The sequence below is a fragment of the Erinaceus europaeus genome, chromosome 15, assembly GCF_950295315.1.
Source record: "Erinaceus europaeus chromosome 15, mEriEur2.1, whole genome shotgun sequence".
NCBI lineage: Eukaryota > Metazoa > Chordata > Mammalia > Eulipotyphla > Erinaceidae > Erinaceus > Erinaceus europaeus.
Genome location: NC_080176.1, coordinates 28,422,948 through 28,492,355, shown reverse-complemented (window position 1 = coordinate 28,492,355; position 69,408 = coordinate 28,422,948). Strand labels below are relative to the sequence as shown.

The 69,408-nt window shown below is 52.0% G+C and overlaps 3 protein-coding genes across 5 annotated transcripts; 1 reads left to right on the top strand and 2 right to left on the bottom strand.

Moving 5' to 3' along the window:
* Positions 1-26,520: 26,520 nt before the first annotated feature.
* TMEM270 (transmembrane protein 270) lies at positions 26,521-32,886 on the bottom strand. Its single transcript, XM_007518011.2, has 3 exons — positions 32,824-32,886; positions 27,240-27,509; positions 26,521-26,806 (listed from the first exon to the last, which is right to left on the bottom strand). Exons 1-3 carry the CDS (start codon positions 32,884-32,886, stop codon positions 26,543-26,545), a joined length of 597 nt encoding a protein of 198 aa, XP_007518073.1. The 3' UTR covers positions 26,521-26,542.
* A 12,709-nt stretch (positions 32,887-45,595) lies between these two features.
* Positions 45,596-49,547, top strand: METTL27 (methyltransferase like 27). Of its 3 annotated transcripts, none has more exons than XM_060173495.1 (6): positions 45,596-45,614; positions 47,061-47,187; positions 47,596-47,724; positions 47,898-48,033; positions 48,268-48,360; positions 49,233-49,547. In XM_060173495.1, the coding sequence occupies exons 2-6, from the start codon at positions 47,065-47,067 to the stop codon at positions 49,493-49,495; spliced, it is 744 nt and encodes a 247-aa protein (XP_060029478.1). In that variant the 5' UTR covers positions 45,596-45,614; positions 47,061-47,064; the 3' UTR covers positions 49,496-49,547. The 3 variants fall into 3 exon arrangements, with proteins under 3 accessions (XP_060029478.1, XP_007518071.1, XP_060029477.1); XM_007518009.3 differs by lacking the exon at positions 45,596-45,614 and adding an exon at positions 46,749-46,878; XM_060173494.1 differs by lacking the exon at positions 45,596-45,614 and adding an exon at positions 46,903-46,984.
* A 525-nt stretch (positions 49,548-50,072) lies between these two features.
* CLDN4 (claudin 4) lies at positions 50,073-51,487 on the bottom strand. Its single transcript, XM_007517961.3, has one exon. It carries the CDS (start codon positions 51,359-51,361, stop codon positions 50,729-50,731), a length of 633 nt encoding a protein of 210 aa, XP_007518023.1. The 5' UTR covers positions 51,362-51,487; the 3' UTR covers positions 50,073-50,728.
* Positions 51,488-69,408: the final 17,921 nt, after the last annotated feature.

Below are 69,408 nucleotides of genomic sequence, written 5' to 3'. Positions count from 1 at the left end.
AATACAGGCAGAGGCACATCCAGTCGAGCACACACATTATTCAGTGCAAGGATCTGGGTTCAAGTCCCCCCACCCCCACCTGCAAGGGGGAAGCTTCAGAAGCAGTGGAGCAGGGCTGTTTCTCTCCCTCTCTGTCTCCCCTTTCCCTCTCTTTATCTCTCTGTTCTGTCAAAGAAATAAATAAAATAAAGCCTTAGAAGCAGTATGGTGGGGGTCAGGTGGTAGTGAAGCAGATTAAGCCCGGGTGGCACAAAGCACAAGGACCAGCGTAAGGATCCCAGTTAGAGCCCCCAGCTCCCCACCTGCAGGGGAGTTGCTTCACAAGTGGTGAAGCAGGTCTGCAGGTGTCTACCATTCTCTTCCCCTCTGTCTTCCCCTCCTCTCTCCATTTCTCTCTCTATCCTATCCAACAACAACAACATAATAATAACAACAATAATAACTACAACAATAAAAAAGCAAGGGCAACAAAAGGGAATAAATAAACAAATTTTAAAAAAGAAACTCTTAAAAAAATAGAAGAAGAAGAAGCAGTATGGGGCCAAGTGGTTGTGCACATGGTTAAGCACTCACATTACCACCCACAAGGACCCGGGTTCAAGCCCCCAGTCCCTACCTTTGGGGGGAAGCTTCATGAGCGGTGAAGCAGTGCTGCAGGTGTGTCCCTTTCTCTTTCCCTCTCTATATCAGAAAGGAAAGGGGGGAAAAAGGGTCGGGGGAGTGTCCCCTGGAGGGCACCTGCCTTGCCATGAGAGATTGAGCCCCTAGCACCACCTGAAAGGCACCAAAACACCAGAGGAGGCTCAGGTTTTGTGTCTCTCCCTCTCTGTCTGGCTGTCCTTCTCACTGTCCATCTGAAAGAAGTCAGCCCTAGGGGGAGATAGCATAATGGTTATGCAAACAGACTCTCATGCCTGAGGCTCCAAAGTCTCAGGTTCAATCCCCTGCACCCCCATAAACCAGAGCTAAGCAATACTCTGGTAAAAAGTAAATAAATAAACAAAAAATTTTTAAAAAGAAGTCAGCCTGGAGCATTGCCCAGCCTCCCTTTCTTCAGGGTTGAGCAGTGGTCACCCCACATCTGGAGCAAAGGAAAGGGCTCAAGCCCTGAGTCACACACCTCAGACCTAGATGCTGAACCTGCCCTGGTGCCAGGAACCCTGACACGGGGATGAGACAATCCCAGTGGAGTCCCCTGCCCCCACCTCATCATCCAGTTTGCAGAGAGCTGCTGACCTGTCCATCTCCTTGGCCACAGTCTCCCCCAGGTGACACAGTGCCTGAAAAATTAGTGTTCCCGGCACCTCAGAGGACTTGGGGGTATCTGGGGCTCAGGGTTGGGGGACCAAAGTTCAGACACAAGCACCCCCATTATACTGACCACAACCTAGAGATCAGGGCCCCAGATGGGGAACTCCAGACACCCAGAGGTGGGTGGGCCTGCCCAAGGCAGCAGGAGGCCCCATTTCTGTACCCCAGGACTTGGGGATGGAATGGGTGAGGGGGCTCAGCTCTGTCAGCAGGCTCGTGGCCTGGTCACTCCTCAATTTTCTCATCTGGTGGTAACGGCCGGGGAACACCGGCTGTGACAGCTGGGGTTCTGGTGAGCAGTTCTTCAGTGTTAAGAGGAGTAATCATGGCTCTCTTAGAAGTCTCTCATGTCTGTGGCTCGGAAGAGTCAGGTCAATCCCCATTGCCACCATAATGAATCCGGGGAGGGAGGGGATGCAGGTCTGGCTGGATGGAGGGGGGCTGCCACCTACTCCCCTAACCCCCCCCTTTCAGGCTCCCATCCAGGGACCCAGCCCCACTCCCCTGGACTCAGTCCTTAACGGTCCACTCTGCTGAGTTAAACTCCTGTGTGGGGGTGGGGTAGGGGTTGGTCTCCCCAGAAAATACCTGGGGGCAGGAGGCCAGACCACTGGGACCAGGAGAGAACGAAAACATCCCTGGGAGGACCTGGGAGTGGGCATCAAGGAAAGGGGCAGTGGGGGGGCTCAGAGAGGAGGTTCACCCTGCCAGCCTGGGCTCAGCCACCCACCTTTCCCTTCCACCCAGGGCCTTAGCAAAGAAGAACAGGACACAAGGACCACCACCATCCCCCCTCCAGGACATTCCCACAAAGTCTGGACAGAGGAACACTGGCTCTGGTCCCCAGAAACATGGGGACCCTTTGTGGAGCAGAACTGGGAAGGAAGGAGCCACAAGTAGAGAGCTAGACCACTATACAGAAAGTCCCCTGAGGCGGAGGAAGAAAATCAGAAGATTGCCTGGAGGAGGAGGCATGACCCTGGAGCTGTGCTTGAAAGGAAGCAGGGTGGAGAGTCCTGGCCATGAGGACCAAGGTGAATGCAAGGACAGGAGTGTGGCACAGAGAAGGGCAGGGCAGGGAGAAGTAACAGGAAGCAGAGGTGGGCAGACAGTGAAAGGGTGACCCTCACTGTGACCTTCCCCTAAAAAGCAGAAGGAAGAGGTGGAGCCCTGGAAGCTGCTCACCCTGTTCACCTCCTGAGGATGAAGAACTTTCTGGTCTTCCTCTCCACCTCAACACCCCTCCAAAAAAAATGTCATCTGGGTGTCAGGCGGTAGCACAGCAAGTTAAATGCACATGGTGCAAAGCTCAAAGACCAGCAGAAGGACCCCAGTTCGAGCCCCCAGCTCCCCACCTGCAGGGGAGTAGCTTCACAGGCGGTGAAGCAGGTCTGCAGGTGTCTGTCTTTCACTCCCCCTCTCTGTCTTACCCTCCTCTCTCCATTTCTCTCTGTCCTATCCAACAATGACGATATCAATAACAACAACAATAATAACTACAACAACAATAAAAAACAATGGCAACAAAAGGGAAAATAAATAAATATATTTTTTAAAAAATTAAGTAATCTACAGAGGATTGCTGGGAGGCAGTTCACGGGGTCACCGCAGCTCTGTCTGAGGCCAGGGTGTGGCAGACTCCCAGGCCCCAAGCCTCATAGGCCCAGAGGGCCCTCAGTCATGGGTGTCACCGCCCCCACTCAGGCCCCCAGGAATGCCAGTAACTATGGACATGCTGTTTGGAGACAAACACTTCTCTAATGGATCCCGGGGACATGGAGAAACAGCTTAAGGAGGTAGAGGCTGGGGGGGCACACTCAGTGGCTCTGGTCCCCAGGATGGGGAGGAGCCTGAGATGAGGGGGCGTCTCAAATGAAGCAGGGTGACAGAGAAGAGGATGGGGCCAAGGAGAGCCCTGAATTAGGGTCTTGGGGCCTGACTCCTGCACCTTCCCTGAGACCAGCTCTGTACCTCAGTTTCCCCATCTGTAAAATGGGCCCCCATGGCTTCTCTGATCCCAGTTTTCCAACTCTCTGATGTTAAGGGGAAGAGAAAAATGGAGGGGGTGGTCCCCAAAGGATCCAGAAACCACCATCCCCACCTGTGCCCCAGCTGCTGGTATAAACTGGGAGACTACTGGCTGGAGACTGGGGTCCTGGGGGGCATGGTGGATGTGGGGAACAGCCTGGAAGGCAGGGTGGAGAGGAATTTGGAAATGTTTAGAACCCTGACAGCTGGAGCCCCGTGAGTCAGCCAGCCAGATGGAAGAGATTAACCGCTGGCAGACTAAGTGGGGCTGGGGAGGAGCTGGTCTTGCTAGGCCTGGGGGCTGCCTGTACGTCTTTGGGGCCACCAAAACCCAGAGTGTGAGCTGCCCTCGACACCTGGCCCCAGTCCTGTTTGACTGCTCCCTGCCCTCAGAAGTTTCTAGAACCTCTTCTTGTGATGCAGCCACAGAGGACTCCCCCCTTTTTTTTTCAAGAGAGTGGGAAACAGGGAGAAAGAACCAAAGAGAGAGAGAGAGAGACACCACAGCACTGCTACACCACTCGTGAAGCTTCCCCTGTGCATGGGGGCTTCCGTGTGGCAGCCCAGGACTCAATGTGTGGACTTTGTACATCAAAGCAATACAAACTATCACGAGAGGTGGATGGCCCTAGCAAATGGGCACCCCATGTTCCTGGGCAAGAAACTTCATATTGTGGAGACAATAACACTAAATCTAACATAACCCCTGTCAATGCCCCAATGTTTTCTGCAGAAATGGAAAACAAATATTAAATTCACATGGGATTGCAAGAGGTCCTGGATAGCCAAAACAATCTTAAAAACAAAAACAAGGGTCAGGGTTGGGGAAAAGAGCATAATGATTATGCAAAATTGTTACCATGTCTGAGGCTCCAAGGTCCTGGGTTCAATTCCCACCACCACCATAAGCCAGAGCTGATCAGTGTGCTGATGGAGAAAGAAAATACTGGAGTAGCAGTAGTAGTAGTAGCAGTAGTGGTGTGCATGCAAGAACCTGGTTTCATTCCCATATGAGAAGAGAAAGAGAGGGGGAGGGGGAGGGGAAGAGGGAGAGGGAGAGGGAGAGAGAGAAAGAGAAAGAGAGAAAAAAGAAAGAGAGATGGGGAGGGAAGGAAGGAGGAAGAGAATGGGGGAAAGGAGGAGGAGAAAGAGGAGAAAGAAGAAGAGAAGGAAGAAGTGGAGAAAAGGAAGAAGAAAGAAGCGAGGAAGATTGGGAAAGACAATTCCTGATTTTGAACTCACTGCAAAGCCACGATAATCAAAACAGTGTGGTACTGGCATGGCATATATAACTCAAGGGACTAAGACTGAAAACTAACCTTGTGTATTTCTGGTCACAGGAAAATTCTGCTCTTCTTTCCAATCCTTGGAGATCCACACACCCATGAGTGACATCCAACCCCCAGCTCAGGCTAACTACAAAAATAACTCAAGGGGGCAGGGCAGTGATGCACCGGGTTGAGCTCACACATCACCATGTGCAAGGACCCTGGTTGAAGCCCCCAGGTCCCACCTGCAGGGAGCAAGATTCTCAAGTGGTAAAGCAGGACTGCAGATGTCTCTCTTCCTTTCTCTCTTCCTCTCTCTCTCTCTCTCTCTTTCTCTCTCTCTCTCTCTCTAAAAATGAAAAGAAAAGAGAACTCACAGAATGGAAGGAAATATTTACAGGTGACGTAGAGAGTATGTTGCCTATAAGGATGCTCTAGGAGACCCTTCCCCATGATGGGGGGACGGGGACACCCTTCCCCATGGCACAGGGCTCCTGGCTGGAGGTAGCCATGTGGGTGGGTCTCTGTCTGCCAGGGTAGGAAATGCATTCAGGGTCCAGGGACAAGGGGAGGGTGGGAAGATACGGGGACCCGTGGCCCCCAGAGCAGCCCTGGCTCCCTGGGAACTGGGGCATGAATTCTCTAAATTCTCTTCGTCTTAATTTTAGAAGGAACCCTTGTATCCTCCAAGCCCAAGGAGGCCGGGGGCTGGCGCCAGGGCAGGCGGGCTGCTCTCAGTGAGGGGACAGTTCAGGCAGGACCTTGGGGAGGTCACGAGGGGCATGAGCGGGCCAGGAGACCCCGGTTCCCACTGACATCAAGACAAGGTGTCAGGGGGCTGAATCATGGGGGCGGGCCAGCCCCCCCCAAGGCAGGGGGGGACAGGGACATAGCAGAAGCATGAGACATGCAGCCGGCAGGCGGCCCCAAACTGGCTTGGCCATGGGGACCATTTTTATAGAATTAGAGAGAATGGGCCCGCCAAGGTTTGGGGGGGCAGGGGGTGCGGACAGCAATGTCATCCGCCTGGATTCTGAAAGTCTGTCCAGCCCAGCCACCCTATCCCTTTTTTTTTTCTTTTTCTCTGATTCACAAAATTAATTCCAACGGCTAGAGAGAAAAAGGGGGGGACATTGTGGGCCAGGCCAGGAGGTGATAAACACAGGCACATTGCTTAGCTGTGAGCCAGGCTGACCTGAGGGTGGGGGTGGGGGGTTGAGGGGCTCAGGAGGGTCGGGGGGTGGCTGCCACAGACTAATTTAGCATTAGTGATGAGGAAAGTGCAGAGTTGACCCCAGCCCAGGGCCTGGCTGACCCACATGGGCAAGGGATCCCCTCTAGCCTGAGGACAGAGACCCCCCCCAACGACTCAGGTTGATAAGGTCTGGGGTTCTCCCCACCTGCAGGGGACTCACTTCAGAAGCAGTGAAGCAGGTCTGCAGGTGTCCTCCTCTCTGTCTTCCCCTCCTCTCTCCATTTCTCTCTGTCCTATCCAACAACAGCAACAATGAAAATGAGAAGGAAAAGAAATGGCCACCAGCAGCAGTGGATTCGTAGTGCAGGAACCAAGTCCCCAGTGATAACCCTGGAGGCTAAATAAATAAATAAATAAATAAAATGATATGTATCAAGTTCCCCCCAAAAAACAAGCTGCACACCCTCCCCTCATGCTAGTCGTGTTAGATGAGGCTAAGTTGTCGAGGTGTAGGCAAACCGTGGAAAGTTTCTGACCACAGACGCAGGCCCCCCAGGCCCCCCACCCCCATGCCAGTCCCTTGAGTCAGATGGGGTCAAGTCGGGGTGCAGGGTGAAGCCACTTTCTCCCTGAAGCAGGTCCCTCATTTCCCTCACCCCTTCCTCCAATGAATGCTTTGTTTTTCCTTTCTTTTGTTGAGAGAGATTGTGAGGGGGAAGGGAGACAGAGAGAGAGAGAGAAAAGAGACACACTTGCAGACCTGCTCCATGGTTCATGAAGTCTCCCCCTGCAGGTGGGGAGCAGGGGCTTGAACCTAGGTCCTTGCTCATGGTCACATGTGTGCTCTCAACCAACCGGGTGTGTCTACAGCCTCCTATAAAGAAATATTGAGACCGGGCAGTAGCTCAGTGGGTTAAGCGCACATGGTGCCAAGCACAAGGACCGGTGCAAGGATCCTGGTTCAAGCCCCTGGCTTCCCATCTGCAGGGGGGTTGCTGGTGTCTATCTTTCTTCTCCCCTCTCTGTCTTCCCCTCCTCTCTCGATTTCTCTCTGCCCTAGGTAACAACAATGACAACAACAACAATAAACAACAAGGGCAACAAAAGGGAAAAAATAGCCTCCAGGAGCAGTGGATTTGTAGTGCAAGCACTGACCCCAGTAATAACTCTGGAGGCAAAAGAAAGAAAGAGAGAAATAAAGAAAGAAAGAAAGAAAGAAAGAAAGAAAGAAAGAAAGGAAGAAAGAAAGAAAGGGAGAAAGAAAGGAATCTTGAAAGATATTTGGCAGCCAGGTGGTGGAGTACCCAGTGGAGTGCATATGTTACGGCAACAAGGACCCAGATTCAAGCCCCCCACACACACACCTGCAGGAAGGAAGCTTCCTGAGCAGTGGAGCAGGTCTGCAAGTCTCTCTTTTCTCTTTCTCTCTCCCCCTTCCTTCTCAATTTCTCTCCACTATCAGGAATAAACAAATAAATAAAAATAATTACAAAGAAAAGATTTCTTTATTAACTAAGAGAAATAGAGAGAACCAGAGTGTTTGTCAACTGGGGAATAAGTAAATAAAAAAATTTTTTTTAAAAAAGGTCTGGAGTTGGACGGTGGCACACCCAATTAAGCACAAATAGTACACAAAGCAAAGGGACCAATGCAGGGATCCCGGTTCAAGCTCCCGGCTCCCTATCTGCAGAGGGGTCACTTTGCAGTGAAGCAGGTCTGCAGATGTCTATCTTTTTCTCCCCCTCTCTATCTTCCCCTCTTCCCCTCTCAATTTATCCCTGTCCTACCCAATAAAAAAGGGGGTAGGGGGAAGGGCAGACAGGAATAGTGGATTCCTAGTGCAGGCACTGAGCCCCAGCAATAAACCGTAGGATCAAATAAATAAATAAATAAATAAATGTTTAGAGAGAGAGAGAGAGAGAGAGAGAGAGAGAGAGGGAGAGAGAAAGGGGAGAACATCCCTCTGGCCAGGAATTGAACTCAGGACTTTCACACCTGCAAGTCTAGTGCTCTACCCTCCTCATCCTGCCTGGGTCTGCAGTGGTCAAGTCCAGAGATGGTGGGAATCCGAGACAAGCCCATGCACGTGAGTCCTTGTTCTGTCTGACAGCCCCCAGTCTCCCCAGGACCCAGGCAGGCCTGGAGTACACAAGGAAAGGTGAAGAGTGGGCAGCTGGCGTGCCCCTGCCCCCAGCACCGGGTCCTGAGAACCTCGATGCTTACAGCCCTCAGGGGTCACGGGCAAACGGGTCTGTGAGAAGGAGAGGCAGCTGGGAGGCCCCCCGGCGGCCAGTGCCGGAACAGACAGACAGACAGACAGACAGATGGACGGCCTGGCAGCAGCTGGGGCTGGGCTCTTGCCGAGGCAAGTCCCAGGCTGGAATGAGGCAGAGACCTGTCCAGCAATGAAATCAAGGAGATGGCACCCGCCTCTCTCTCTCCCGGGAGAGGCAGCCGCGTTCCGGGACATTCCTGGCCCTGCAAACAGAACATGGGGTGGGCGCCCCGCCAGGCTGGGCCGTTGCCAGCCACCACCCTACCCCCACCCCCCACCCCCACATCCCCGCCTGTGGGACCGGCGGCGAAGCAGCGGGCGGGAAGGCTGCCCACACAAGTCGCCTGGGGACGCGGTGAGTGGACACCTGCCACGTCACCCCCCCCTTGGGCGCCACATGTGGTCATGGGACCATAGGCCACCACACACGCACCACCTGCTTGCCGGGCCCCCAGTCACCAGGGCAAAGTCACAGGCGGTGGTCACCTATCCCCTGGGAAGCTTAGGGTGAATGTGTTTGAAGCCACCTAGTTAGACTGTCCCCATGTCCCCCTCAGGCCTTCCAGGGACACTATCTCCTGGGATGGCAGCAGGCTCACTGGCTTCAGGCTCTAAGTGGGGGAACCTGGGCAAAGATGAGAAGAGGGGCCGGGCAGTGGCACCTCCAGTTAAACACACATGTTACTATGCTCAAGGACTCAGATTTAAGTCTCTGGTCCCCACCTGCAGAGAGGGGGAAGCTTTGTGAGCAATGAAGCAGGGCTGTAAGTGTCTCTATGTCTCTTTCCCTCTCTATCTCTCCTCCTCTCAATTGCTGTCTGTCTCTATCAAAATAAAAGAAAGAGAAAAGGAAAAATTGGTCTCTGGAAGCAGTGGATTAACCCTGCAGGCACAGAGCTCCAGAGGTAACCCTGGAGGCAGAGGGAGGAGGAGGAAGACAGAGAGGAGAGGAGGAAAAAGAAGGAGGAGGAGAGCAGCCAAGGTCAGAGGGCACCAGAGGTAAAGGCAATGCCCACGGCTGATACCAAGACAGGTTAACAGCCATGTCCAATGCCCAGAGGTCAAGGGAATGGGGGGGGAGTGGTCTGGAGGGCTTCCTGGAAGAGGTGTTCTCCATCCCATCCAGTCCTCTCTGAAGTCTGCGCCAGTGACCCTGAGGAAAAACAGCAGTATAGACACACAAAAGGAAAATTGCAAAGATGGATCAGAGGCCACAGTGGGACTGAAAGGGGCAGCGGGGGGTGGGGGGATGGTTCTACCTGCCCATGTAACCTCAGCATCATGAGGCCTGAGTGGTCTCATCAGTAAGATGGGGACAAAGGACTCTGCCTCTTGCTGACTCAGATGCTCCAAGGGGTAGGCCAGGGCCACCCAGAGTCCTGGAGTTGGAGTAGGGGTCCAGGGAGGAGAAGGGGACAGGTTACTCCCCTCCCCAACAGGGCTGTGGGGCCAAGGAAATGATGGGCCATGCTGGTAGGCAGTGAATGACCAGCCCATGAAGATTCTGGAAGAACACTGGAGGAGAGAGAGGAGAGGGAGGAGGGGGAGGTGGGGGGAGCAGAGTCGGGGTCTAAGAGGCAGTGGTGAGAAGATGTGGTTCAGAAAGGGGCCCAGGGAGCCCCCAGAGCCCACTTTCACACTGCGCCTGGGCTGGGAAGGGACCAGGAAGCAGAGCCCAGGGACGCCTACCCCTATGTAACCACAGGGCCCCACGGCAAAGTTTCTGGGAGAGGCTGGGGCCTGGGGGGCTCCCCCTGACGTCAATCCGCCCTCTCTTCCGTGTCTGCGGCTTTGACAGGGAGGCCGGGCTGGGGGAGTTGAGGAGGACGGAGACCAGCCGGAGCTCCAAGCAGGCAGACAGAGGACCCAATGGTGGGGGAGGCACCTGGAATTCAAGGTCAGCTGCACAACCCTCCCTCAGTGCAGACCAGAGCCCTCACAGTCAAGGCTAGGCCGGCTGAGAGGCTGCACCCAGGATGCAGGTGCTGGGACAATGGAAGTGGATCCCTCAGCCACCAAAGGGACACAGACCCTATCCTGCTTCCTTGGGCAGCCCCTCCAGCCAGGCCAGCACCCCAGACTGCCCTCCCAAACTCAACTGCTGCCTAGCCCAATTCTTCAACATGGAGCAGCTTCTCAGAGAGGGAAACTGAGGCCTGGAGAGAGCCAGAGAGGCCTGACAGGGAGGTTCCAGGACACACTTCAGGGGGCAAAAGCTACCTAAAGCCCACTCCCCATTGGCAACCCCAGCCCAGAGTTCATGGAGCCTTAGCAGTCAGGGAACCAGAGAGAAGCCGGGGTACCTGTTAACATACGCTCACCCCCCCCCCAACACACAGAGTCTCCAAACCAGGACATGCCCAGAACCTCCTCAGACACCTGGACTTGGAGCCCAGAATGTCTCAGCACCCCCACCCCAAGCTGTGGGCCCAATGCCAGACAGAACCCCATCTCCACCCCACCCTCAGACTGAGCTGTGTGTGTATGGTGGGGGGGGGGCTTGGGCTCAGCTTGGAGGATGCTTTGATTTGAATCCTGGCCCCAGACTGAAGTGTGACCTTGAGCCTGGTCCTACAGGGAAGCTTGAACTTGACCCCAAGGCTGACCCCTGGTCGGATATAGACCGTCCACCCTGGGGGGAGAGAGGGGCTGGGCAGGGCTGGCAGGAGGGGCGCACACACACATGCAAACACAGTCTTCTTTCAGGGACGCGGCCTGACCCAGATTTGGAGGGGCAGGGAGAGTCCTGTCCTAGCACACTCTCTGTGGGGGCAGGAGTCAGACACACAGTAGACTCCCACCTCCCAGCTCTGAGTCTCCTCCAACAGCAGGATGAAAGCAGCCTGACACCTTGGGGCCAGCAGAGCACTGGAGACCCCTTGGCTGGGTGGGGTGGGGGGCTCCTGTGTCCCCTCCATACCCAGGTCTATAACTGAGGGACCAGCCTCCCACACACACACACTTGGTGTCCCCAGGGCAGGTACGACCTCATCCCCTGGCTGAACTTGAAGCGACAGCCGAGTCCCGTGTCCGCCTGGCCTGGCCTCTCTGTGAGAGTGTGCACTTGCCAGAGAGATCAGAACTAAGGAATGTTCTGGGTGGCAGCCAGCAGGCAAGGCAGCCATGGGGGTGCAGGCAGCCAGGCTGTGGGTCATTGTTCTTCCCAGGGCCACGGGTCAGGTGTATTGGGCAGCCACCCAGCCCCCAGTCCCAACTCCCCCAGGCCTGTCTGTCTGCATCCTGACTTGTAGGCCCCATCCAGAGAGAAGCAGAGCTGGTTCCCCAGGCAGGTCTGTGGGCCTCAGTCTCCCTGCTGCCCACGAAGTTCAGGCCCTGTCACAAGATGCCATATCCACATGCCCTTGTGGGAGGAAGCTTCTGGTATGAGGAAGAATCCGTGTGAGGGTGTGAAGAGCCAATGGCAGCTCTGCCTCACCCTCCCCAAGTGAAGCCCCACAGCCAATAGCAGCAGTGGGTGTGGGCACACCAGGTACAGTGTACACATTACCACGCAGGACCTGGATTCAAGCCCCCTACAGTGGGGGTAGCTTCACAAGTGATGGAGCTCTGCTGCAGGAATCTCTAGCTCCCTCTCTCACTCCCCATCCCACTCTCAATTTAGTTCTGTCCCTCAATCAGATAAAAAATGGTTATGCAGACAGATTCTCCTGTCTGAAGCTTGTAAATCTCAGATTCAGTTCCCAAGATCACCATAAGCCGAAGTTGAGTAGTGCTCTAGAAAAGAGAGAGATGATGGGGAGGGGTGGAGTAGATTGCATGTGGTTATGCAAAGAGATTCTCATATCTGAGGCACTGAAGTCCCAGGTTCAACCCCTCGCACCACCATAAACCAGAGATGAGCAGTGCTCTGGTAAAAGAGAGAGAGAGAAAGAGAGAGAAAGAGAGAGAGAGAGAGAGAGATAAGGCCAGGTGGTGAAGCACCTGATGAAATGCACATAGTATTAAATGCAAGGACCTGAGCAAGGACCGGTTCAAAGCCCCAGCTCCCCGCCTGCAGGAAGAAAGCTTCACAAGCAGGCGGTTTGCAGGTGTCTCTCTTTCTCTCTCCCTCTCTACCCCCTTCCCCTCTCAATTTCTCTCTATCTTATCCAATAAAATGGAAAAAATGGTCACCAGGAGTGGTGAAGTCATAGTGCTAACACCAAGCCTCAGCAAAAAGCAGGCGGCAATTAAAAAGAGAGAGAGAGGGGAGGGGAGATAGCATAACAGTTATACAAACTGACTCTCATGCCTGAGGCTCCCATGTCCCAGGTTCAGTCCCCTACACCACCATAAGCCAGAGCTGAGCAGTGCTCTGGCAGAGAGACAGAGAGAGAGAGAGAGAGAGAAGCAAAGCAGTGTGAGGTGCCCCTGAGTCCAGCTCATGGGGCAGAAACCAGCCCATGGTGAGCACAGGCAGCAGACTGGTATGTGTGTGTGGAGGGTGAGTTTGAAGCCTGGTCTCATCCCCAGGCCTGAGCAGGGTGTTTCCTTCAAGCCACTTGATGTCCATGCCCTTGTTTGGGGCTGCAGACTAGAACAGGGGTAAAGTCCCCCCCACCCCCGACACACACACACACCAAGACAGTACAGGCTGTCACACAGTCCCACTTGCCAGGAACAGACAGAACCAGCAATCAGCATGATGTCACAACTTGGTACCCAGGGTCAGGCAGGAGGGCAGAGCTGAGGATGCTCAGTGCAGGCCAGGGATTTGGAAGCCTGGGGGACACTTAGGCTGAGAAAGAGCCAGACTGGGCCTTAGGGTCCAGGGCAGAGCCATGGCTATTGGTGGCTCCCAGGGGCCAAGCTGTGGGGAGGGGGCAGGGAACCACAGGTGGGGGCAACATCCTCTGGGGACTGACTCCAAAGTCTGGGCTTGGAGACCCAGCTCTTGTGAAGCTAGCATGGCTCCTTCCAGAACCTGGGACCAGGTCAGAGAGCAACTAACTTGTTCAGCTGCTCGTGACGTTTCCACGCTGCTGCAGCTGGCCCCATCATCACCCAGCAATGATCCGAGCTGTCCAGAAGAAATTAGAGATATGGACAAGTGCTGTCTGAACCTCCTTGTTTGTCCACCTGCTGGCCCATGTCCTCTTAAAGACAAGGAGAAGAGGGTGGTGGCACACCTGGTTGAACACACGTTACAGTGCTCAAGGACCCAGGTTCGAGCCCACAGTCCCCACCTGCAAGGGGAAAGCTTCACAAGTGGTGAAGCAGGTCTGCAGGTGTCTCTCTTTCTCTCTCCCTCTCTGTCTCCCCTACCTTCTTGATTTCTGGCTGTCTCTATCCAATAAATAAAGATAATAATAATAAAAAAAAAGACAAGGAGCAGAGAACAAGCAACCAGGTGTCAGGGAGCCACTTGTGGTCAACTTTGCCCCATGTTGACATAAACACAGGTTCAAGGGCCCCAGGGGGTCCTTTCCCCACTTGCAGGGGGAGCTTCATGAGCAGTGGACCAGTGCTGCAGGTGTCTCTCTCCCAACTTACCCCTCCCCTTTCAATTTCTCTGTGTCCTATCAAAAAAGAAAGAAAGAAAGAAAGAAAGAAAGAAAGAAAGAAAGAAAGAAAGAAAGAAAGAGGAAGGAAGGAAGGAAGGAAAGAAGGAAAGAAAGAAAGAAAGGGATTGAGTGGTGGTATACCTGGTTGAGTGCACATGTTACATTGCACCCAGCTCCCCACCTGCAGGGGGAAAGCTTGACAAGTGCTCCAAGTGTCTCGGTATCTCTCCTTTTCTCTATCCCCTTTCCTCTCAATTTCTGGTTGTCTCTATCCAAAAATAAATGAAGATTTTTTAATTTTTTTTTTAAAAGGAAAGAAGGAATAAACGATAGATAGCATAATGATTATGCAAACAGACTCATGTCTGAGGCTCCAAAGTGCCAGGTTCAAGGCTCTGCACCACCATCAGCCAGAGCTATGCAGTGCTCTGGTAAAAAAAATATTTATAAAAATAAAATTAACAAAGAAAGAAAGGTAGGAAGGTAGGAAGGGAGGGAGGGAGGGAGGGAGAGAGGGAGGGAGGAAAATGACACTGGGAGTCATGGATTCCTCTTACAGGCCCCAACAATAACCCTGATAGCAATGAAAATAACAATAATAGGGGGCTGGGGACACAGCATAATGGTTCTGCAAATGACTTTCCTGCCCAAAACTCTGAGGTCCCAGGTTCAATCCCTGGGGACACTGGGAGCCAAAACTGAGTAGAGCTCTGAGAAAAAAAATGTTTGTTTTTCTGTTTTGGTTTGGTTTTTGGTTTTTTCCCTTTTGTTGTGGTTGTTTTCTTATTGTTGTTGTGGCTATTATTATTGTTGTTATTGATGTTGTTGTTGTTGGATAGGACAGATAGAAATGGAGAGAAGAGGGGAAGACGGGGAGAGAAAGATAGACACCTGCAGACCTGCTTCACCGCTTGTGAAGTGACCACCCTGCATGTGGGGGGCTGGGGGCTCAAACCAGGTTCTCTGCGCTGGTCCTTGCACTTTGCACCATGTGCTACCACCCAGCCCCCGAAAAAATGTTAATAAAAAAAATCAATGATAATATTTTTTGACACAGGAGAACTTCTCTGCAGATTTGAGGAGGCAGGAGCAGAATCCGGGGGTACAGAAGCCTCAGAGGAGTGGGGGAACCGAGAGGGGAGCTGCTGTCCTCTGCTTAAGGAAGGAGGGAGTTAGGGATGATGGGAGCACCCTGTCAGTGAGGCCGTTATGGCATCTCCCAACATCCTCTATGCCAGGGCCAGTCTCATCCTTGAGCTGAACTTGAACCAGAGACTAACGCTCATGTCTGCCTGGCACCCCAGGGCTGCACCCAGGGACCCCCACACCCAACCCTGAGCCCCATCTGTGTGCCTCAGGCTCCTGGGGGTGAAGGGGAGAAGAGCCTTGCCCCGCCCATGCCTCTTGGTCGCCTCTCGGTGCTGGACAATACAGGGAAACGCCTGCACCCAAACATGCGGCCTTGCCAGGAAGGAAGGAGAGGCCTGCCCCACCCTCACTGGCGGCTGGGCACCGAAGAGTAAGTCGGGGGGGGGGGGGGCCCTGCCATGCGTGGGGGCTCCTGCCTGCCTACATCTGTGCCTGGTGGGGTGCAATGCAAGCTTGGCCCAGGTTGCCAATATTTGTCCCTAGAATGACAGAGATTCTGGGCTCCTCAGGCTGGGAGGTGAGAACCTCCATCCATCCAACGGGGGTGTTCCCTGCCATGGATTTTCTGTGCCAAGCTCGCTGTCCAGCACTGGAGATTGGAGGGCATGGGGGGACTCACCCTGCCCTGGAGAGATCCACAGATTATGGGGAGAAAGACAGAGAGACAGTATGGGCAGAGAGGGTGAAGGAGTGAACTAGGAGTCAGGGAGGCCACAGCCAAAGGCACCAGCTGCCTCTGAGGCCACCAGGCTCGAGAAGTCACTGCATTACTAGTGATTCTTTGTGGGAGCATAGGTCCCCAGATCTGATAAAGGAGGAGAGTTCCAGTGACGCCTCCTCCTGGAAGCCCTCCTCAGCCACTCTGCTCCTGCCCCAACTTGACCCCAGGGGCCAGTCAGTGAGGAAGAAAGAAAGGAAGGAAGGAGGAAGGAAGGAAGGAAGGAAGGAAGGAAGGAAGGAAGGAAGGAAAGAAGGGTTGGTACTGAGAGTACATGTTACAATGCACAAGGACCCAGGTTCAAGCCCCTGGGCCTCATCTGCAGGAAAAAAAGCTTCCCAAGCAGTGAAGCAGTGCTGCAGATGTCTCTCTTTCTCTCCTTCACTCTCTCCTTTCTCTCTCAACTTTTCTCTGTCTCTAGGCAATAAGTGAATAAATAAATAAATTTTGGAAGGAAAAGTATGAAGGAAAGAAAGGAGAAAGGGAAGGGAAATGAGCAGAAGTGACTTCTCCAAGAAGGCTGGTTCTGAGACAAAGTACTTCGCATATGACCTTGGCATGGGGTGACCCCAGGGCATTGCCTTAAAGGCCTTGGGCGTGCTGACTCCAGGCTCCTTCAGGGGATGGAGGAGAGAAGGCACTGCCCAGGGGCATTACTTAGGACTCTTGAAGAAACCAAGATGGGGGAGGGAGCGCTGGACAGACAGACGGGGTGGGGGGGGTACGAACGGCAGGGGCAGCTGAGGTCGAGGCAGTGAGCCCCAGGCCTGTCATAGCCCCCTCACGCCCACCTCACCCCCGAGCCAAAGACTGTTTTTATCTTTTCTTTTATGGTGGGGGGGGTGGCGGGGGTGCGGCTCAGAGCCCTGAATGATGAGTTAAGTGACAATGAATTTGAACCACATGGAGCCCCAGCTCGAGGGGGAAAGTGTTTTGGTGAAATGCAGCTGGGATTTCGTCAGCCCCCCCACCCCCCAGCACCCCACCCCCAGACAGTACAAAAATAGTCGGGGCCAGGCGGCTCTGACCCACAGGCCTGGCCCAGTTTCGAGGGACCTGGCCCAGAGAGGCTCGGAGTGGCCTCCTTCCCTGTATCTGCATTGCGTAACCTCTCTGCTGTTGTTTTGTCTCCACTTTGGTGACTGGGCTCCTGGGAGCACCCCGCTGGCCATCCTAGGGGCAGGAGGTCAGGGAAGGACCCCCACTTCACTGTGGGCCTGGGAGTGAGGGCCCTGGTGGCAAGGGTTGTGCTCCATGCAAGTGACAACAGACAGATCCCCTTAATCTTCAAGTCCAGGGCCTGGGAGACAGATAACTGGGTAGAGTGAACACTTGGCCACATATGAGGTCCCAAGTTCAAGTCCCTGGGCCACCCTATGCAATCATCTTGCAAAGGGGAAACTTCACGAGCAGTGGGGTAGGTTTGGGGCATCTCTTGTTCTCTCTCTGTCTCTCATCCTTTATCTAAGAGGGGGGGATAAAATTCTGCCCTGAGAGCAGTGGGTCATGTCAGTACAAAGCCCTAGAAATATCTGGTGGTGGCAAAGAGGGGAAAAAAATCAAACTCAGCCCCATTCTTAAGGGAAAACCAGGCCAGAGACAGGAAGGAAGTGACCTACGACACCAGAAGCTGCTGACAGTACACCCAGGACATACCCCCTTACCCAGGCAAGGACCTTTGCTTCCCATGCAGGGAAAGGGTCTGTGCATAGAGAGAATGGCCAGTTTGGGGGCTGGGTAGTGGCGCACCTGCTTGAATGCACATGTTACAACATACAAGGACCCGGGTTCAAGACCCTGGTCCCCACCTGTAGAAGGGAAGCTTCACAAGTAGAAAAGCAGTGCTGTAGGTGTCTGTCTCTCTCCCTATCTCCCCGTCCCTTCTAAATTTCTCTGCCTCTATCAAGGAAAAGAAAAATAAATCTAGCAGCTATCAAGAACAGTGAACCCACCTTCTCTGACCCATCTTGGACAGAGCTAGAAGGAATTATGTTAAGTGAGCTAAGTCAGAAAGATAAAGATGAGTATGGGATGATCCCACTCATCAACAGAAGTTGAGAAGAAGAACAGAAAGGGAAACTAGAAGCAGGATCTGACTAAACTGAGAGTAGGGCACCAAAGTAAAAACCCTGTGGTGAGGAGGAGGGTGGACATTCGGCTTCCCCGGGTGGTGGGTGGGGTGGGGGTTGGTGGGTGGGATGGGACACAGTCTTTTGGTGATGGGAATGGTGTTTATGCACACTCCTACTAAAGTGTGGTCATATAAATCACTATTTAATTAATATGAGAGGGGGAGAAGTTGATTGTATGTCTCGAACTTTTTAAAACACAGACTGAGTCTTTTTAATACATAGGCTGAGTCTTTGATATGTGGACTCTTTCAAAAGACTAGAACAGGTAGAACAGAAACAACCAGTGGTACAGCTATATACAAGATGCTGAGTATTATACAGCAAACCCTAACAAAGGGACCTTTCAAAGTTAACCCAATTACCAAATAATGTGATGATAACAATAACTATCCATTGTCTTCTTAACCCTAAGACAGCAGGAACCTCACATTCCACTATAGAGCCTATATTTCCCCCAGTCCTGGAACCTTAGGGTGGGGCCCACTTTCCTGCATGCTGCTCTCAATTCATATCAAATAATATTGCATCCGCTGATCGCAACCTAATCAACTCAATGAGTGCCACCTCAGCATGTTTCAGCTCAGACTGTGTCCAGAGACTTCAGGTGTGGAATGACAACCCTTCAGCTTCATTACTCGGGTGATACCTTTCCTTTCATAGTATACTCTAATTCCATTCCAGGTGGTTCACTTCCTAACAAAGTCCAAAAACCTAGATATAGACCAGGTTCCATGAGATAGAGCATATGTTCACTGGTATCCATAAACTAGGGCAAAATATATACCTGAAAGCAGAAGTACACGAGAATCTGCAGTGAGTACCCCCCAATACTTCATCTGCACTATTCCAGCCTTTAGGTCCATGATTGTTCAACAATTTGTTTGGCTTTGTATATTAACTCTCTTTTCAGCCACCAGGTTCCAGATGCCAGCATGATGCCGACCAGGCTTCCCTGGACTGAAGACCCCACCAATGTGTCCTGGAGCTCTGCTTCCCCAGAGACCCACCCTACTAGGGATAGAGAGAGGCAGACTGGGAGTATGGATCAACCAGTCAACGCCCATATTCAGCGGGAAAGCAATTACAGAAGCCAGACCTTCCACCTTCTGCAACCCACAATGACCCTGGGTCCATACTCCCAGAGGGATAGAGAATGGGAAAGCTCAGGAGAGGGGATGGGATATGGAGATTGGGTGGTGGGAATTGTGTGGAGCTGTACCCCTCCTATCCTATGGTTTTGTCAATGTCTCCTTTCTTAAATAAAATTTTTCATCCCCTGAGAATGAATTTAGCCCCTTCTGGCACTCACTACTCTCTCTTTCTCTCTTTTTTTTTTTCAACTTAAATATTTAAAATTTTATTTCAATGAGAGACCTATAGAGAAAGACACAGGGAAACACCAGAGCCCTGCCCAGCTCTGGCTGATGGTGGTGCTGGGGACTGAACCTGGGATCTTGGAGCTTCAGGCAGGAGAGTCTTTTTGCATCATTACTCTGCTATCTCTGTAGATTTGAGGGTTGGCCAGGAATGGAGTAGGATTTGAAACCATGTTTGAGCTCTATTATAATCATCATCATCATTATTTTTATTATTACTTGTAATATATTTTATTTTAATGAGAGAAATACACAGAGAAAGATACAGCGAGCCCAGTGGGGAAGGCAGAGGGGTTCAGAAGAATCTGTGTGTGGAGTGATATGTGTAGATATGTGTACATGCCTCTTTTCTTTTTTCTTTTTGTCATGGGGACAGTTGACTTCAAGGTGTTTTTCTACAAGAAACAGCCTCCTCTTCCCCATTAAGGACTGCCAATAACCTTAAGCCTATCAGAGACACTTCCAATCTGGAAAGAACCTCACCAAGACAGCCAGTAGTATGGCCTGATGGTCAGAACTCAGTCTGAGCCCCAGCAGGAGAAGGTGGCGGGGGGTGTCAAGATTCAGAAATGTGAGCGTACCTGGTTGAGCACATGTATTACAATGTGCAAGGACCTGGGTTCGAGCCCCCAGTCCCCACCTGCAGGGGGAAAGTTTTGCAAGTGGTGAAGCAGTGCTGCAGGTGTCTCTCTGTCCCTCCCCCTCTCCATCACCCTCTTGATTTCTGGCTGTCTCTATCCAATAAATAAAGATAGTAATAATTAAAAAATTTTTTAAAAAAAGATTCAGAAGTGCTAGCTGACGCCCCTCCCCACCCAGTCTCCCTTTTCTCTTGTTTTCTTGGGTGAGTGGAGCAGCAGTAAGAAAACTGCTCCACTCTGGTTGGTGGTGGTGCTGGGAATTGAACCTGGGACCTCAGAGTCTCAGGCAGGAGAGAGTTTCTGCATCACCACTGTGCTGTCTCCCTCACCTCCCCCATCATTCTTATTGCTTTTACCTCCTTCCCCCAGTGCGAGGGGTGACAAACTATTGCTTCCCAGGCTGGGACCTGGAATAGTCATGAGACCCACAGGAGAGATAGCCCAGAGTGAGTTCACTGACTGGGGGATACCTGGGGGTGGGGGTGAGAGGTAGCTGAACCCACTCCCTGGATAGGGTGAGGATACCTAAGACCACAAGACACCGTCCTGCCTCAGTATCCCCACACAAAATGAAGTCAGAGCTCCAGCAGCATACATGGGAAGTGTGACCTGGGTACACTCAGTCCCTGCTGGCCTGTCCCCAGGGTCTCTGCTCCTCTCACAACACTTTTTTTAAAATTTTTATTTATATTATCTTAATTTTATTTATTGAATAGAGACACCCAGAAATAGAGAGGGAAAGGATGATAGAGAGGGAGAGACAGAGAGACACCTGTAACACTGCTTTACCACTCAAAAACCATTCCCCCTGCAGGTGGGGTCCAGGGACTTGAACCTGGGTCCTTGCACTTTGTAACATGCATGCTCAACCAGGTGCACCACCACCTGGCCCCTTTTAAATCTTTATTTGATAGACAGCCAGAAATTGAACTGAGAGATTGATTAATTTGAGAGAGAGAGAGAGAGAGAAACCAGAGCACCACCCTAGCATCCCAGGGTTAAACTTTGGACCTCAAGCTTTACTTATTCATTGATTTGCTGGTTGGTTGGTTGGTTGGTTGGTTGGTTGGTTGGTTGGTTGTTTTTATCAGAGCCCTGCTCAGCTCTAGTTGATGGTGGTGTTGAGGACTGAACCTGGGACCTTTGGAGCCTCAGGCAGGAAAGCTGTTTTGCATAGCTGTTATGCTATCTCCCCAGCCCAAAGATTTATTAGAGAGAATGGAAGGAGGGAGAGAGAGAGGGAGAGGGAGAGGGTGAGGGAGAGGGAGAGGGAGAGGGAGAGGGAGAGGGAGAGGGGGAGGGAGAGGGGTGGGGGAGGGGAGGGGAGGGGGAGGGAGGGGAGGGGGAGGGAGAGGAACACCAAAGCACTAGCACATAAGATCATACAATGCTGGGGATCAAGCTTGGGACCTTAACTTTTTTTTCCCTTTTTTTAAATATTACCAGAGCATTGCTCGGTGCAGAGGATTGAACCTGAAACTTTGAAGCCTCAGGCATGAGAATCTTTTATTCTGGTTGTTGTTGTAACGCTAACCCTGCTTGGTTCTGGCTGACAGGTCATGCTGGGGATTGAACCCCGGGCTCTGGGAGCCTCAGGCAGGCCAATCTTTCTGCCTCTCTCTGAGCTCTCTCCCCGGCAGAGAGGAGTTAACCATCTCCCAGATCCTGAGGAACCCAGTAAACATGGCAGCCTTGTTATTTTTTTATTGGTGCCCCAGCCTCGTCTGTTTGTTGACTCAGATTTTCCGCAGGAAGGCTGTGCAGGGCCTCCAGGCTAGGGGCTTTCAGTTCAGGCCAGCGATGAGCTGATAGGGATGGCAGGCTGGGGACTCAGAGCCCAGCCTTGGGGTGCATCTGGCCACATGGAACAGGTGGCCCAGGACGTTTCTGCCCTGTCCTCCCTTCACTTGGGCTTTTGTTCCTCACCATAGGAGGCAGGATCTCACACTTCATCAGGCTGGAATTGTGGGCTAGGAGGTGGTCTTAGTGGACTTCCATGTGAATAGTTCTGCTCAATTTCTGCTGGTAGACAGCCCCACAGGCTTGGGATACCCCCCCCCCCGACAGGTAGCTCACTACCACAAGCGTGGTGGCATTCATCCTGGGGAGGGCAGAATAGAGGAGAGGGGCTTGTGGGGGAGGGGGGCTTGGACAGACTGCTGTGAACCTCCCCTGGCTCCCCCCCCCCAATGAGCTGCTCTGCAGTCCAGCTCCCCCCCAGATGGTCTGCACCCCCAGGCTCTAGTCTCTGAGTCTTTCTGGGGTGACCTTCCACCCCCATCTGCCAGTATTAGTGGGTGTAGACAGAGAAGTGGGGAGCAGAGGAGGTGCCCAGGCAAAGCCAGGAGCATCGTGGGAGGCAAGCCCGGCGACAGGGACCCAGCAGGGTCCTCTCATGACAGATGGCACATCCTGCTGCTTGAGGGCGGTGGGATGAGCAGGCCAGTGAAACTTGGGGGGGAACGACCCCAAGTCCCTTTCAAGTGGCGCCAAGAGACTGCCTGGTGAGTTAGTGTAGAGTGGTAGCTGTCACCACTCCCAGGGACATGTGTCTAGTGATGTCACAACCTGGCTGGTCCCCAGGAGGCCCCAGAAACTCCTGACCTACAAAGAGAAGGGGAGCCCTCCCCACCCCCATGCCCACAGGACCCCCATAGCCCAGGGCAGGGAAGCCTAACTCCAATCCCCCTAACCCGGGGGACAAGATGCTCCCCATCCCGTACCCAGCCCATTGTGCTGCCAGCATTCCACTGTGGAGATGGGGCGGGGCGGCCGCCAGATGGGCCTCGTCGACCTGGGAGCCACTCAGCCCAGATGCTCAGAAGACAGCACTGGCCGTCTTGGGCTCCAGATGTGGCCTGGGCGGGGCAGCCTCCAGATGTGCAGATGTCTGAGCAGGAGAGGCCGTGGGGTGCAGCTGTGCCGCCGCCAGCCAGGCTCTGGGTCCTGGTGTTTGAAGGGGCTGAGATCCACTTGCACCCTCTCCAGTACCCCAAGCCCATGGGGCACCCCCCCCCCAACACACACACACACACACACACAGTGATCAGGAGGGATTCAAGGTTTTTGAAGACTGGAGTTCAGAAACCAGAGTCCAGGGCCCAGCAATAGTGAACTGGCAGAACGCACGTGTTACCATGTGTAAGGACCCAGGTTCAAGCCCCCAGTCCCCACCTGTGGGGGGGGGGGTCGTGAGTGGTGGAGCAGTGCTGCTAATCTCCCTCTCTCTCTCTCTCTCAAATAAAAGGAGCCACAGATTCCCAAGGATTGGGTCCCACTATATGGACAGAGCCTAGGGACTTTCTCAGGGTCACAGTCAGAGCAGAATATCCAAGGTCCCCCAAACCAGTAAGCCGGGGGTGGGGGGGACGATGCTTTGGGGACACACTCCCTCTCCTGCCCCCCCCCCCCCGCTCTGAGGCTCTCAGCCCCACACAGTGAGGAAACTGCCCCCCCCACCGCCCCACCCCAGCTGAGCGGAGACAGGAGGTTGCCTTTGACCTTGAAAACAAGATCCTCCATGATGGTGGGGGCAGGGAACCCCCCCCTAGACACAGAAGAATCTGGAAGGATGTTCTCTCATCCTGGGGCCACATCCCTGTACCCCCCACTCCAGACAGTGCCCTTGTAACCCCAGGCTGAGGAGGTAAGGCTCTTCCCACCAGACCCAGAGTAGATGGGGGGACATGGTGGCCTGAGGTCAACAAGCTAAACCACAGGGCAGCTGGTGGAGGGCCTGAAGGAGGGTGTTGGGTTGGCCACAGGCCCCAGGAAAGGGGTGGACAGGTCCCCCAGCCCCCTACAGCCCCGCCAAGCCTGTCGGCTGAGTCTGGTTGGGAGGGTGGGGCGCCGGCTGAAGAGAGAGGCCCTAATAGGTTATGTCAGGCAAGTGCTCTGGGGAGGGGGCCGCCCCTCGAATCTGGCAGCCCCACCTGGCACCCAAACCCAAGAGCTGGGGGCCTGGGAGGGGGAAAGAGGGAGAGAGAGAAACGGTTGTAGAGAGCCAGGGAGGGGAACTGCTCCTTGTAGAAATATTTGACCACAGTGTCCAGGGAGGCAGAGTGGGGGGACCCCTCGCCCCATGGGGGGACACATACAGAGGCACCCCCTCTCTTCAGGGGCTGGGGCTGGGGGTCCTGTGGGGACCCTGGGGACCACTTACAGTCTCTGGAGAACCCTTACTTCCTCCTCTGCACAGACCCCACACCCCAGAGGTGCAGCACCCCATTCCCAAGTGGAGGAGGGGCTTGGGGTGTGTCTGGCAGACACTATCTTACAGTCCTGGTAGCCTCGCTCCCACTCCTGCCTGTTTGAATGGGTTCAGAAGTTGAGGGGAACAGAGAACAGACAAGGAGTGAGCATGCAGGCAGGGGGCCCCTCCGAGAGGGTGGGGCATGGGGGGCTGGCCAGGGTGCTGTGTGTCTTGGCGGCCAGGGGGCCAGGGCTGGCCAGGTATGTAACAATTGCAGCCATTTCCTGCCGGTTAATGGGAGCAGAGCTGATATAAATACAGGCTCTGTATAAGTAAATACAGGCCGCATAGCAGACAGATTGCGTGGAAGCCTGGCCCGCCGGCCGGCCACTCCCCCCACCCGCCAGCCCACTCTCCCTCTTGGCCCTGGGATGGGGTCCCCCCAAACCAAGCCTGGGAGTAGCCCCTGCACAGTCCTGGGTGCTGTGGGGAAAATGGAGGCACATGGGGTCAGGTGCTGAGATGTGTTGGGTCCAGGATTCAGGGTTGAAGCTTTCCAGACCTGGAGGCCAGGGCTGGGGCTCTGCCAGGCGGGTCCTGGGCCTCTGTCTCCCCAACCCCAGATCAGCTCAAGACCTGAGGTCTAGGGGACAGACCCCAGAGGGAGCCCACTATAGACAGGAGTATAGGACACTGGGGTCTCTTGGGTGCTGTCAGGACAGACAGACAGACACACACACACACACACACACACACAACCATTGCATGCTGAGGCCCAGAAAGAGGAAAGCTACAGCCTGGTCTCCTCAAATACCAGACTCAATCTGGGAGGTCTCTCTTTTCACAGGTACCCCAAACCCCTGCCTGGTGGCCCACCTGGGACACAGAGCCACTAGGGGTCCAACTTGGAGAAGGCAGGTGGCCAGCCAAGCTCCTGCCCTCAGAACTGTGCTCAGCCCAAAGGCCCTCTCCTCCAGGAAGCCTTCCCAGACACCTCCAACCCTAGGCCTGGGTCACATCCTCTCTGCCTCCCTGCTTGGGTGGGAAAGGGGTGTCTTGTCTCACTCGTGGGTCTTGTAAGGGGATACTTAGCCCAACAGACAGCCACACCAGAGCTCCGAGTGTGTAAAGAAGGGGCCAGGCATGTCAAGGGTGTTGTCTCAGCCCTGCCAGCCATTGGAGATTGGGAGTCCTGTCATCTGAAGAGACAAGTGGAGCAGGGGACACCCTCAGAGCAGTGGGGTCATTACCTCCCACCTTCATCTCCTGCCTCCAGGGCCTAGGCCAGGCCTTCTCCCTTGGCAGGCTAGCCAGTGAGCCCCAGGCCCAAGCTGTAGCATGAGAGGATGCCCAGCACCACCTGTGCTGCTCTGTCCCCTCCCAGGATGTCCACTAAGCCCTGGCCCAACTTCTTGTGCTCCTGGGGACCCAGTACTGTCCCTAAGGTAGCCCCAGACGGACAGAGGTAGGGGAGGGAGACATGGACAGGGAGCAGCTTCCACTGGGAGCACAGCCTGGTCCCCCCTCATACAGGACCCCCTTCATTGGGGGGGGGATGCAGGCCTCAGATCTGAAAACTGCTGGGTAACCCCAGGCCCACTCCCCTCCCTCATCCCTGAGATGCTCTCTCTCTTTCCCCATATACATACGTATTTTTTTTCTCTCTCTCTCCATGGGCCATGTGTGTTCTGGAACCATCTGCTCAGCCAGGTGGAGCCCTATGGACACCCCCTCCCTCCACACCACACACACACACACACACACACACACACCAACCAGACTGGGAGGATAAGCCGAAAAGCTTACCAGCTCAGGGCCAGGCGGGAGGCAAAACAAGTATCCACCTTTCACCTGGTGGGAGGCAGAGCAGAGAAGGCTGAGTGGGTGGCTGGGAGGGGTTATGCTGTGTTAAGGAGTGACTAAGCTGGGGCTGGGTGGTGGCACACATGGTTAAGTGCACACACTACAATGTGCAAGGACCCAGGTTCAAGCCCCTGGTCCCCACCTGCAGGGGGAAAGCTTCACAAGTGGTGAAGCAGGGCTGCAGGTGTCTCTCTGCCTCTTTCCCTCACCTATTTTCCCCCTCCCCTCTCGATTTATGGCTGTCTCTAGCAAATAAAGATTAAAAAAAAAAAAAAGGAGTGACTAAACCTTAGGCACTAGCCTGGCTGAGAAACCACCACTACTCCAATCTGGTTTCTAAATCCTCAAAATGTGAGGGCCTGGCACCCCCCAGAGGCCAGAGCCTCCAACTGCCCACCACTTCTCAAATCTCAGCAGTCCCTTGGGAGCACAAACCCAGAAACTAGGGGTTCCCAGGCCACAGCTGGCTGGTGGCTGAGTCCTGACCCACTCAGTGACCCGGGTGGTATGCCACTCCCAAAGGCAGTGAGCCCAGCCAGCCTGCTGCCCCAGGAAAAAGGACCCAGTCAGAGCAGGAGATATCAGGTGCCCGGAGAAGGTGACTTCCTGCTACCCCCAGAGTGTATACTGTTGTCTGTGTATACAAGTGCACATGGACACAGGCAGAGCACGTGGGAGCACATCTGTGTGTGCATGCAGTGCACACGTGTGTTGTGTATGTGTATGTGTGGTGCGCGCGTTTGCACCTACACGTCTGTGTCGTCCTGCGCACACACAAATGCAGGCACACACACCCCCTCCACAAGTGCACACGTGCACCTCCAGCCCAGGGAGCAAGACCAACAGAGAGCGAGGCTTCAGTCAGGCCTGCAGAGGCAGCTGGGACACCTTTATTCTCCGGGGCTTCCCAGCTCCGCCAAGACAGGTCCAGCCTCGGGGACGGGGGGCTGGGGGTCTAGGGACTGGGACAAGGACCCCGGGGCGTCCTGGGCCTGGGCCAGCCGGGCGGTGTGCTCGAAGGCGGCCTGCAGCAGGTGGGAGGTCAGGCAGGTGGTCCAGGTGACGAGGTAGAGCAGATGGTCGCAGGCCAAGGCAGCACAGCTGCGGACCGGCCGCCACAGGAGCGTCAGGAGCTCACTACACTCCCGCAGGGCCTGGGGGGAGGGAGGGGGAGGGAAGGTGTCCCAAATCCCCGCCCCGAGGCCCCGCCCTGCGCCCCCGAAGCTACGCGCCACTCCTCCAAGGCCTCGCCCCTATCCTCCGCCCCGCATCCCTGAGGCTCCTCCCCATCCCCCTCCTAGAGTCTTTGAATCCCCGCCCCTAGCGACGAGGCTCCGCCCAGAGTCCCCGAGGCCCCTCCCCAAGCCCCGCCCAAAATCTCCGAGGCCCGGTCCAGCTCCCAAGATCCACCCCGGTCCCCACCAGGACCGGCCCAGAAGCTGCGAGGCTCCGCCCCTGAAGCCCTGAAGCCCCACCCCTCCCAGGCCACACCCAGTACCCGAGGCCCCGCCCACACAGGCCCCGCCCCTCTCTTCTAAGACCCGCCCAGAGGTCCGGACTCCCAAGAGACCCCCGCCCGCGCCCCACCTGGCCTGGCAGCGCGCCCAGAGCCCGGCCGGCCACCAGCAGCAGCCGGCAGCCCAGCAGCCCTAGCAGCACCACGAGCAGCAGCAGGCCCCGCAGTAGCCCGACCCAGCCCCGCCCTGCCCGGCCCGGAGATGCTGGGGGTGCGAGGGGTACGAGGGGATCCTGGGCGCCAGGTCCCCGGGCCTTCAGGACCAGCCCCGCCAGCCAGCAGTTCAGCAGCGACAGCTTCAGCAGCGCCAGCTCGTACAGGCGGGCCCGGTCCCACGCCAGCTGCAGGGGGACAGGGGGACTAAACCCGCGGCCACCCACCTGCGTGGGAACCCGCGCCCTGCCCGGGTGTCTGCTGGGCCCGCCGCCTCCTCCCAAGGCCTTGGTTCCCCCCACACGGTAGTGAGGTGTCTCTGGGCTTAGGCCCGGTTCTGGGGAGAGGAGGGCAGGAAGGGGTGCCCGCGCTGTATCTGTCCCTCGGTTTTCTATTATCTATTTATCTTTGACACCAGAGCCCTGCTCACCTCTGGCTGATAGTGGTGCTGGGGATTGAACCTGTAACCTCAGAGCCTCTGGCAGGAAAGTCTTTTGCAGAACCACTATGCTGTCTCCCCAGCTCCACTTTTCTTTTATGGCGAACTTGTTCAAATGAGGAGGTGAGGGGGCGGTGGCGCACCCAGTTGAAACGCACACAGTACATGGCAAAAGGCCATGGGTTTGAGGCTCCCGCTCCCCACCTGCAGGGGTGTCGCTTCACAGGGATGAAGCAGATCTGCAGGTGTCTCTCTTTCTTCTCTTGCTCTCTATCTCCCCTTCCCTCTCAATTTCTCTCCCTGCCCTATCCAATAAAATGAAGAACAGGGGAACCCCTTCACAAGCGGTGAAGCAGATCTGCAGGTGTCTTTCTCTCCTCCTCTGTTTTCCCCTCCTCTCTCGATTTCTCTCTGTCCTATCCAACAACGACATCAATAACAACAACAATAATAACTACGACAATTTAAAAAAGGCAACAATAGGGAATAGTTTAAAAGCCTTTTAAAAATGAAGAAGAAAGGGAGTCGGGCTATAGCGCAGCAGGTTAAGCGCAGGTGGTGCAAAGCTCAAGGACAGGTGTAAGGATACCGGTTCGAGCCCCAGCTCCCCACCTGCATGGGAGTCGATTAACAGGCGGTGAAGCAGGTCTGCAGGTGTCTATCTTTCTCTCCTCTCTGTCTTCCCCTCCTCTCTCCATTTCTCTCTGTCCTATCCAACAATGACAACAACAATAATAACTACAACAATAAAACAAGGGCAACAGAAGAGAATAAATTAAAAAAATCAAAAATCAAAAAAAAAATTTTTTTTTAATGACAATAACTACAACAAAAAAGCAACAAAAGGGACTAAATATTTAAAAAATAAAAAAACAAGCCCCCACACCTATGGACATCTAATCTTTGACAAAGGGGCTCAGACTATTAAATGGGGAAAGCAGAGTCTCTTCAACAAATGGTGTTGAAATAAATGGGTTGAAACATGCAGAAGAATGAAACTGAACCACTGTATTTCACCAAATACAAAAGTAAATTCCAAGTGGATCAAGGACTTGGATGTTAGACCACAAACTATCAGATACTTAGAGGAAAATATTGGCAGAACTCTTTTCCGCATACATTTTAAAGACATCTTCAATGAAACGAATCCAATTACAAAGAAGAATAAGGCAAGTATAAACCTATGGGACTACATCAAATTAAAAAGCTTCTTCACAGCAAAAAAAAAAAAAACCACTACCCAAACCAAGAGACCCCTCACAGAATGGGAGAAGATCTTTACATGCCATACATCAGATAAGAGTTTAATAACCAACATATATAAAGAGCTTGCCAGACTCAACAACAAGACAACAAATAACCTCATCCAAAAATGGGGGGAGGACTTGGACAGAATATTCACCACAGAAGAGATCCAAGAGGCCGAGAAACACATGAAAAAATGCTCCAAGTCTCTGATTGTCAGAGAAATGCAAATCAAGACAACAATGAGATATCACTTCACTCCTGTGAGAATGTCATACATCAGAAAAGGTAACAGCAGCAAATGTTGGAGAGGGTGTGGGGTCAAAGGAACCCTCCTGCACTGCTGGTGGGAATGTCAATTGGTCCAACCTCTGTGGAGAACAGTCTGGAGAATTCTCAGAAGGCTAGAAATGGAGCTACCCTATGACCCTGCAATTCCTCTCCTAGGGATATATCCTAAGGAACCCAACACATCCATCCAAAAAGATCTATGTACACATATGTTCTTGGCAGCACAATTTGTAATAGCCAAAACCTGGAAGCAACCCAGGTGTCCAACAACAGATGAGTGGCTGAGCAAGTTGTGGTCTATATACACAATGGAATACTACTCAGCTGTAAAAAATGGTGACTTCACCGTTTTCAGCCAATCTTGGATGGACCTTGAAAAAATCATGTTGAGTGAAATAAGTCAGAAACAGAAGGATGAATATGGGATGATCTCACTCTCAGGCAGAAGTTGAAAAACAAGATCAGAAAAGAAAACACAAGTCGAACCTGAAATGGAATTGGCGTATCGCACCAAAGTAAAAGACTCTGGGGTGGGTGGGTGGGGAGAATACAGGTCCATGAAGGATTCAGAGGAACTAGTGGGGGTTGTATTGTTAAATGGGAATCTGGGGAATGTTATGCATGTACAAACTATTGTACTTACTGTTGAATGTAAAGCATTAATTCCCCAATATAAAAAAATCGGGGGAAAAAAAAAAGCCTCCAGGAGCTGTGGATTCATAGTGCCAGCACTGAGCCCCACAGATAACCTTGGAGGCAGAGAGAAAGAGAGAGAGGACAGCACCCAGGTTTCTTCCAGAGCAGTGGGACCCCTTTCTGGGGTCGCTATCTCACCGGCCCTCCTCTGGACTTAAGCAAGGACCTAGTCCCCACCTGCCAGGGGAAGCTTCACAAGTGGTGGAGGGCTGTGGGTATCTCTCCCTCCCTCTCTGTCTGTCTCCCTCTCTCTATCTCTTTGTCTGTCTCCCTCTATCTCTTTGTCTGTCTCCCTCTGTCTATCTCTCTTTCTCTGTCTCCCTCTCTCTATCTCTCTCTGTTTGTCTCCCTCTCTCTCTCTTTCTCTGTCTTTCTCCCTCTGTCTCTCTTTCTCTATCTCTCTTTCTCTGTCTGTCTCCCTCTTTCAAAGAAGGAGAAGAGAAAAAGAGAAAGAAAAAAAAAAGGTCACCGGGAGTAGTGGAGTCATTGGGCAGGCACCAAACACTCACGATAAAAACCTGGTGGCAAAGAAAAGAATGAAATGAACAAGAAAAAGAAAGAAGAGGAAAGGAAAGACATAGTAATTCAGAATGAAGGAGGTTGATTCACCATCATTATTTAGAGAGGGGCTCTTTCCTTCACACCCTGATCCTTCAGGATTTAAACCCAGGCCACTAATTAGTGTCAGCCCATGAGGGGTTGGTACCCTGCTCAGGGCCATGGGGAGTCTTAAGAGATAGTGTGGGGGTGGCCGTGAGCCCCCCACCAGCTGGAAAGGCATTGGGGGGGGGGTCTGGGGACAGTGAGGCGAGGGATGAGGAAGAGGTGGGAATAGGAGCCTGCCCACCCCCCATAAGGTTGAGGTCAGGGAGGAGAGACAGCTATCACACCCCATGTGATCCTACAGCAGGGGGTGGGGCTCAGAGAGGTGGAGTCATGGGCCCAGTGTTCAACCCCACTCCTTCCCACTCTGGGTAGGAATCTTCAGTGCTGTGGTGTCTCTCGCTCTCTACCTCCATCTGAAAAAAAGTCAGCTCAGAACAGTGAAACCCCTACAATATAATAATAATAATAATAATAATTAATAATAATAATGTCATTAAAGAATAAAAGCCATGGTCTGGAAGGTGGCGCAGTGGTAAAGCTGTGGACTCTCAAGCGTGAGGTCCTGAGTTCGATACCCAGCAGCACATGTACCAGAGTGATGTCTGGTTCTTTCTCTCTCCTCCTATCTTTCTCATAAATAAAATCTTTTAAAATAATAATAATAAAGAATAAAAGCCAGGAGGCTGGAAGATGGCACACCCAGTTAAGTTCACAGGTTATCACGCACAAGGACCTGGGTTCAAGCTCCCTCTCCCTACTGCTCCGTACCTGCAGGTGTGTCTCTCTTTCCTTCACTATTCCCCCCTCCCCTCTCAATTTCTCTTTGTCCTAGCTGATTAAAAAATAAGAAGGGGCTGTGTGGTGGCACACCTAGTTGAGTGCACATGTTACATTGTGCAAGGACCCAGGTTCGAGTCCCAGTCCTCACCTGCAAGGGGAAAGTTTCACAAGTGGTGAAGCAGGGCTGCAGGTATCTAGCTCTAGCTCTAGCTCTAGCTCTAGCTCTAGCTCTCTCCCTCCCTATCACCCCTTCCCTCTCAATTTCTGGCTGTCTCTATCCAATAAATAAGTATAATTTAAAAATAATAATAGGAGGACCTAATGGGGGTTGAATTATTATGTGGAAAACTGAAAAACATTACACATACTAAAACTGTTGTATTTTAGGGAGCTGGACATTAGCACAGCAGGTTAAGCACACGTGGCACAAAGTGCAAGGACCGGTGTAAGGATCCTGGTTCGAGCCCCCAGCTCCCCACCTGCAGGGGAGTCACTTCACAAGCGGTGAAGCAGGTCTGCAGGTGTCTATCTTTCTCTCCCCTCTCTGTCTTCCCCTCCTCTCTCCATTTCTCTCTGTCCTATCCAACAACAACGACATCAATAATAGCAATAACTACAACAATAATAAAAAAACAAGGGCAACGAAAGGCAAAATAAATATTTTTTTAAAAAAGTATTGTATTTTACTGCTGACTATAAACCATTAGTCCTCCAATAAATAGATTTTTTAAAATAAATAAAAATAAAAACTCAAAAAAGGAAAAGGAAAGAAGTTCGGCTACTGGGAGCGCTGGATTCATATTTTCAGCACTGAGCCCCATCAATAACCATGGTGAGACAAAAAGGGGAGTCGGGCGGTAGCGCAGCAGGTTAAGCGCACGTGGTGCAAAGCGCAGGGACCGGTGTAAGGATCCTGGTTCGAGCCCCCGGCTCCCCACCTGTAGGGGAGTCACCTCACAAGCGGTGAAGCAGGTCTGCAGGTATCTGTCTTTCTCTCCCCCTCTCTGTCTTCCCCTCCTCTTTCCATTTCTTTCTGTCATATCCAACAATAGCGACATCAACAACAATAATAGCTACAACAATACATAAATATTAAAAAACAAAAAAAAAACCTAACAAGGCACATAGCTCGTGTCTGAAACTCTGAGGCCCCAGGTTCATTCCCTAGCACCACCATCAGCCAAAGCTGAGCAGGGTTCTAGCTTCTCTTGCTTTATCTTTCTATATCTCCCTCCCTTCAAATATTTGAAATAATAAAGAATAAGGGTGATCCCCTCTGGAGACCATTCCAGAGCCTTGGCAGGGAACCAGGGCTGAGATGACCCCAGCAGGCAGGTGGGCACCTGCCTTATTCTGCTGCCTGGGACAGGTTAGGGGTGTCCCCCAGCCTGCAGTGGCTGTGACAGGCTGGCAGTGTCCCACCCCCAGACCCCCCACCTTCTCACCGGCAGTGGCAGCTTCAGCATTAGCCCCCCGAGACTGGGCCTGACCGGCGGGGCAGCCTCCATGGCTCCCCTCTGCCCCACTCTGCTGGGATCATAGGGCAGTGTGACCTCACAGATGCTGTTGGTGGGGGCAATGTGACCTCACAGATGATGTTGGTGGGACCCAGCTGTGCCCAAGGACACCCCCCCACACTGCACAGAACTAGGCTTGGTGTCTCTGTCATCTTCCCTGTACCTGGGTAGGAGCTGGAATCACAGAGATCTCTGTCCCCCCAGTAACACCCCAAGCCCTCTTAGGATGCCATATCTCTTCTCTGTCTCAGCATCCCCCACCTTGTCACCCCCAGGAAAGATGTCAGTATCCCCAGATATGAATGAATGAATGAATGAATGAATGAATGAATGAATGAATGAATGAATGAATGAATGAATGAATGAATGAATGAATGAATGAATGAATGAATGAATGAATGAATGAATGAAATGATGGCCTCTGGAGATCCCTACCCACCAGGCCTGTGGGACTTGGTTACTACTTTTCAAGAAAACTGAGAGGGCAGGAAGGAGAACGCAGTTTTCAGTCATGAACACCAGGGGGAGACATGCACCGCCGCTTTCAGCTGAGACTGCAGCCGGGTAGCCAAAGAAGAGAAGCTGGAGCCTTGACCTCCAGGCTGTCCCTGCACCCCCAGCTGCTCCAGTGCGCGCCCCTAGCGGGGAGATGCAGGATGGCGATGGGGCCGCAAGGGGGCAGCAGATAGCCAAGAGTGCGCTGTGAGTTGGTGAATTTGTTGCGCTTCAAGGCGTGTGGGCTCCCCTTTCTCAGGCTCCAGACATTCGCCTGTGTGCTTACTGGCAATGTTCGCTTCAGTCAGGCCATTTCCTGGAAATTCACTTGGAGTCCAAAGCTAGATTTTGCAATTCAAAAGCAAAAGGAAAGAGAAAGAAAGGAAAGAAAGAAAAGAAAGAAAGAAAGAAAGAAAGAAAGAAAGAAAGAAAGAAAGAAAGAAAGAAAGAAAGAAAGAAAGGAAGGGAAAGGAAGGGAAAGGAAGGAAGGAAGGAAGGAAGGAGAAAGAGAGAGAGAGAAGAAAAAGAAGAAAGAAAGAAAGGAAGAGAGAGAGGAAGGAAGGAAGGAAGGAAGGGAGAGAGAAAGAAAGAAAGGGAGGAAGGAAGGGAGGAGAGAAAGAAAGAAAGAAAGGGAAGGAAGAAGGGAGGAAGGGAGGAAAGAATCCCAGTTCGAGCCCCCCAGCTCCCCGCCTGCAGGGGAGTCACTTCACAGGCGGTGAAGCAGGTCTGCAGGTGTCTGTCTTTCTCTCCCCCTCTCTGTCTTCCCTCCTCTCTCCATTTCTCTCTGTCCTATCTAAAAACGATGACATCAATAACAACAATAATAACTACAACAACAATAAAAAAAAACAAGAGCAACAAAAGGGAAAATAATCTTTCACTTTTGTTTGTTTTTGCAGAGCCAAGCCTGCTCCTGCCTACTTTCTCATTCAGCTAGGGAGAGACAGAGAGCAGGAGAGACACAAGCTTCCCCCAGTACCATGTGGTATGTCCATGTGGCACCTGGGTTAGAACCTGAGCCACGCACATGGCAAGCCAGGAGCCCTGCCCTGTGATTGTCTCTCTGGCCCTAAATTTATTTGCCTTTAACCACAGTGCAATCACAGCCCATAAGTCTCAGCAGGTGTCCTTGTGAAGCTACATGTGTGTCCCTTTTTGTGCCAGTTCTGGCACTAAGCCACGGCTTCCTTAAGTTCATCTGCCATAGTTTCGTCTCTCACCTTTCCAGAAATCCCCCACCCCACCCCCAGCCCATTTTCCATAGCAGCTGTTCTAATTTTCATTCCTACATGTGGTATAGAGCCAGGCTGTGGACTATTATTTAACCATGAAAAAGATGAAATCTGAAAGAATTAAAAGAGAGAGGGAGAGGGAAAGCCTATCATTAGTGATTCGGGTGGAACCACAGGCCACACTGCTAACAAAATAAACAAGACACAGGGTGAGGAATACCAAGGGCCTGAGCTCACTCATGGGTGAAACCCAGCAGTCAGCAAACAGATTCAGTGGAGTAGGGTCAAGCCGGAAGGGCCAGGAGCTTAATCAAAGAGGGAGAGTGTCGGTTATTCAAGATGGAGGAGTTCTGGGGGCGAGGGGGGGGTGGGCTGCTGGTGTGACTTAAAGTCCCCAAGAGCAGACAGAGTTTGCAAATCCCAGCAGGTCTACAGGGGAGGTCAGCAGCTGTGCGGCGGATGGGGGAGGGGGGACGGGGGCAGGGGTCACTTCACAGGGGACACAGAAATTAAGGCATCAGGCCACACGTCTGACACTGAACCTGCATGCAAAGGGAAGGTTAAAATCAGAGGCCATGCGGCCGGGTGGTGGCGCACCTGCTTGAGTGCACATGTTACAGTGCGTAAGGATCCGGGCTCGAGCTCCTGGTCCCCACCTGCTGGGGAAAAGCTTTGTGAGTGATGAAGCAGGGCTGCAGGTGTCTCTCTATCTCCCCCTTTCCCTCTTGATTTCTGTCTGTCTCTATCCAATAAATAAATTAAAAGATAATAAAATAAATATATTTTTTAAAAAATCAAGTGTATTTGAATATACCTAAAATAGACCTACTAGCCTTTTCCAGAATGGTGACTCCAAATCACATCTTTAAATTCCTGATTATTAAACAGTTTGTTCTGCTTTAGATCTTAATGCTTTTTCAGCCACCGGCTTCCAGATGCTACCATGACGCCAACCTGACTTCCCTGGGCAGACGACCTCACCAATGTGTCCTGGACCCCCACCTCCCCAGAGCCCTGCCCCACTAGGGAAAGAGAAAGAGGCTGGTGGTATGGATCAACCTGCCAACACCCATGTCCAGGGGGGACCACCTTCTGCACCCCATAATGATCCTGGGTCCATACTCCCAGAGCAATAAAGAATAGGAAGCTTCCAATGGAGGGGATGGAATACAGAACTCTGGTGGTGGGAACTGTATGGAATTGTACCCCCTCTTTACCTATAATTTTGTTGATCATTATTAAATCAATAAAGAGAAAAAAATCAGGGACCATAACAAAAACAACAAAATAATGAATAGTAATAAAATCAGGGACTGGGCGGTGGCTGAGTGCAAACATGTGCAAAGATCCAGGTTTGATCCCTTGGTCCCCACCTGCGGGGGTGGGGGTCTGGTGGGGGGGGCAGGCTTCACGAGTGGTGAAGCAGGGCTGCAGGTGTCTCTGTCTCTCTCCCTATCTCCCTTTCCCCTCTCAATTTCTGTATCTAATAAATAAAAATGTAAAATAAATAAAAATAGGGAATAGGGCGGTAGCGCAGCAGGTTAAGTGCAGATGGTGCAAAGCACAAGGACCGGCATAAGGATCCCGGTTAGAGCCCCCGGCTCCCCATCTATAGGAGAAGTCGCTTCATAAGCGGTGAAGCAGGTCTGCAGGTGTCTGTCTTTCTTTTATTTGTTTGTTTATTTATTTATTCCTTTTTGTTGCCCTTGTTTTCTTGTTGTAGTTATTGTTGTTGTTATTGATGGTGTCGTTGTTGGATAGGACAGAGAGAAATGGAGAGAGGAGGGGAAGACAGAGAGGAGGAGAGAAAGATAGACACCTGCAGACCTGCTTCACCACCCGTGAAGCGACTCCCCTGCAGGTGGGGAGCCCGGGGCTCAAACCGGGATCCTTATGCTGGTCCTTGTGCTTTGCCCCACATGTGCTTAGCCCGCTGCTACCGCCCGCTCACGAGGTATCTTTCTCTCCCCTCTCTGTCTTCCCCTCCTCTCTCCATTTCTCTCTGTCCTATCCAACAATGATGGCATCAATAACAACAATAACAATAACTACAACACCAATAAAAAAAAACAAGGCTAACAAATGGGAAAATAAATAAAATCTTTCCTTTTTATAATACTTTTTAAGATGTTATTTATTAATAGAAAGATAGGAAGCGAGACAGATAGAACCAGACATCACTCTGGTATATGTGCTTCCAGGGACTGAACTCAGGACCTCATGCTTGAGAGTCCAATGTCTTTCCATTGCACCATCTCCCAGACCACTCAAAATCTTTTTTAATATTTTATTTATTTATTAACGAGAATGATAGGAGAAGAGAGAGAAAGAGCCAGACATCACACCAGTACATGTGCTGGTGGGGGTTGAACTTAGGACCTCATGCTTGAGAGTTCAGTGCTTTATCCACTGTGCCACCTCCTGAATCACTCAAAGTCTTTCTACACATTCTTAACCCTTTCTTCTCTCAGTTACTGTGTTCTGTGTTGAGGTCTTCTTACCGACAACATAATAATAAATCAGCCTATATTCTGAGTCTAAAAATTTTGGAAATTCCCTATCACCAAGACAAGTATCCAGAACATTCCAGACAGCTCAGGTAACCTCCAGAATAGAAAGAGAAACAGCCTTGGATAAAAAAACCAAACAAAGCAAAAACTGAGGTGACTCATACTCCAAGGCCATTCACAGCAGAGAAGCCCCAGCGGGTCAGAAAATGAAGGAGTTTCCGGAAGAGGTGTTCTGGGGTAAATCACACACCTGAGATGCTATCTCAGCCTCATTTGCAGACAAATAAAGAAAGCAAAACAAAACAAAACAAAAAAGCGGCTGCCCGGGGGAGGCATCAGGTGTGGGTGAGCGTGACCTGGGCGGGGAAGGCGGCTCCCTGGGAAATGCAGAACCTTGGATCAGAAAGAAGAACTTAGCTAAATAGTAATTACTCTTTCTCCCTGGTTCTTGCTATGTCCACGCCCTGTCCGGATGAGTTATGACGCCCAGTCCCAGAAAGTCACCCACTGGGGAAGGGGAACAAGGGAACGTGCGCAAGATGGCGTGGAGGGCTGTTTGGGGTTGGTCTTGCCAGGAGATGGATGAATAAACTGGGTGGATCCATTCGAGAGATGACTAAGTCTCGGTTAGAAAGAATGAGTAAGACGCAGACTCATCCAGGTGGAAAGACCTGGAGAACACTGGGCTATGACTGGGAGGGGAAAGTGACAGAGCAAAAGGTTCTGGTGGGATAAGATTTCTAGAGGGATGTTTTCAGGGGCCGAGTGGTAGCAAACCACTCCCCCCGGGATCCTTACGTGGTCCTTATGTGGGTCCTTGCACTTTGCGCCATGTGCGCTTAACCCACTATGCTACCTACCGCCCAACTCCCCTTCTTCTTCTTTTTATTTTATTTTTTTTGTTATCTTTACTTATTTATTGGGTATAGACAGTCAGAAATGGAGAGGGAAGGGGGAGACAGAAAGGAAGAGAGACAGAGAGACATCTGCAGCACTGCTTCACCACTGCAAGGTGGGAACCAGGGACTCAAACCTGGGCCATTGTGCATTGTAACATGTGTACTCAACCAGGTGTGCCACCACCCAGCCCTGGGTTTGCCAATTTCAACAGCCTCTGTTATTTTCCTCAATTAGGGCAGCGACCTGGGTAGGCACAGCTCTGGAGAAAGAACAGAGACAAAGGTGGTGTCAGCTGGCACCTGCCTTAACCCAAATGGGTACAGCTAACATCTGGGGTCAAAGGGCCACTCCCCTGCGTGGCAGAGACAACAGGCTTCATCAGGGACTTGAACTTGGGGCTGGTGGTCCAGGTTTCAGCTAACCAGTCAGCCTCCTGGGATCTGTCCCCCTCCCCCTCTCTTCCACCTTATGCCCAGAGGCCTTTGTCCTCATGTCTGTAACCAAGCCACAGTGGCCACATCTTCAAAGAAAGAAGGGGAGAGGGCAAGAAGCTCCTGAGGGATGGGTCTGCCCAGACTCAAAGCTTTATGGGGTCCCGCCCTGTGACTTCCATTATTTTCCTTTGGCCAGATGGGGTGGCTGTGGGGGGCCGGGGTGGTGGGGGGGGAAGCGGGGGAGGTTGTGGCTGGGCTGTTATTTAACCTCAAGTCATCTAACTGTTGTCATCCAAGGAGCTGGAGTTACTGGGCTGAATCAAAAGCAGCAGCCAGACTCTACCCCAGCCTGGTGCTTGTGAGTTCCTGGCTTTTCTAAGTGCTCCCCCCATGTCCAGGACTCCTCCCCTCCCCCTCTACAGCCTTGGGTGGGGGTGGGGGTGACCAGAAGATGTTGAAACATGTTTTCACAGGCAGCGACCCTTTTAGGAAAGGGCTGACTTGGGAAAGACGGTTCTGTGTGACCATCGGGGTGAAGTCTGGGTCCTCCAGGAGGCGTGTGTGTGTCCCTAATGCAAATCGCTCTAGAATAGTCATTTTCTACCCAGTCCCTTCCTTCCTTCCTTCCTTCCTTCCTTCCTTCCTTCCTTCCTTCCTTCCTTCCTTCCTATCTTTCTTTCTAAAAAAAAAAACTTTATTTATTTATTTATTTATTGGATAGAAACAACCAGAAATTGAGAGGAACTGAGAGATAGAGAGGGAAAGAGATGAGAGAGACACCTGCAGCCCTGCTTCACCACTTGTGAAGCTTTGCTCCAGCAGGTGGGGGTCCAGGAACTTGAATTCAGACCCTTGCTCATTGTAACATGTGTGCTCAGCCAGGTGTACCACCACCCAGCCCCTCTGCCCAGTTTCTTACAAAACCAGTATCTTTTCCCTCCACCCTCCTCCCTCTCTCCCTTCCTTCCTTCCTCCTTTCTTTCTTTCTCTCTCAGTTCTGGCTGATAGTGGTGCTGGGAATTGAACCTGGGACCTCAGAGCCTCAGACAAGAAATACCCTTTGGGGCCAGGTGGTAGTGTACCTGGTTAACTGCTCACATTACAATGTGTAAGGACCTAGGTTCAAGCCCCTGGCCCCCACCTGCAGGGGGAAAGCTTCACGAGTGGTGAAGCAGGGCTGCAGGTGTCTCTCTGTCTCTCTCCCTCTATGTCTCTCCCTCCCCTCTCAATTTCTCTCTGTCTCTATCCAGTAATAAATAAATAGATAGAAGGAGGAGGAGGAGGAGGAGGAGGAGGAGGAGGAGGAGGAGGAGGAGGAGAAGAAGAAGAAGAAGAAGAAGAAGAAGAAGAAGAAGAAGAAGAAGAAGAAGAAGAAGAAGAAGAAGGAGAAGAAGAGTCTCTTTGTAGAAGCATTATGCACTGTGCTATCTCCCCAACCCTGCAGGAACCAATTTCAGTCCTTTCGTTTAATTAAGGAAGCAGATTTATTTGTACAAATCCAAGGCAAAGGGGGCTGGGTGATAGCACACCGGGCTAAGCACACATAGTATGAAGCACAAGGACCGGTGCAAGGATCCCAATTTGAGCCCCTGGCTCCCCACCTGTAGGGGTGTCTTTTCACAAGCAGTGAAGCAGGTCTGAAGGTGCCTATCTTTTTCTCCTGCTCTCTGTCTCTCCCTCCTCTCTCAATTTCTCTCTGTCCTATCCTATAAAAATGGCAGTGGTGGTGGTGCCGGGGAAATGGCCTCTAGGAGCAGTGGATTCGTAGTGCTTACACAGAATCCCAGTGATAACCCTGGAGGCAAAAAAAAAATCAAAAACAAAAAAAACAAATTCAAGGTGAGAATATTTTTTACTCACACCCCTGGGAATATGGGGGCTTGGGGGCCTGGGGGGATGGTGTAGGAGGCCAAGACCCATCTCTCCCCTCTTCTGTCCTGTTTCCACCATGGGTGGCATTCTCCCTGTCCCCTTCCTGTCCTAACTCCCCTGGTGTTTGCTGGCACCAGAGGGTTGCATATCTGTCCCTGTGGCCCCTCAGATGACACCACACAGTGACATCCACTCAGCACTCCCAGACACGGCTCCTGGCAAGGGCAGGCTGGTGGCGGGGAGGGGGGGACCTAACTGGGGGCATCACCGCATAGTGTCTCCCAGGCCTAGACCTCGTGGTGGGGGAGGCCAGAGATTCTGTCCCCAGACTCTGCTCCTCCTTCCCTCTGTCAGGCCCTGGGACAGGAAGCTTTTTCTGACTCACGACTGTTTTGCTCCCTCTAACACCCCAGTCACCTCAAGGCCTAAGCTTTGGGAACCCCCAGCCTTTTCAGTGTCTTTGGACACTCTCCACCTTCACACTCAGCTGTCACCAAGATGGCTAGTAGAGTTGGGTCATCAGGAAAAGTTTTGGGGGTAGGGGTCCAGGGGTAGTCAAAGCTCAAGTTTCAGAACCACAGTCTGCAAGCGCAGATGTGTAAGCCAAAGGCCACGGGCTGCGGGTGGCCAAGCAGGACAATCACTCCACGATGGAGTCTGAAAGTAGACGACCCTGTTGGGCCAAGATGGCAACACAGACAGGAGAGCAGCTGAGCTGTGTGAGGACAGAGTGTTTCCATGTGTGAAGATGGGGGAACAGTCAGCCAGGGGTGCTCCTGAATGCAAGCATTAGAGACCCCTGGTGGGGGGCAGGATTCGCACGGTAGAACGTAGCTTTTTCCTTGATAACTGAGCAGGGCCAGGCTGGGCAGGGGAGCAAGGAGGCCCCACTCTGCCTCCCCCCAACCACAGCTCCCTCCCACTTGACTTGCTGTGTGTGTGTTTTGTAACTCCTCCAGGACCCGGGGGGTTGGGGGGTTGGGGGGGTGGGGGGGTGGGAACACACCCGTTCAGACATCCCTTTGTCCCAAGGGGGTGTGTGTGGCTTGTCTCCTTATGGAGCTGAGCTGTAGTGATTGTGATTTCTTTATTCTCACTGTCAAATTTATTTTAAAAATTTTAAATATTTATTTAGTGGATAGAGACAGGCAGAAATTGAGAGGAAGGGGGAGATAGAGACGTAGAGAGACAGAGACACTTTCAGCCCTTCTTTATCACCCATGAGCTTCTCCCCTGCAGGTGGGGACTGGGGGTTCGAAGTCTTGTGCCTGTAACACATGTGCTCAACTAGGTGCCCCACCACCGGGCCTCTGTTTTTATTATTATTATTTATTTCCTTTTGTTGCCCTTGTTTTTTTATTGTTGTTGTTATTAATGGTGGTGTTGTTGGATAGGGCAGAGAAAAATGGAGAGAGGAGGGGAAGACAGAGAGGGGGAGAGAAAGACAGACCAGACCTGCTTCACTGCCTGTGAAGCGACTCCCCTACAGGCGGGGAGGCGGGGACTTGAACCGGGATCCTTACGTAGGTCCTTGTGCTTTGCACCTTGTGTGCTTAACCCACTGCACTACCACCTGACTCCCTTTTTTTGTTTTTGTTTTTGCAAGTTCACGTGTTTCAATTCTTAGCTTCCACATGTGAGTGAAACCATCTGCAAGTTTTCTCTCACTTCTTACATCACTGAACATAACTACCTCCAGCTCCATTCATGTTGCCCCAAAGGACACAATATTGTCTCTTTTGACTGCAGAGTAGTATTCCACAGATGTCATAACCTCTTTATACTGCCATCTGTTGGTGGGCACTTAGGCTGCTTCCACCCTTTGGCTGTTGTGAATAATGCAGCTATGAGTGTAGGGAGTGCATATACCCCTTACAATTAGTGTTTGCATGTCATTTGGAGAAATGCCTGAGTGGAGTTGCTGGCTCACAAGGTAATTCCATTTTTTTATTTAAATTTGTTTGCAAGGTTTCTTTTTCCTTCCTTTCTTTCTTTTGCTTCCTCTTCCTTTCTCTTTCTTTATTCCTTTCTTTCTTCCCTTCCTTCTTCCTTTCTTCCTTTTTATGAAAGGGAACTGGAAGACCACTACAGCTATGTGGTGCTGGGGACAGTCTAAGGCCACACACACTCACATGCTCAGTCCTGTGCTCTGACAGCTGAGTCACTTCCCTGCATATGCAATATTACAATTTAAGTCCCAGAAACCCTGGGAGACCTCTCAGTCTGCTTTGCTTCAAAATCCAGTGCCTGGCCCCCTAGGAAAGATGGAACAGTGAAAGAAGAAGGGACAGGGCAGTGGCAGGGCCCGGGGGTGGGGGCAGCCTCCTACAGCTGGAGCTGCTGCTGACTTAGGTGGGAGCATGGTCCCCAGCTTCGAACTTGGCCTTTATCCCAAGTGAGTTCAGATGTGGAACATGAGTCTTGTCTGCGTTTTTATTATTATGTAAATATGTATTTGCATATTATCAGGGTGGTTCCAGCAGGCAGCCAGAGAGTGCAGCCAACAAAAGGTCAAGTTCAGAGGTAAGAGCTGGGGTCCAGGGCAGGGATACACAGCATAACAGTTATGCAAAGAGACTCTCAGTGGTGTGGGAGGTGGCTAAGTGGATAAAGCACTGGACTCTCAAGAATGAGGTCTTGAGTTCAGTCCCCAGCAGCATATGTACCAGACTGATGTCTGGTCTTCTATTCCTCTCATTAATAAATAAAATCTAAGGGGGGGGCAGGTGGTGGCACACCTGGTTATGCACACGCACTACAAGGACCAGTGCCCACCTGTAGGGAGAAAACTTCATGAGTGGTGAAGCAGTGCTGTAGGTGTCTTTCTGCTTCTTTCCCTCTTTATGTCCCCCTCTCCTCTTAGTTTCTGTCTCTATTCAATAATAAGTTAAATAATAAAAAAAAAAAACCTAAAAAAACCAACACACACACACTCATACCTGAGGCTCTGAAGTCCCAGATTTAATCCCTCACACCACCAGAAGCCAGAGCTAAGTAGTGCTCTGGTAAAAAAAAAATCTGGGGTCCAGGGCTATGTGGAGGGGCGTCTCTGGGGGTGCTGGGGAGCAGGGACCTCCTGCTCTCCTCCTGGCCTAGCTCCTGCTCCTCCCCCTGCACCTGTCAGCAGGTCTAATCTTGGGTTTCTGTTCTCTCTATCCTTCCCTCTCTACCCCCCCTCCTGCCACCCACACCCCAGGTGAGCTCACCTCGTGGAGGCTTTAAACACATTCATGCTGGGGACTTTGTGACTGCCCTGCGGGTGGCTCCAGCCTGTAACTATCCCCTGAACTTTGATTGTGTGCACCTGCCACCCCCATTCTCCACCTTCCATTTCCTGCCCATCGCCCCTTCCTCTCTGCCTGGGCTATTCTGCCCCCACATCTGCAGGACACCCCCCAACCTCCATGCTGGGGTCCTGCTCACACCCCTCCCTCCTCACCCCCCCCCACACTTCTTGGCACCCCAATCCAGGAGGCAGAACCGACAATCATTTTAAAACATCTGGAAAACAGCCACACAAGAAGAGGTGGGTGTAATAACCCTAATGTCTTCGCTGGCCAGTCAGCTTCTTTTATTTATTTACTTTTTGCAAAGAGATCTAATTGGCTTATTAACCGATAAACAAAGCAGACAGGAGAGAGGAGGCCCCCCCCACCCCCCAGCCAGCCGACTTTAATAGCTAACCAAACACGCCCAACCGGAACTGTATTTTCTTCACTGTGCTGCTGTTTTGACCTCTCCCTCCCCTCCCCGCATCTGGGGATCTGGAACATTCCAGGCTCACCACATAGGGGTGGGGGCACCGGGGTTCCTCTTCCCTTGCTCCACTGGCTAGTGCTACAGCTTCTGATACTCTCCACCCAGGATGACCCAAAGTGAGCTCACCTGGGCTTCCTGGAAGAGGCAACAACAGGTGAAACTCACCTTCCCTGGGATGGACTTCCCCACTAGAGTCTCTTTTATGCCCAGAACTCCAGGTCATGTGTCTTAGAGGATCTGAAAACATTTTTTATTTATTTATTTATTTATTTATTTACTTATTTTTTATTTAAGAAAGGATTAATTAACAAAACCATAGGGTAGGAGGGGTACAACTCCACACAATTCCCACCACCCAATCTCCATATCCCACCCCCTCCCCCGATAGCTTTCCCATTCTCTATCCCTCTGGGAGCATGGACCCAGGGTCATTGAGGGTTGCAGAAGGTAGAAGGTCTGGCTTCTGTAATTGCTTCCTCGCTGAACATGGGCGTTGACTGGTCGGTCCATACTCCCAGTCTGCCTCTCTCTTTCCCTAGTAGGATGGGTCTCTGGGGAAGCTGAGCTCCAGGACACATTGGTGGTGTCTTCAATCCAGGGAAGTCTGGCCGGCAAGAGGATCTGAAAACATTTTAAAAATCATTTTTTTAAATTATCTTTACTTATTGGATAGTAACAGTCAGAAATGGGGTAATAGAGAGGGAGAGATACACCTGCAACACTACTTTGCCACTTGCAAAGCTTTCCCCCTGCAGGTCAGGACTGGGGGTTCGAACCCTGGCCTTGTGCATTGTAGTATGTGCGCTCCCCACCCGCAGGGGAGTCGCTTCACAGGTGGTGAAGCAGGTCTGCAGGTGTCTATCTTTCTCTCCCCATCTCTGTCTTCCCCTCCTGTTTCTATTTCTACCTGTCCTACCTAACAACGATGACATCAATAACAACAACAATAAAAAAACAACAAGGGAAACAAAAGGGAATAAATATTTAAACAATATTTTTTAAAATTACAATAAAAAATAAGTACATAAAGCAAGGGAGACAGCATAATGGTTCTGCAAAAAGACTATCCTACCTGAGGCTCCAAGGTCCCAGGTTCAATCCCCATACCACCACCAGCCAGAGCTGAGCAGGGCTCTGGTTAAAAAAAGAAACAGTTGTGGTCCGGGAGGTGGCACAGTGGATAAAGCATTGGATTCTCAACCATGAGGTCCCGAGTTCGATCCCCGGCAGCACATGTACCAGAGTGATGTCTGGTTCTTTCTCTCCTCCTAACCTTCTCATGAATAAATAAATAGATTCTAAGAAAAGAAAGAAGAGAAAAGAAGAGAAAAGAAGAGAAAAGAAACAAGTAAACAAACCAGCCACTTACATCCTACATCCAGCCTGTGCTGGGTAGGTGTGCTTCCCAACTTAGGAGCTGTGTTCTTGGCAATATCTCCCCTCTTTCTTGCTCAGCTACTCCTAGGACTTTGGAGTGACAATGGGGTGCCCTCGACCATCAAGGGCCACAGATGGTTGTAAGTAGTAGCCGGACTCTCCTGTGGGTGGGTGGGTGAGTGGAACCTTCTTCAGAGATGCCATGTGGGAGGGGCCTAGGGTCCCTGTGTGAAACTGGAGCACAGCACTCCCACCCGTAGTGTGTGGGCGGGTTGTCCCACATCCACATGCAAAAGGACCTATGACTTGGGATCTGAGTAGGAAAGAAGAAAAAGCTGGCCACTGGTGTCCCCTAGCTGGCTCTACCTCAGCCACCAGAAGCCACCACGTCCCTACTCCCAATGCTCTCCATTCACTTCCCTTCAGTGTTACAAACACCACATGCAGGACTGGGTGATGGTGCACCTGGCTGAGCACACATGCTACCATGAGCCAGGACTCATGTTCAAGCCCTTGGTCCCCACCTGCAGGGAGAAAGCTTTGTGAGTGGTGAAGCAGGACTGCAGGTGTCTCTTTTTCTCTCCCTCTGTGTCTCCCCTTCCTTCTCAATTTCTTTTCTTTTTTAATTTTTTTCTTTTCTTTATTTATTGGAGACAGCCAGAAATCGAGAGGGTAGGGGAGATAGAGAGGGAGAGAGAAAGAGAGACACCTGCAGCCCTGCTTCACCACATGCAAAGCTTTCCATCTGCTGGTGGGGACCGGGGGCTCGAACCCGGGTCCTTGAGCACTGGAACATGTGCGCTCAACCAGGTGCGTCACCACCCGGTCCCCCTTCTCGATTTCTATCTCTATCTAATAAAATAAATTTAAAAAAGAAAAATTATACGAAAAATTATCACTTGCACATAGTAAGTGGAGTCAGGTTGGCTGCCAGGGCCCAGGGAGCGAGCTCAGCCTATTAGAGCACCAGCTTGCATGTCTAAGGCTCCAGAGATCACGGGTTCAATCCCCAGCACTACCTTGTGCCAGGGCTCAGCAGATCTCTGGTCTCTTCTCTCTCTCTTATTCTCTTTCTTTGAAAAATAAAGGCAACTCAGAGGTCCCCACTGCCTAAAAGCCCAGACTTGTGCGCGCATGAAGGAATTCCAGGCCCTGGAGCGTCCAGGACCACAACGGAAACTAGACACCAGAAGGTTTGAGTCCAAACGCGGGCAGGAGGCGGGCCAAAAGAGTGGAGTTCATTGGCTGCTTGCGGGGAGTGGGGAGCTGGTCTCCGGATCTGTCCTGCTATTGGCTATTTTTATACAGGAAGACCAATCAATAGTTGTATTAGGTAGGGCGGGGCCAGACTCAGGCAGGCCCCGCCCCTCGTTCCAGCGCCCACCTGCGCGGGTCCCAGCGGTGGTGAGTGACACAATGGGGTAGCCAAAGGGCGGTGCCGGCCCTGAGCCCCGGGTGCAGTCTGTGCTGGGTCCCCGCCTGTGCATATGCTGCAGAGCTGGGAAGTGGGGTGAGGCACGGGGGTGGGGGGAGAGAGGCGACATTGGCCTAGAATCCTGAGACCCTGTGTTCCCCCTCCCTCCAAGGAATATGGTTGAAGAGCAGGGCGGAAGCCTACCCGAGGTGCGGGCGCGGGTCAGAGCCTCCCATGGCATCACCGACCTGGCCCGCAAGCTCCGCTTCTATGACCGCTGGGCTCCGGACTATGACCAGGTAAAAGACTAGGTCACCTCCTGCTGGCCGGGCCTCCATGTCCTCGTCTGAAACCTGGACCCAGCCTTGCACCTGTCACGTGGGGTGGGCCACCCACAGCAGCCAGGCCCTCTGGCCAGATTGAGGATCCCAGGATAGCAGCCCCTGGCCCCTCAAGATCAGGGGCCAAGACCTCCCTACTATGGGCAAAGGGGCTGCCTGGAGGAGGCGGCACCAACAGGTCACTATACCCAATAGTGGACAGGGTCTAACTGCAGACCTGTGCCCTTGGGACTCTCTCCTGAAAGCCCCAGCTAAACCCAAGTCCCCAACACCCAGAGAGAGAGAGATTGGAGTTTGGCCATTCCCTAGACCACCCCACTCAGCCCTCCAAACACAGAGGTAGCCAGATCATCCCTCTGTCCCCAGGACGTGGCCACCCTCCAGTACCGTGCCCCCAGCCTGGCCGTGGACTACCTCGCCCAGGCCCTCAAGGGCCCTCCTGGAGCTGCCTTGGTCCTGGATGTGGCCTGTGGCACCGGCCTGGTGGCTGCTGAGGTGAGGCTTCCCTACCTCTGTCTGCTCTCCTGTCCCCAAACCTGCCCCCCCCACCCTCCAGCTCTCCAGCCAGCCTTGGCCCAGGGGTTCTGTCCTTTCATACCAGGACACCCTCGTGCAGGGAAGTGGAGGCGTAGAGAGTGATGAGCTCTCCCCCACTCCCTGGACCCCAGCTGCAGGCTCGTGGCTTCATCCAGCTGCATGGGGTGGATGGGAGCCCAGGAATGCTGGAGCAGGCACAGGCCCGAAGACTCTACCAGAGCCTCAGCCTCTGCACCCTGGGCCAGGAGCCCCTACCTAGCCCTGAAGGTACCCTTGAGCCCAGCCCTGACTGAGCCCCCTCATTGCCCCCCTTCTCTGGCCAGTGCTCCATCTTCCATGTCCCCAGCTCCTTCCACAAACCCCCATTCTCCTTCTGAGCACCCACCCCCATGTCCCCCACGGATCCCCAAGACCTGGTGGCCGCCATGCATCCCCTGGGTGGGCTGAGACCCCTCGCAGGTCGAGTCTCCTTGTCTCGGGTCCACCCCTCACCCCTCACAGGGACCTTTGATGCAGTGCTGATGGTAGGGGCCCTGAGTGACGGCCAGGTGCCCTGCAGCGCTCTCCCTGAGCTCCTTCGAGTGACCAAGGCAGGTGAGAAGCAGCCTTGCCCACCACTGCATACTGACCCCCAACACACACACCCTGGCATGAGCTCACCCCTGGGCTGGCCTTGGGGTCTAAGCCATCAGAGACCCCAAGCTAGCAGGAGGGCAGATATGTACTAGCTGCCTCTTACCCACCCTCACACTCTGCTCACAAGTCGGAGAGATGGGGACCAGGTGGGGACCAGGGAGTCCCAAAGACACTTGTGTCCCAGAGAAAGTGGGGCTTCTCCTCTGGCCCCCTCACCCCAGCCAGGCTGCAGCTGAAGCAGGGAAGGCCCAGGAAGATCTCACTTCAGGGAACCTTGGGGAGGAGAGCTCACAGGCAGAAAAATCCCATGACCCAGGGCCAGTGAAGATCTTCCTGTCTGCCACCAGTAGTGCCCTGCTTTTCTTCTCCTTCCCCCCTCCTCCAGGAAGCCTTCCAAACTGAACATGAGTGTACTGTAGATGTCTGGGGAAGGCTGACGGGACTCATTCATTTATTCATTCATTCATTCAGCTGGAGTTTCCTGGCTATCTGGCCTCCCCTTTCTGCTTGTGGGGAAACTGAGGCTGAGTGAAGTGAAGGGTTTGCCCAAAATCCTTGTGCTCCCTTCCTATGTGTCCTTCTGCCCAAGGCAGGGTCCAGAACAGAGCTCAGTGGTAGAGCATGGACCTGGCTTGTGAGAAGCCTTGGCTTTGATCCCCAACCTTCCCCCCCAAAAAAAAAAAAAATCCCATCTCCAAGGAGACCATCACACCAGAATGCAGGGGCTGGCCCAGGGACAAAGCCTGGAGGACCTGTGCCCCAGGGGGATAGCATGAGGGAGGGGACCCGCCAGGCCTGGCCCAGCCCCTCACCAGCCTGCACCTGTGCAGGTGGGCTGGTGTGCCTCACCACCAGAACCAACCCCTCCAACTTGAGCTACAAGGAGACACTGGAGGCTGAGATGGCCAGGCTAGAGCAGTCTGGGGCGTGGGAGCGCCTGATGGCCCAGCCTGTGGACCACTGGGAGCTGGCCACTGCCAAGCACGAGCTGCCACCTGATGCAGCCAATGACAGTGACGGCTTCATCTCAGGCATTGTGTACCTGTACAGGAAGCAGCCTGCCACCCTGGGGGATGGAGGGAAGGAGGCCTGAGCCATCTTACCCCAAGCAGAGCTGCATTAAAAGAAGCCTAGCAGCTCTGGGACTCTGGCTTTGTGCTTTCACCTGGACAGAGAGAGCAGGAGTGACAGACCTGTCTGTGTCCCCTGCAGGTGGCTCTCTCCATGGAGAATGGGAACAGGGACTTGAACAGAGCTACTCCAAGAGGGAGTGGTGGGAGGGCTCCATGGAGGAGGAGGCCACCTGGAGCTGGGCTGGGCAGTCAGGACCAGCAGGATTCTCCAGGGGGGGGCGGGGACAGCCAGAGGCGGCCCCAGCAGGAGCTGGGAGGTGGGACCTGCAGGTGACCAGACCAGACTGGCTGCCCAGCCAATGCTGTCCACCACCCCCGTGGTGTCCTCACCCACCTGTCCCTCCTTCCTACCCTTGGGATCTTGGGGTTGACATCCCCCCAGGGTCCTGCTTCCTGCGTCTACCCGATTCACGATACCCCAAGCCAATTTTATAAGTGTTTGCAGCTCTCTCTCTCTCTTTCTCTCTCTCTCACACACACACACACACCCTTGCTGCCACCCCATTCTCCCCACTGAAGTTACACGCCATGCCTGTGTCTTCCTGAAGACAGGTTTCCATTTTATTGTAGAAAATAATAGTAACAATAATGACAAACAAGCCTTACATTACAAAACAAGAGCCCCATCTGGAGTGGAGAAAGCCTTGGACTGGCCCAGGATGAGAACCAGAAACTGACAGCCCCTCCCCCCACTCCCACCCAGCCCCCACCCCGGGGATGGCCAGTGGCCTTGTGGAGGCAGCAGGGTGAGAGGTCCCTGGGGTGTGTGAGGTGAGTGGGGGATTTGTCTGTCTGCCAAAGCCCGGGATCCCCTGAGGCTTGGGGAGAGGGAGTCAGGGCACAGAGAAGGGTGAGGGTAGCCAGCATGGTGGCCTCTGCATCCCTTAGCCCCAGCACTCCCCCAAACCAGCACCTGCACCACTCCCCTCCAAACCCATCTGTCCACTCAGTGCAGGGGAGGGAGTTGGCAGATCAAAGGAGGGGGACGGGCCCCACTCAGTGCCCCAGTGAACCGGCCTGTCCAGCAGGTGCGTTCACCACTCCACGCAGCTCCTTCTCTCAGTCCATCCATGTGAGCGAGGAGGGGGCTTCGAGACCACGGAGGTCCCAGAGGGTGCGGCCCAGCCCCAAGACCACCCACGCCGGGGTCCGAGTACAAGAGTCCAGTCCGGGGATGAACCGGGGACGTCGGCTTACACGTAGTTGCTGGCGGGCGCCGAGCGGGCAGCGGAGTACTTGGCAGAGTAGGGCTTGCGGTCGTCGCGGGGCGGGCAGGAGCAGCAGAGCAGAGCGCCCCCAAGCAGCAGGAGCCCCGCGGCTGCCCAGCCGATGTAGAGTGAGGCCCCCATCTCCCGCTTCTGCCCGGAGGCCACCAGCGGGTTGTAGAAATCCCGGATGACGTTGTGGGCCGTCCAGGACACTGGCACCAGTACCAGCAGGCCGGCCAGCAGGAAGACCACTCCCGCCATGATCATGGTCTTGGCCTTGACGGTCTCGTCCTCCACGCAGTTGGTACATTTGCCCCCGACCACCGAGAGCAGCACCCCGAAGGCTGCGGCCACGATGCAGACCACGGTGAGAGCCCGGGCGGCCTGCAGGTCCTGCGGCAGCGCCAGCAGCGAGTCGTACACCTTGCACTGCATCTGGCCGGTGCTCTGCACCACGCAGTTCATCCACAGCCCCTCCCAGATGGTCTGCGAGGTGACGATGTTGCTGCCGATGAAGGCCGTCACCCTCCACATGGGCAGCGCGCAGCTCAGGACTGCGCCCAGCCAGCCCAGCACGGCCAGCGCGATTCCCATCACCTGTAGCCCCATGGACGCCATGGCGCGGCGGGGGTCTGACCCTAGGGGTCGGTAGCTAAGAGTCTGCAGGGGTGTCCTGGGCTGTCGCCTGGAATCTGGCAGCAGTGCCCTGTCCTCAGGAGTCACTTGGGAACAGCTCTTGCAGGTGGCACAGCGTCTCGGGAGCCTGCGGCTAGAGGGCTGGTTTTATAGCTCGGCCCATGGGCGGAGGCAGAGGGAGGGGCTTCCCCCCTGAGGGGGGCGGGGAAGGGCTCCCCCTGACCAGTTTCTCTGGATTCCACAGCCCAGCCACAAAACAAGTGGAAGGCCCCAACCCCAGGTCTCTGAGTCATAGGGAAGCAACCCGTGTCCCCTGTCCCCAGGCCCCTGAGAGGAGACAGGCCCTGAGTCAGCCTGCAGGGTATGGTCCTGCATCGTGGTTTCTCTCTCTTTATCTCTCTCTCTCTCTCTCTCTCAGGCTGGGTTCTTAGCCCCTAGGGAGACATCCTGAGAATGTGCCCATGTCCCTCTGCAGATCTTTGATGAAGGTGGATATCCCCCTACCCTCCCCCAGGGAAACCTACCCTGAGCACCTGTTCCCCAGCCTTGAGGTGGGGGGCAGGGAGGTGACACAACCAGGCCCTGGGGACTCCAGTAGATAGCTGTTTACTCTGTTGGTTCACACGAAAACAGCCAGGGTACAAAGTCCCCACTGGCCCTGGAAAGGGAGGGGCTGGGGGTGGGGGCTAGCCCGACACCCCCTCCCCCAAGGTACTGGCAACTGGTGGCAGGGAAGGGGAGGCGGCTGATGGAGGAGGGAGAGGAGGGGAGGCCTGGAGGGGGTAAGGGACTGGGTGTTGGGGTCTAGTCCAGGCCTGAGCTCTGCAGTGAGGCAGGGAAGAGTGGGGGACACAGGGCTTCAGATGCCCAGAAATGGGGTGGGGACAAAGTAGGCAGGGCAGGAGACCTCAGCTCAAGAGGACCTCATTCAGAACAGAGGGCCCAGACGCCTAGAAAAAAGGATTTGGCGGGGGGGATAGCATAATGGTTAAGCAAACAGACTCATGCCTGAGGCTCCAAAGTCCCAGGTTCAATCTCATTCCCTGCATTACCTTAAACTAGAGCTGAGCAACAGTGCTTTAGTAAAAAAAAAAAAAAAAAAAAAGAATTGGGAACTGGTGAGGGCCCAGCACCACTGGCTTAGGGGAGCCCTTCCCTCTCTGCCCGGCTGCTCAGTCTCTCTGTTCCCCACCGAGCTGGGGAGACAGGGCCACTAAGGCATCCACAAGCTGTGTGGCCCCTCAGGCCAGACCCGGGTACTTGAAATCCCTGCTGGAAGCCACCAGGCACGTATGAGCTGGACCACAACCAGGATAGACTAACTAATGGACTGCAGGGCCAGTGGGAAGAAGCAGACATTATGGGGAAATTAAGGCCTCGTACACAGTTGACCTGAAACACGTAGTGGGTGCTCAGTGAGGCCAAAGCTTTGTCTTGTCTCTGGAGCAGGCTCATACCAACAACGCAAACAAGGCTGGTTTCTGCCCAGACCGCACCCTCTGGGACTTTCCTTACAGGGTCACCTCCTGCAGACAGCCACCCCACGGTGACAATAACCACTTTCCTGCCATGACCTCACTCTGGCCTCCCAGTCACTCACAGGACAGGACTCTCCCCACCTTTGTACAGGGGGAGAAACTGAGGCCTGAGAGATGGGAGGGGAGTCCTGGCACCCCATCACCTCAATCTCCTTAGCCATGCCCTTTCCCCAAGCTTCCCACCCTCTAGGCAGCTCTCTGAGCATAGAAATGAGGTGACCTAGTGGTCACCCCACCAGTCCCTCACAATTTCCTGCCTGTCTTTCTGGGACATTGCCAACTGGTGCTGGGAGGGAGTGGGGTGGAGAGTAGGCAGGCCACAGAACTTTCCACCTGTGGCCCAGGAGAAGTGACTGGAAGTTGTGAGGGGCAGCCAAGCAGGTCAGGGAAATGGGAGACTGCCTGGGTGCCCCCAAGGGACAGGCCCAGAATCAGGGGAGGTCTGGGGGAGCTGGGGTGTGAAGGGGGAGCTTGAGGGCAGTTCCAGGGTCCAGATTGGTTGTCCAGCTCTGCATGGACAGGGTGTGAGGAAGGTTTATTGATCCTTGATGTTCTGGGAGACTCAGTTGAACTCACCCATCATCCCAGGAAAAACACCAGCAGCTTGGGAACACTTTTGGGTCTGTTCTGAGTCCTCAAGTCCTGGGCCTGGCCCCCCTCAAACAGCTTGGTGCCATGACACTTAGACTGCATCTGCCATTTCTCACCTTTGATTTGAGGGCATCTTGACAGTTTATTCTTCTTAAGTATTATTATTATAAATTCCCTCTCTCTCTCTCTCTCTCTCTCTCTCTCTCTCCAGAGGCAGAAACTTTCACACACATGATTTCACAGCTCGTGAGTCACTTTTTCTTTCTTTTCAACTTTCCCCCCCCTTTTTTATGTTTTTTTTCTCATTGCCAAGACCTCATTGCTCCAAGCTGACTTTTTCAGGTAGAACGAGGCAGAGGACAGGGGTAGATAGCATAATGGTGATTCAAAGAGACTCTCATGCCTGAGGCTCTCAGGTTCAATTTCCCCCCACTCCTCTACCCCCCAAACCACCATAATCCAGAGTTGAGCAGTGCTCTGGTAAAAAAAATTAAATAAATATGTGGTCCAGGAGGTGGCACACTGATAAGGCTTTGGACTCTCAAGCATGAGGTCCTGAGTTGGATCCCAGGCAGCACATGTGCCAGAGTGATGTCTGGTTCTTTCTCTCTCCTCCTATATTTCTCACTAATAAATAAATAAAATCTTAAAAAAATTAATTAAATAAATAAGGCAGAGAGAGAGAGACAGAGTGATGTAATGCATTCATTCGACTCTCAGGCCTGAGGTCCTGAGTTCAATCCCCCACCAAAGTATACTAGAGTAATGTCTAAGTTTTTTGTTTGTTTTTCTCTCCTCCTCCTATCTTTCTCAATAATAAATAAATAAAGTTTTTTAAAATATATTTTTATATGGAAAAGATACTGAGAGAGAGGGTGGGTGGTAGATAGCATAATGGTTACGCAAAGATACTCTCATGCCTGAAGCTCTCCAAAAAAAAAAAAAGAGAGAGAGAGAGAGACCAGAGCATTGCTCAGCTCTAGTTTTTGGTAGTACAGGGGATCGAACCTAGGACCAAAGGAGCCTCAGGCATGAAAGTCACTTGCATCATCATTATGCTATCTCCCCAGCCCAATAAATAAAATCTGAGAGAGAGAGAGAGAGAAAGAGAGAGAAAGGTGGCAGGGGATAGACACTACGGCACTGAAACTTCCTCCAGTGCAGTCAGGGCTGGGCTCGAACCTGGGTCCTATGTATGCAAAGCATGTATACAAGATAAGCTGTCTAGCTGGAAAAAGAGACACAGGGTAGGTTGAGGCTACAGCACTGGAATTTCTCTTGACATACCATGACACTCCCATGTGGAGCTGGGGGTCAAATCTGAGTCATGCACATGGGAATACTGAAAGAAAGATACAGGGGAAGACCACAGCCCTGCTCAGCTGTGGCTGATAGTGGTGCTGGGGACTGAACCTGGTGTCTAAGAGGCTCAGACTTGAGAATCTGTTGCAGAACCATTATGCTGTCTCCCCCGCCCATATCAATTCCTTCTTTCTCCCACAAAGTGTATCATTGGTGCTAGCTAGAAATAGATCAGACATACTGGTCAAACACCATAGCTGTCCACTCTCCCTTATCAGTCTGCAGGCCTTAGGGAAATCCATTCCTGCCTCAGTTTCCCTCTTTTTAAAGATACAGAAGTCCTCACCCCACTAGAGAATTGCTGACAGATTGGGGGGGCAGCACAAGGGCAGCAAAAGACTTTCTTGTCTGAGGCTCTGAGGCCCCAGGTTCAATCCCCAGCACCACCATGAACCAGAGCTGAGCAGTGCTCTGGTCTCTCTCTTTGTATATCTCTCTCTTTCTTTTCTTTGTCTATACTAATTTTATTTTATTATTATTTATACCAGAGCCCTGCTCAGTTTTGGTTTACGGTAGTACTGGGGATTGAACCTGGGACCTTTGGTGTCTCAGGAATGAGTGTTTTTGCAGAACCATTATGTTATCTCCCCAGCCCTGTCTCATTAAAATACATAAATAAAATATTTTGGACTGGAAGATAGCAGAATGATGATGCAAAAAGACTTTCCTGCCTGAGGTTCTGAGGTCTTAGGTTCAATCCCCAGCATCACCATCAGCCAGAGCTGAGCAGTGCTCTGGTTTAAAAACTAAACTGGAGGGAGTCAGGCGGTAGCGCAGCAGGTTAAGCACAGGTAGTACAAAGCGCAAGGACCGGCATAAGGATCCCAGTTCAAGCCCCCGCCTCCCCATCTGCAGGGGAGTCGCTTCACAAGCGGTGAAGCAGGTCTGCAGGTGTCTATCTTTCTCTCCCCATCTCTGTCTTCCCCTCCTCTCTCCATTTCTCTCTGTCCTTTCCAACAACAGCGACATCAATAACAAGAACAATAACTACAACAATAAAAAAAACCCAGGGCAACAAAAGGAAATAAATAAATAAATATTAAAAATTTAATAATAAATAAATAAATAAAGTGGTCCGGGAGATGGAGCAGTGGATGAAGCATTGGACTCTGAAGCATGAGGTCCTGAGTTCAACCCCTGGCAGCACATGTACCAGAGTGATGTCTGGTTCTTTCTCTCTCTCCTCCTAATGTTCTAATAAATAAATAAATAAATATTTAAAAGAAAAGAAAAAGAGGGGGTCAGGCAGTAATGCAGCAGGTTAAGCACACATGGCGTGAAACTCAAGGACCAACGTAAGGACCCCAGTTCAAGCCCCCAGCTTCCCACCTGCAGGGGGTATCTTCACAAATGGTGAAGCAGGTCTGCAGGTGTCTATCTTTCTCTCCCCCTCTGTCTTCCCCTCCTCTCTCCATTTTTCTCTGTCCTATCCAACAACAATAACAATGATAATAGCAATAATAACACACAACAAGGGCTACAAAATGGGAAAAGTGGCCTCCAGGAGCAGTGGATTCGTAGTGCAGGCACTGAGCCCCAGTGATAACCCAGGAGGCCAAAAAGAAAAGAAAAAGAACAAAAGAAGGAAGGAAGGAAGGAAGCATGGAAGCATGGTGTATTCCACCAAAGGAAAAGACTCTGGGGGGGGGGGGGGCACAGGTCCTGGCAAAGGATGACAGAGGACCTAGTGGGGGTTGTATTGTTACGTGGAAAAATGAGAAATGTTATGCATGTACAAACTATTGTATTTACTGTCAACTGTAAAACATTAATCCTCCAATAAAGAAACTGAAAAAAAAAAGAAAGAAAGGAAGGAAGGAAGGAAGGAAGGAAGGAAGGAAGGAAGGAAGGAAGGAAGAAAGAGTGGTCCGGGAGGTGGCACAGTGATAAAGCTTTGGACTCTCGAGCATGAGGTCCTTAGTTTGATCTCTGGCAGCACATGTGCCAGAGTGATGTCTGGTTCTTTCTCCCTCCTATCTTTCTCATAAATAAATTTAAGAAATTGGAAAAGAAAGAAAGAAAGAAAGAAGAAAAGGGGGCAGGAGTAGATAGCATAATGGTTACGCAAAGAGACTCTCATGCCTGCAGCTTCGAAGTCCTGGGTTCTATCCCCTGCACTACCAGAAGCCAAAGCTAATAAGTGCTTTGGTGAAAATAGTAGTAGTAGTAGTAATAATAATTTTTTTTTTTAAAGATAAAAAGAATGGCTGAAAAAATCTGGAAGCAAAGCTGGCCATTTCGTTGCCTCCTGCCCCTTCCTGAACTGTCTAGTAAGGCAGATAAGCAGTGAGTTGAGATTGAGGGGTGCCTGCTCCCACCCCGTACCCATCTCCAGTCAGCAGCAGCCAGGACACCTCAGCCAACTGGCCGGGCCCCAGGGGTTCAGCCAAGCCTTTCCTTGCAAAATGCACATGTGCTGGGCCTTGTACCAGTTTCCTGGAACAGATAGCATCTTCTCTCTAACCCTGAGCCTAATGGCCAAGCCCCCATGGATCCTGTCTGGGCAACCAGAAGAATCTAGGGGTCCTAGTGGACCCAGGTTCTGGAAGCCTCACTCCTTGTCCTCTGAGAATGGGAAAAAGCCAGAGTCAACTTCCAATGACCCCTCACCCACCCCCAAGTGGAAGGCTTTAGCCCTTCTAAAATTCAGCAGGGTTTTTGTTTGTTTTGTTTAAGGAGCCATGGGCAGAAAAAAGAGGCCAGAGCACCGCTCCGTTTGTTTTGGTCTTTCTTGTTCCCGTGCAGAGCTAAGGATCGAACCCAGGACCATGCACATGTGAGGCCTATACCCTGCTGCTGAGCCCCTGAGCCACTTTCTGGGCCCCAGCCTCGTTTTTCTCCTCTGAGAAAAAGGCCATCGGTTGACAGGTGTGGCTGGACAGAGGGGCCTCCCTGGGACTTTCAGAACCTGGAGGAGGATTCCGGCCCATGGCAGCTCCGGGGAAAATGGCCCAGTCTTACCCAGTCCAAAGGCAGCCCTGCCGGGACCAGTTCCATAACATTAGGCAAGAGTCTTGCTGGCTGACTTACATCACCCACCACGCACCCACCCCCAGAAAAAATGTCTATCTGGCTGCCCTGGAGGAGGACAGATGTTGGCAGGCCTGAGGAGGGTCCGGGCTGGGGTTCAGCTTGACCCCCCCATTCCTGGCTACCCCATGCCAGAGGCAGGGACTGGCAGGCCTGGTGGCACTTTAGCCTGGCTGCCCAGCCTGGACGGACTGGCTGAGCCGGTACTGTCCCCAGCCTGGCCCACGTGGGCGGGGGAGTGGGGGAGGAGGGGCAGGAGGCTGTGTCTGGGGGCGGCTCTGAGGAACAGAAACCAGAAACCGCACTGCCAACCAGCCCAGAGGGGACCACAAGATGGACTGGGTGGGGTTGGTGAGGGGGATGGGGACATGGACAGAGGGCAGGACCGACCCACACTGACTAATTGAGAGATTGTTTTTATTTGGTTGGAGACAGAGAAGCCAAAATGGAAAAAGATAGAAAGGGAGGGGCAGGGGTAGATAGCATAGTGATTATGCAAAGAGACTCTCATGCCTGAGGCTCCAAAGTCCCAGGTTCAATCCCTGGCACCACTGTCAGTCAGAGCTGAGTGGTGCTGCAGTCTCTTCTCGGTCAGTCACCAAATACAAGGCCTGAGGTGAGGAGACAGCACAGTGGTTCTGCAAAAAGACTCTCATGCCTGAGGCTCTGAGGTCTCAGGTTCAATCCTCAACACTAACATCAGACAGAGATGAGCAGTGCTCTGGTAAAGAGAGAGAGAGAGAAAGAAAGAGAAAAAGGAGGGACTAGGCGGTAGCGCAGCGGGTGGGTTAAGCACACATAGCACAAGGATGAGTGCAAGGATCCCGGTTCAAGCCCCCCCCCCCCACCAGCAGGGGAGTTGCTTCACAGGTGATGAAGCAGGTCTGCAGGTGTCTGTCTTTCTCTCCCCATCTCTGTCTTCTTCTCTCTCAATTTCTCTCTGTCCTCCTATCCAACAACAACAATAGCTATAACAACAATAACAACTACAACAAGGGCAATGACAAAGACAACAAAATGGGGGAAAATGGCCTCCAGGACCAATCGATTTGTAGTGCAGGCACCGAGACCCAGCAATAACCTTGGAGGCAAAAAATAAATAAAATAAAACCCAAACAAACAAAAAGAGAGAAGGAGAGAGAGAAAGGAAGGAAGGAAGGAAGGAAGGAAGGAAGGAAGGAAGGACAACAAAATTAATTCCAAGGAAGAGAAGTACTAATTAAATAAATCTGGGGCCAGGTAGTGGTGCACCCGGTAGAGTGCACACTTTACCACGCACAAGTATCCAAGTTCAAGCCCCGACCCCACCTACAGGGGGGAATGCTTCATGAGCAGGGCTGCAGGTGTCTCCCTTTCTTTCTCTTTCTCTTTCTTTCTTTCCTTTCTTTCTTCTTCTTCTTTTTTTTTTTCCTTCAGGGTTATTGCTGGGCTCAGTGCCTGCACCATGAATCCACCGCTCCTGGAGGCCATGTTTCCCCCTTTTGTTGCCCTTGTTGTTGTATCCTAGTTGTGGTCATTATTATTGCCATTGTTGATGTTGTTCGTTGTTGGATAGGACAGAGAGAAATGGAGAGAAGAGGGGAAGACAGAGAGGGGGAGAGAAAGACAGACACCTGCAGACCTGCTTCACCGCCTGTGAAGCGACTCCCCTGCAGGTGGGGAGCTGGGGGCTTGAACCGGGATCCTTACACCGGTCCCCTCTTCTTCTTTTTTTAACAAAGCACTGCTCAGCTCTGGCTTATAGTGGTGCAGGGGATCAGCCACTGACCTCTGGACACTGCAGGAGTGCAAAGCAGGCTTCCTGGAGGAAGCAGAAGCAGCAGCAGGGAGGGGAACTGAAGGTGAGTAAAAGCTGATAATTCAGGGTAAAGGAGAGAGCTGTCTGCAAAGAGGGAGTGATAAGGGTCTGGAAGAGGGTTGAGCCTGTCCGAGGGGTCTGGAGCCAAGCAGGTGGCAAAGCTGGACTGGACAGCTAGGAGGGCACAGCGGGGAAGGCCTCCGTGAGCAGCCCGGGAGTTCAGGGGTGCTGGGGTGCCACAGCCAGGCTGTGAGGAAGCACAGGCCCAGCCAGCTGTGATGCACAGGAAGGGGGATCTCAGGATGGAGGGAGGCAGGATTCATCGGAGAGGGTAGAGGGGGACAGCCCACTCACCCCCCAGCTTCCTCAGAACATTCTGGAAGCGACACAGATTCTCTCAAGCTACCTGGGCCAGCAAGCACACAGCACTGCTGATGATGACAGTGGCACGCTCACGTCAGTGGCCCACGGAGCAGCTGTCTCTGCCTGGGTGACACACACAGAGAGGGACAGAGAAACCGGGAGGTGGCCGGCTGGGAGTCTGGGACAGGTGGGTGAGTCAGCAGTGACAGACAAGACAGCCAGGATGGGGGTGGGGGTGGTGACTCAGCAGTTTCTCCACCTCCCTCCAGAGGACAGAACTCACAGAGTTGACCACTGGCCTGGGATGGGGGAGAGGGCACAACCTGCTGCCAGGAGCTTGTCACATTGCCAGCTGTGCCCATTGACCCACCCTGCCCCCTAGGCCCAGTTTAGCCCCAGCCCAGAAATGAACCTGGGGCCCTGAGCTTCAGTGGCCCCAATGCTGAATCACCTGCCCCTGGTGACTTTATTTGAGAAAGGGAGGGAGCATCAGAGAAAAGAGAGACACCACAGCACCACTCCACCATTCACAGAGCTTCCCCTGGTGCTGGCCACAATGCTCCCATGTGGCGCCAAGGCTCTAGCAGATGTGAGGAATTCAGCCTCAGGGCCTAGAGCTGAAACAGGGCTCTGGGGATCTAGGCTTGGGCTGCCTGCTGTAGCCCTGGGGGAAGAGGTAGGGGGAGAGGAATAAACTGAGATGAAGTCATCCCCCCCACCCCGCAGCAGTGAAGTGCTCACGCCAGAAGGACAGATTTGGGGCTCTGGCTGAGCAGGCCACTTCAGAAAAATTCAGGACAGTTGGGAACTGCTGGAGGGAGGTTTGAGGAGCCTGGGCCAGGAGGCAGGAAGATTTGGGAGACTGAGCGACCCTCTCTGCTTGCCCCTCCACCTCCCTCCCATCCCAGCTCCCACTCACCCACCGTCCCTGTCTGGCTCATCTTGGAGGCTTGTCTGAGTTCATAGGCTCTGGGTCCACAGGCTTAAATGGCAATAAAGATTTTCCCTTGGGGGAACACAGGGTGGTGGCGCACCTGGTTGAGTGCCCATGTTATAATACACAAGGACCTGGGTTTGAGCCCCCACTGCCAACCTGCAGGGGGAAAGCTTTTCGAGTGGTGAAGCAGTGTTGCAGGTGTCTCTCTCCCTCTTTCTTTCTTTCTTTCTTTCTTTTTTGAAGTATTTTTAAAATTTTTATTTATTAATAAAAAAGATAGGAGGAGAAAGAAAAAGAACCAGACATTACTCTGGGATATGTTCTGCCAGGGATCAAACTCAGGACCTGACCTCATGTTTGAAAGTCTAATGTTTTATCCACGGCACCACCTTTCAGACCTCTCTCTCTCTCTCTCTCTCTCTCTCTCCCTCTCTCTCTCTCTTTTGCCTCCAGGGTTATCACTGGGGATCAGTGCCTGTACTGCTCCTGGAGGCTATTTTTTCCCTTTTTGTAGACCTTGTTTATTGTTATTGTTGCTGCTGCTGTTATTGTTATTGGATAGGACAGAGAGAAACGGAGAGAGGGTGGGAAGACAGAGAGGGGAAGAGAAAGACAGACACCTGCAGACTGCTTCACTGCCTGTGAAGCGACCCCCCTGCAGGTGGGGAGCTGGGGGCTTGAACTGGGATCCTTGTGCCCATCCTTGTGCTTCACGCCATGTGCGCTTAGCCTGCTGTGCTACAGCACACCCCCCCATCACCCCCTTTCTTCTTGATCTTTGGCTGTCTCTATCCAATAAATAAATAAAGATTATATATATATATATATATATATCCCCTCCCAGGTTCAATCCCCTGCACCACCACAAGCCAGAGCTGAGCAGTGCTTCAGTGAAGAAAAAAAAAAGTGGGGGAACCAGGCAGTGGTGCACCTGGTTAAGTGCTTACATTACAGTGTGCAAGGACCCAGGTTCAAGCCCCCGGTCCCCACCTGCTAGAGCAAAGCTTCACAAGTGGTGAAGCAGGGCTGCAGATGTCTCTCTGTCTCTCTCCCTCTCTATCTCCTCCTCCCCTCTCAGTTTCTGTCTGTTTCTATCCAATGATAGACAAATAAGAATTAAAAAAGAAAAAAAAATTTCCCCTGGGGCCAGGACAGGTGGAGTGCACCCAGTAGAATACACATGTTATAGGAGTCGGGTGGTAGCGCAGCAGGTTAAATGCATGTGGCACAAAGCGCAAGGACTGGCATAAGGATCCCGGTTCAAGCCCCCGGCTCCCCACCTGCAGGGGAGTCACTTCACAGGCAGTGAAGCAGGTCTGCAGGTGTCTATCTTTCTCTCCCCCTCTCTGTCTTCCCCTCCTCTCTCCATTTCTCTCTGTCCTATCTAAAAACGATGACATCAATAACAACAATAATAACTACAACAACAATAAAAAAAAAAAGAGCAACAAAAGGGAAAATAAGTAAATAAATAAATATTTTTAAAAAATAAGAAAGAATACACATGTTACCATGCATGAGGACCTGGGTTCAAGCCCCTAGTCCCCACCACAAGAAGGAAACAGAGCTATAGGTGTCTCTCTCCCTCTCCATCTCCCTCTTCTCAGTTTCACTCTGTTTCTAGTCAATAAATAAATAAAATATTAGAGACAAGACAAGATTTCCCTCGGAATAAAAGTGAAGAGGTGGACTCCAGTCCTCACTGGACTTGAGGACAAGGAGCTATAACCACAGGGAAGGGCCAGGCCTTGAACCCCTCTTAACACAGCTTAACTGATAGAGCACTGGATTCAGGGGCCTGCAGTTCCCAGGGAGAGTCCTGGAGCCACATGTACCAGTGCTGCTCTGGTCTTGGTGCCTCTCTCTCTCTATTTATTTATTGTTTCCAGCGTTATCAACTGGGACTCGGTACTTGCACTATGAATCCACTGCTCCTGGTGGCCATTTTCCCCCCATTTTTATTGGATAGGACAGAGAGATATTGAGGAAGGGGAGTTAGAGGGGGGAGAGAAAGAGAGACACCTGCAGACATGCTTCACCACTTGTGAAGAGACCCCCCCAGCAGGTGGGGAACCAGGATCCTTGCGCTTCATACTAACTGTGCTTCATCTGATTACCCACTGCCAGCCTCCTCTCCCTCACTTTACTATGCATCAGGACCCAGGTTTGAACCCCCAGCACCACAAGGGAGCACGATGCACAAGAAGCATCCTCTCTCTCTCTCTCTCTCTCTCTCGTTGTGCAGGCATGGAAGGAGAAACAGCAGGATTTGCCTGCCAGCCCCTGCTTGTACTCTAAGACATTTCTGGATTCTGTACAACACCGAACACAATGCAAATGTGACAGAGTGTTATTTACAAAAGAAGGGGAAAGAAAAGAAAAGAAAATTGTTCAACAATTTGTTTGGCTTTGTATGTTAACTCTCTTTTCAGCCACCAGGTTCCAGATGCCAGCATGATGCCGACCAGACTTCCCTGGACTGAAGACCCCACCAATGTGTCCTGGAGCTCCGCTTCCCCAGAACCTCACTGACTAGGGAAAGAGAGAGGCAGGCTGGGAGTATGTATCAACCTGTCAATGCCCATGTTCAGTGGGGAAGCAATTACAGAAGCCAGACCTTCCACCTTCTGCAACCCACAACGACCCTGTGTCCATGCTCCCAGAGGGATAGAGAATGGGAAAGCTATCAGGGGAGGGGGTGGGATATGGAGATTGGGTGGTGGGAATTGTGTGAAGTTGTACCCCTCCTATCCTATGGTTTTGTCAATGTCTCCTTTCTTAAATAAAAAGAAGAAGGAGAAGGAGAAGGAGAAGGAGAAGGAGAAGGAGAAGGAGACGGAGAAGGAGACGGAGACGGAGACGGAGACGGAGACGGAGACGGAGAAGGAGAAGAAGAGAAAAGAAAAATAGTCAACAAACAGTCCAGAGCATGCTGGGCTGCCAGACGGTAAGGTACACAGGAAGTAGGGGGGGGGTGGGTGAGTGGCCTGTGGATTTTATCTCAATTGTGCACTTCCAAAAGATGACAGTAATTAGTGTTTCTCAGCTGCCTGGGGCAGCAGGTGGCCCCACATAGCTTGCATGACCCTCTGGGACAGCAGGCAGATAAGCCAGTGGTTTCAGCCCCACCCCATCTCCTCCCTGGGGGTGTTTGTTTTTTGTTTTTATGGCACTCATCTAAGGAGTTTCATGTGTTTTGTTTTGTTTCATTCTGTTTTGTTCTTGTAGTTGCTGGGGTTGCATCACTGCCTGGCTGGCTTTTTGACCTCTTCAATCCTTTTTATGTTATTTATTAAGAAAGAGAGAGAGAGAGATAACACCAAAGCATCACTCTGACACATGCAGTGCCTAGGGGTGAAACTCTGGACCTCATGGTTGAGAGTTCAAGCCTTTATTCACTGTACCACTTCCTGGGCTGCTAAATTTAAATAGAATGGGGGTCAGGCTGTAGAGCAGCGGATTAAAGGCACGTGGCACAAAACACAAGAACCTGCATAAGGATCCCGGTTGGAGCCCCCGGTTCCCCACTTGCAGGGGGGTCGCTTCACAGGCAATGAAGCAGGTCTTCAGGTGTCTATCTTTCTCTCCCCCTCTCTGTCTTCCCCTCCTCTCCCTACTTCTCTTTGTCCTATCCAACAACGAACAATATCAACAACAACAGTAATAACGACAAGGGTACAACAAGGGGAAAAAAACGGGGGGAAGGCTTCTTGGGAGTTGGGCAGTAGTAGCGCACATGGCGGCAAGCGCAAGGATCCTCCTTCGAGCTCCTGGCTCCCCACCTGCAGGGGGGTCGCTTCACAGACAGTGAAGCAGGTCTGCAGGTGTCCATCTCTCCTCTCTGTCTTCCCCTCCTCTCTCCATTTCTCTCTGTCCTACCCAATGATGACATCTACAAAATAACAATAATAACTACAACAATAATAATAAAAAACAGCGAGGGCAACAAAAGGGGAAATAAATATTAAAAAACAATTTTTTTAAAAAAGGCCTCTAGGAGCAGTGGATTCATGGTGCAGGCACTGAGCCCCTGCAATAACCCTGGAGGCAAAAAAAAAAAATTTGAAAAGAATATGAGAGGGGAAAAAAAGAATATGAGAGAGAGAGAGAGAGAGAGAGAGAGGAGGGAGGAAAGGGAGATATTACCAGAGCATCACTCTAACACATGAGATGCCAGGGATCAAACTTAGGACCTCATGCTTCAGATTCCATCACTCATCACCACAGCACTTCCTGGGCCATCTGGATTTTTCAGAGCAAGAGAGACAGACAGACCACAACATGGAATCTCCCTCCGGTACAGTGGGGGCTGGGCTCAAACCCGAATCAAGCACGTGGCAAAGCAGCACACTATCCAGATGAGCTACCTCACTGGCCCTCTCCTTGTTGTTGTCTTTTTTATTTTTATTTTTTAAAGATTTTATTTATGAGAAAGATAGCAGGAGAGAGAAAGTACCAGACATCACTCTGGCACATGTGCTGCCGGAGATCGAACTTGGGACCTCATGCTTGAGAGTCCAAAGTCCTGTCATTGTGCCACCTCCCAGACCACTCTTTTTGTTTTTATGTCCTGCCTGGCACTGAACCCAGGGCTTCAATCCCATGTCCTCCTGCTAAGCCACTTCCCTGGCCCTTGGATTTTTTTTTTAATGCCACAAAACTGACTTTTCCATATAAATTTGTCCACGTTGTCAGCCTCTTTCACTGATAAACAGAGCCGAGCTTAAATATGAGACACTGCCCCCCCCCCACCCCCCGCCGTCACACAGAATCTGTACCAAGCCCTTGAAGCTGGGAAGAAAGCCCTCCCTGCACGCCAGGTCCTCGGCGCCCCCGTGTGTTCATTTTCGGGATCGTCAGCCTTCGCAATGAACCCCACAATTTCTGCAAATTGGAGCGAAGCTGCTTGGTGGATGATCGCAGGTGGAATTTCAAATGTGTCCCCCCAAGCTGGGGTTCCCGTGAATGAAGGGGGTTTAATGGGCAAGGTGACCCCACGTATGGGGTTTGCAAGTCTGTCATCCATTTTGATATGGAAATCAAACTGGCAGGAAGCCCCAGGGAGGCCAAATGAGGCAGGCGGGCATAAGGGTCTGCAGGGAGGAGGGGGGCTGAAGAGGGGCACAGTGGAGGCAGAGGAAGTGGTTTCCAGGTTAGGAACTGGAAGGTTTAGAGAATGAGGAAGGCAGTAGCCCACACCCCATAGGGTGACTGTGACCTCAGAAGTAGGAGTCAGGGGACAGGTGTTGGTGCAGCTGGTTAAGCACAGACATTACAGCGTTTAAGTCCCTGGTCCCCACCTGCAGGGGAAAGCTTCACAAGTGGTGAAACTGGGAAGCAGGTGTCTCTGTCTCTCACCCTCTCTATCTTCCCCCTCTGTTTTCAATTTCTGTCTCTATCCAATAATAAATAAAATTAAATAAAAGATAGAGTCCCCCAGGGGAAACTAGTGTCACTGCAGCCCAACTATCACCCCCCCTTTTTTTTTTACACAGGAGAGGTGAGGATGGAAACTTCTAGAACAATAAACCTCAGTCACAGCCAAGCCCACCTGTGCCAGGGAGGATGCCAAGCCCTGACCCAGGTGTGCACGTGCTGTGGAGCTGGTTGTCTCGGGGACAGTGCCCACCTGCATGAACCCCACCCTCTCTCTGCACCTGTGACCTCAAACCCCAGCTCCCCACGCCCAGGCAGAGCACAAGGGAGGACAGGTTAGTGACAGACTCAAAGAGTAAGAGATGCATGAGAAGAGAGAAGAGGAAGTTCTAGGCATCCTACAACTTGGAGAATTTGAATGAGGTTTCCAGGAACCAAGCCCAAAGGAACTGAGTCAACTATTGAGTCAGTTTTGAAGAAAAAGCTGAGGAAGTAGCTGGGAGCTGGCATTTTTATATTAAAGCTATTTACCTACTGGCATGCAGCCTGAGCAAGGAGTCTGGGGCCTCATGCAAAGGATCCCAACACCTCAGCTGAGCGGCCTTTGGAGGTCCAATTTTATCTTATTTATTTGTTTATTTATTTATTTTACCAAAGCCCTGCTCAGCTATAGTTGATGGTGGTGCTGAGAACTAAACCTGAGACCTCAGAGCTTCAGACAGGAGAGTCATTTTGCAGAATCACTATGCTGTCTGGCAGCCCCCTGCCCAGCTGACAGTTCCCTGTTCTTTTTTGCTTGTTTGTTTTTCTGGAGGGGGGAGACCCAGAGCATCACTCTGGCACATTGTAATGCCAGGGATCAAACTTGGGACCTCATACTTGAAAGTCCAACACTTTCTATATTGTGCCCCCTTCTTGGGCCACCAGGGGTCTGATTTATAACACTTTCACTGAGATATACTTTGTGCTGAAGATAACCAACTCCTTTGCCTGGCTGAATTCTCCTTCATCAGACAGAAACCACTGGGCCCAGGAAGGTTCAATCCCCAGTACCACCATCAGCTGGAGCTGAGTACGGCTCTGTGCCTCTCTCATTTAAAATTATAATCAGAAAGACACTGTCTCACCCTCTGTGGGGTTGCCCACAATGCTCCCACGGGATATCAGGGCTCTCGAACCCAAGGTCTGAGGCATGGTAAGAAGTGTGTTCAACCAGGTAGACTTTTAAAAAAATATTTATTTATTTATTTATTCCCTTTTTGTTGCCCTTGTTGTTTTATTGTTGTAGTTTTTATTGTTGTTATTGATGTCATTGTTGTTGGATAGGACAGAGAGAGGTGGAGAGAGGAGGGGAAGATAGAGAGGAGGAGAGAAAGATAGACACTTGCAGACCTGCTTCACCGCCTGTGAAGCGACTCCCTTGCAGGTGGGGAGCCAGGGCTCTAACCGGGATCCTTCCACCGGTTCTTGCACTTTGCTTAACCTGCTGCGCTACCACCCAACTCCCTAAAGACTGCATATCAAGTGTGAGATCCTAATTTTGATCCCCAGCAATACATGTGCCAGTGTAATACCTGGTTTGTTTTCTCTCTCTCCTCCTATCCCTCTCACTAATAAATAAATAAAATATATTTCTTTTCTTTTTTTTCTAATTTTAATATTTTTGAGAGAGATACAGAGAGAGAGACACACACAGAGAGAGGAACACCAGAGCTCTGGTTTACGGTGGTGCGGGGGATCGAACCTGGGATTTAGGAGTCTCAGGCATGACAGTCTGTTTGCATAACCATTATGCTGTCTCCCCCACCCAATAAAATATATTTCTAAAAAGACTGCTTTTAAAAAATTCTGTTCATGTGGTGTATTGCACCAAAGTAAAGGATTCCACTGTAGGAGGGAGTGTTCCGGTCCTAGAACATGATGGTGGAGAAGGACCTAGGTGAGGGGGTGGGATAGAGTGTTATGTGGAAAACTAAAAAATGTTACACAGGTACCAACTACTATATTTTACTGTCAACTGCAAACCCCCCAATAAAGAAGAAAAAAGCTTTTTTCTGTTCATGAACCTGAGGACATGTAGAGAGAAGAGCTCTCATATTGTTTTAGTTGGAGCCCCTTAGGTACCACTGTTGGTGAAGATACTTCTCTCTCTTTCTATTTCCCCCAGAGCACTGTTCAGTTCGGGTGGTGTAGGGGCTAGAACAGGGGGCTTTGGAGCTTCAGGGATAAGAGGTTCTTTGCATAATCATTTGGTGTTCCTCCCTCTCCCCCCTGCCCCCTGCCCTTGTCCTCTAGCTGAAAACATTCTTGCTGGAGGGATGTCCCAAACAAAGATGAATGAAGCCCTGAGGATGGGTGGGGGCAGGCGGTAGCACAGAGGACTAAGCTCATGTGGCACGAAGCTCAAGGACCGGCTCCCCACCTGCAGGGAAGTCCCTTCACAGGCGGTGAAGCAGGTCTGCAGGTGTCTGTCTCTCTGTCCTATCTAACAAAGATGACATCAATAACAACAACAATAATAACAACAAGAAAAAACAAGGGCAACAAAAGTTAAAATAAATAAAGTAACCCAGTAGGGGGCGCAGTGGATAAAGCCTTGAACTCTCAGGCATGAGATCCCGAGTTCAATTCACAGCTGGAATGGGCCAGAGTAATGCTGTGCTTCTCTCAACCCCTCCCTCTCATTAATAAATATATAACTATTTTTAAATGCAAAAGAGAGGGCCAGGCAATGGCTCACCAGGTTGAGTTCACATGTTAGCAAGCACAAGGACCTGGGTTCAAGCCCCTGTCCCCCCCCCCTGCAGGGTGGAAGTATTCTGAGTGGTGAAACAGGGCTGCAGGTGTCTCTCTGTCTCCCTATCTCCTCCTTCCCTCTCAATTTCTCTTTGTCCTGTCAAAATAAAATGTATTTTGCTCTGTCTGGAGCGCCACCAAGTCTGAGTTTTGGCCCCTGCAGGGTGCGAGAGATCTCCGGTGCTGTTGTGTTTCCCTCTCTGTCTTTCTCTGTGTTTCTCTGTCTTGTCTCATGGGT

Coding starts and splice junctions, on each gene's coding strand:
- METTL27 (XM_060173494.1), top strand. CDS start 46,962: ATGCTGCAGAGCTGGGAAGTGGG. Junction 46,985..47,060: donor CTGCAGAGCTGGGAAGTGGG/GTGAGGCACGGG, acceptor CCTCCCTCCAAG/GAATATGGTTGAAGAGCAGG. Junction 47,188..47,595: donor GGGCTCCGGACTATGACCAG/GTAAAAGACTAG, acceptor CTCTGTCCCCAG/GACGTGGCCACCCTCCAGTA.
- CLDN4 (XM_007517961.3), bottom strand. CDS start 51,361: ATGGCGTCCATGGGGCTACAGGTGATGGGAATCGCGCTGGCCGTGCTG.
- TMEM270 (XM_007518011.2), bottom strand. CDS start 32,886: ATGGAGGCTGCCCCGCCGGTCAGGCCCAGTCTCGGGGGGCTAATGCTG. Junction 27,510..32,823: donor TGCTGAAGCTGCCACTGCCG/GTGAGAAGGTGG, acceptor GTCCCCCTGCAG/CTGGCGTGGGACCGGGCCCG. Junction 26,807..27,239: donor TGGGCGCGCTGCCAGGCCAG/GTGGGGCGCGGG, acceptor CCCTCCCCCCAG/GCCCTGCGGGAGTGTAGTGA.